Consider the following 72089-nt stretch of genomic DNA (forward strand, 5'->3'; position numbering starts at 1 on the left):
AATATTTCCAGTTCTAGTGCAATATTTTGACTAGAAGAATGGTAGTCTGCAGTCCAAGCTCATTGAAGCGAGGAACACACCTAATGAGACAGCAGATACAACTGCCCACTATCGCTGTAGCTAGACCTAAGGTTTATCCCAGGATCATCCCGGGTTCGTCCCTGCCTGAGTGCTGGATGCCCTGTGTGGCGCTTAGATGAACAGGTTTGACCCCAGGACAATTCTGGGATAAACCTTAGGTCTAGCTACAGCCTATGTGAAAGACACTCTGGAGAAGAATGGCTTGTTGGAGAAGTGCATTGCCTTCACAGGTGACAAGTGAAGGCAATGCACTGCACCCCTTCCTAGAATCAGAAGACCTAAAGACAGTAGTGCACACACTGATAACTTTGAGGCTTGACTTCTGCAATGCATTCTACATAGGGCTACCTTTGTGCCTAGTCCAGAAACTTCAACTAGTTCAAAATATGGCAGCCAGGCTGGTCTCTGGTACACCTAGGGGTGACCACTTTACCCCAGTTTTAAAATCTTTTCACTGGCTGCCAATTAGTTTCCGGGTGAAGTATAAAGTGTTGGTTATCACCTTTAAAGCCCTTCATGGTTTGGGTCCAGGCTACCTGCGGGATCGCCTTCTCCTGTACAATCCGCCCTGCACACTCAGGTCCTCTGGGAAGAATTTACTCCATTCAACAACAACAACAAAAAAGGCTGAGAACTATTACCCAGAGGAGCTTTTCCTTTGCCGCTCCCAGATTATGGAATGACCTGCCAGGAGAGATTCGTCAACTTAAAAGTCTTCTGGATTTTAAGAAAGCTATAAAAACTGATGTCTTCCGGCAGGCCTACCCAGTTGAATTTTAGGATGCCTTTTAATAATGTGCTGCTTTTAATAATGTATTAGTTTTAAATGTTTTAATTATATGTATTTTATGACATTGCATTGTGTTGTACCCCGCCTCAGTCTGGAGGGAGAGGTGGGTAACAATTATTATTATTATTATTATTATTATTATTATTATTATTATTATTATTAAGTGCAATATCATGTTTGGTGGACTACAGTGTGATGAGAGAGGGAGTAATGTCTTTGCCAACTTGAAAAGGCTGTTGAAGAAACTTACTCTGCTGTGAATAGCCCAGCACACATTTTGAACAATTGTGTACATCAAGGGGAGGACATACTTGATGTGGATGTGGAGCATATTATTTGTAAAACATACCAGTACTTCAGCATTTGCACAGTGAGAACTGAGAGTCTGAAGGAGTACTGTGAATTTGTGGACATTGAATATAGAAAGGTGTTTTCCCACAGCAGGACATGGTGGCTGTCCTTATTCCCTGGAATCACAAGGCTACTGCAGATGTTTCTGGCCTTGAAGTCCTTCTTTCTCTCTCAAGACCATCCACCTGCTGCACTCAAGATGTTCTCTGAGGATGGCTTCAGTGAGATCTACCTGTGGCATATGCACTCACTCATGAGCTTGCTCCAAGCACACATCAAAGAGATTGAACTTGAAAACAACTCTTTGGTGGAAGTGCTGAATTGCCTGGACTCTGTAATCAACATCCTGTGTGAATGGAAGGCCCACAACTTCATGGTCCTTAAAGTCAGGGAACTCCTGCAGAAAAATTGCAAAGAGGGACTTGCTGCACGTTCTGTACGCAAGTGGAATGTCAGTACACCATGTGCACTGAATATCTGGAGATGTGGATGAGACCCCTGAAAGAGTTCCAGATATTCACATTGATTGCCCTGCCTGAGACACCAAAATGGTCTGATATGGAGCCTACTGTCCAGTACTTAAGAGAGAAGGGAATGCTCATCAATGATGTGAAGTGCTTCAATCAGGTCACAAATCTAAAAAAAAATGTCAAAAGTATGTGTGACAATGAAGACTTCAAAAAGGTGATGGCACATGAGAAGTGGGCAGAATGGTAGCAGCAGGCTCTCCCTCTCTCTTCCAGAATGGTCATGCTAGCCGGGGATAATGGAAGTTGGGATCAATCCCAAGAAAGGTCACTTTAATGGCACGAGGTATGTAGAGGGTCATGTCTATCCATGTGGTGACTTCAGCCCCAAATGGAGTAATCACAGAGCAGCTCCATATTAAATGACTCAGTGCTGCAACCTTCTCAGCACAAGCACAGGGAACAGAAGCTGTTTACGACTGGGTTTTGTTTTTGTTTGACTGACCTCAGGATTTTGAACTCTTGATAAAAAGGCTATTTGCTGTTGGTAATACCCTTTAGACCATCCTGGACACATTGTGACCCCATGTTGCAAGAGAAGCATGTTTTGAAGAATCCTCTAAATTCAGCCAGTAGAGGAGAGGGCAGGGAGTAAAACAAAAACAAAAAACCTTGGAAGGTCACTTCCTCATGCTAGTCAATTCTCCACGAGGCCAAACCACCAAAGAGTCAGCTCAATGCTCTTGAGGGAATAACTACCAACATTGCAAAATTAGATCAGGACAATAAATGAAGTCAGGATTTTAGGGTCAGGAAACAATGAACAATATCTGATTGTTTTGTGAGCACATTTGGCATTGTATTGTGGGACTTGCCTCAGACTAAGTGGAGGCTTCCTGACTTGTCCAAGCACAAAATACCATCATCTGGGCTACTCTGGGGAGAGCTGGAATGTTTGCCATGAGCCAATAGGAAGATAGTTTATAGAGCACCTTGATATTGGACCCAGCCTCCTGATAACAGATTCCCCTCATTCATAGGATACAATAACCATTGTACTTCAGGGTGAGTTCAGTTGCACAAACTTCTTCTGTAAGGAACTATATTTGTACTGTACATTCAGCAAATTAGTTTCCCACTTAGATTTCAGGAAGGCTTCCCCCTAAATAGGAAGGAAATTATAAATATTGCATTTAGAAGGAAAAGTAGGTATAATACTTCAGTGTAAACAACACCCAAAAATGTCAGATGATGTAAGTCATAAAGGTGTTGAGAAACTAAATAGGGTGGAATGTATGAGTTACAATGAACAGAACTTCATTTTCTGTCCTCGTTTTCTGTCCTTTCCTTTGAATTTGCTTCCTCTGCTTATTAAACTTAACAATTATCAGACGGCCTTGATTCTTACTCAGAACTGCACTCAGTAATGCAGCTCATTTGAAAGTTGGGGAGCTTTCCTCAGAGCAGCTGACTTAAAACATATATGTAAAAGGCAGTGTAAAATTTCCATCTATCATGCTAAATGTCCAAAGGATAACATAGTTTTCAAAATGATATTACACTATGCAGAAAAACACTACTATGATGGGCAAGTTCCATGTATATTGTATTTGATGTGGTCTACAATTCAAACTTATCATTAATTTAAAACGTATTTATCTCGCTCTTCAGTCAAAAAGCTCCCAGATTGGCTTACAATAATTGTTAATTAATTAATTATGCAGTGCAACCTGGTCCCAGAACAAGAAGCTCACTGCAATAACAGTACGATCTGCATGTTTACTTGGAAGCAGGAACATTCCTAGGTATTTAAAAATTCAGGGTACATGCCCATAAGACACAAATCTGCATGAAAATTCTGTAAGCAAATTTAGGAATAATTACTAGGATTTTTTAAAATTTCCCAGAAGGCAAAGCCAATTATTTTCTCCTCCAAACCTCCCAAATAAAATGGTCTTCAATTAATTCCCCCCCAGATCTACACCTTGAGCACCATCACACCAGTGATTTATCGCACACTCACCATGCCTGGTATGTGGTTTTGCAGCCCAGTACTCACATGACATTGTCCCTGTCCTGCACTCATTGTTTCTTTCTTTTTGGAACAGGGAAAGCCTATTTCCCCGCACTCGATGCAAAATAAATGTGCTCCTCCCTCCCGTATATTGCTGTCCTTGCATTCTATCGGACCATCCTGTTCTTTGTGGGGGGGGTGTCTTGCTGATGAAAGAGGAGGGTGGGGCCCCAGATGAACTCCCCATACAGAATGCACCAGGTCAGCTGAAGTAGAGTGACCATATGAAAAGGAGGACAGGGCTCCTGTATCTTTAACAGTTGCATAGAAAAGGGAATTTCAGCAGGTGTATACTAGAGAGACCAGATTTAAAAGAGGGCAGGGCACCTGCAGCTTTAACTGTTGTGATGAAGAGGGAATTTCACCAGGTTCTCCAAATATACAAATGACACCTGCTGAAATTCCCTTTTCTATGCAACTGTTAAAGATACAGGAGCCCTGTCCTCCTTTTCGTATGGTCACCCTAAGCACTTTAATCACTAGGGATGTGCTCCGCTCCGATTAGAATCGGAGAATCAGAAGCGAATTGGCCTGCTCTGCCTTGCCCAGAGGCAGAGTATAAGCGGATCGCAGACCCTTAGAACCATGGCGAAGAGAAGCGGCCATAGGAGAAGCGCTTCTCTTTTCGCGGAGCGATCCGCCCACCATTTTGGATAATTTCACCCATAGGATTGCATTGTGGAAAAGATTAAGGCATAACTGTGTTGTTTTTAAAGCTATCTTTCTGAAATTTCTTGTGCTTAGAGAGTTGTGGCTGGGGGTCATTTTGATCCTACTCTCAGCACTCTGCATGGTGCGGTTTGCTTGCTATATATATTTTTTAAATCGGGTAAAAAAAGCGGGACAGGTACCTTTTTGAAGTGCTGAGGGGCAGATTCATGATCACATGATCCCAAAGTTGGAGGAGGGGATAGGCAAAACGGGATGCTAGTAACTTGGGATACTGGGAAACTTCTCTTTCTTAGTCTGAACGGACTTTTCCCAGTGTTTTTTAAAACAGTAGCCCCACCAAATGCACAAACACAACCTAAAATCATATACTAAGCAAATAAATAACAGATAACACAGCACTGCTACCCACCCTAACCTTGGTGAACAACTGAATAGATGTGGTGTGAGGGGATGAGGTCCCCTAGGGCATGTGGACGTGCCCAGTGCACACACACTGTGTCCTGCCCTTGGAGGGTCATCAGAGCCCTCCAAAGAGTAACCAGTGGAGACTAATGCCTATCATGAGTTGAAGTGACAGGTAGCTTCTTAAGACTGGTACTTACTTAGGGCCAGTCAAAAATTGGCATATCCCCCTCCCCCTGGGCATGTCCACTTTCCTCTTACTGGTAAAAGACAGACATAGCCTTTTTAAAAAAAATCTTCTTGTTGTTTATTCAGCAACACTGCGGCTTTTAATTCCACCCCTCCTTTGTTAGTTTGTTTATTTATTTATTCCATTTTATATTTACACCCCATAGCCCAAGCTCTCCTGGCTTTTCCTCTTCAGTGAAGTCAGGCAGGCTTTCATTGTGGTTCAACTCCTTGCAGTTGTTGTTGTTGTTGTTGTTATTGCTATTATTATTAATTAGTACTGCTATTATTAACATTACTATTATTGTTGTTGTTGTTTAATAATGGCTGTGATTACAGTGCAGTCAATCAACTCTGAAGCAAGGATCACAAAGCTTTACTCTTATCCTCCTAGCCTCCTAGTTATGGGATGCCAAAGAAAAGGCATCTCTCTGTGCTGCTCCTGCCTCACAGGGATGGTTTGCATTACTGGCTTTGAAACTATCCTTGGCTCACTCCCTTGTGCCCCCAGAAATGTCTGCTGCCTGCCTGCCTTCCCCCCGGGGTGCTGCTGTGGTGGGGCATCTGCCGGGACTGACTCCCCCATACTAGATCTATGGCATATCTCTGCCTGGCTCTCTGCCCGCCTGTCCTACTCCTCTGTGACCGCCTCGCAGGGATGGTTTGCAATGTGTTACCAGCAGAAAGAAACAAGCCATTCTTTGTTCACTCCTTGAGCCCGCCTCACAGGGTTGGTTTGCAATGTGTTACTGCTGGCTTAGAAAGAAACAAGCCATCCTTTGCACACTCCTTGCGCCCGCCTCGCAGGGTTGGTTTGCAATGCGTTACTGCTGGCTTAGAAAGAAATAAGCCATCCTTTGCTCACTCCTTGTGCCCGCCTCACAGGGTTGGTTTGCAATGTGTTACTGCTGGCTTAGAAAGAAACAAGCCATCCTTTGCTCACTCCTTGCACCCGCCTCACAGGGTTGGTTTGCAATGTGTTACTGCTGGCTTAGAAAGAAACAAGCCATCCTTGCCACACTTCCTTGTGCCCCCAGAAATGTCTGCTGCCTGCCTGCCTTCCCTCCCTCCTCCCCTGCCCGCCTCACAGGGATGGTTTGTGAGTGTGTTGCTTTGACTCAGGGGAGAAGTCCTTCCTGCGCTCACTTAGAGTTTTGGAAGTTCCAAATCAATTTTTCAAGTGTGGAAGAAGATTCATATAGGTTTATCTACTCCCCAATTCATGACTTGTTGGGATTTCCTTTGAAATGGCCCCATTGAGCTGTCTGCAGCTTTACATCCCTGAGATACTGGGATGTCCGGTTTTCAAAATTTCCCCCAAAATCAGGGGAGGCTTGGATTGGCTTGAGTCTTGGCATGCATGTGTATACGTTCATGAGGTGTCATGGTGCCGAACTTGAGGTTTCTAATGTGAAAATTGACATAGTTCTAGCATGGGACTTGATTTGGGGTGAGTTAAAAGGTTAGAGCCCCGCCAAAAATCAGGGGATGATGGGATTTGCTTGAAACTTGCCATGAATGTGGATCTAGATGGCATCTGTGAGGGTGCCTGCTTCAAAGTTTTTTATCTTTCAAAATGTCAGAGCAAATCCCATGTTTGAAAATGGGGTGTCTGGTTTTCAAAAATTCCCCCAAAATCAGGGGAGGCTTGGATTAGTTTGAGTCTTGGCATGCATGTGTATACATGGATACACTATCATGGTTCTGAGTTTGACATTTCTAACGTGAAAATTGACAGAGATATCGAAAGGGGTGTGAATTGGGGTTACGGTTGATGCGTTAGAGGTTAAAGCCCCGCCAAAAATCAGGGGATGATGGGATTTGCTTGAAACTTGCCATAAATGTGGATCTAGATGGCATCTGTGAGGGTGCCTGCTTCCAAGTTTTTATCTGTCAAAATGTCAGAGTAAATCCCATGTCTGAAAATGGGGTGTCTGATTTTCAAAAATTCCCCAAAAATCAGGGGATGCTTGGATTTGCTTGAGTCTTGGCATGCATGTGTATACATGCATGAGGTGTCATGGTGCTGAACTTGAGGTTTCTAACTTTAACAGAAAAAAAGTTGTAGGGTTTTTTGGATTTCAATGCAAGCCTATGGGGGGGAAAGCAGAGCTCTGATCCGGATTATTATTATTTATTTATTTATTTATATAGCACCGCAGTGAACTGGAGCGGACTATAGGCGGAGCGGAGCGGACCCGATCCGGAAGTTGCGGATCTGGAAGAGAAGCAGATCGGGGGGGGGGGGGTCCGTGCACGCCCCTATTAATCACTACATGTCTTCACGTCTCTCCAGGGAATGCCTCACAAGTAAGGGAAGGATGGCCAAAATTGCCAAGAGAGATTGCTGGGTCTGCTACCTACTTTCCCAAAATGTTAGACGTGGGTTTGTTGGGATGGGGGAAGGCGTGTGATTTCAAGGCACTAAATATGAATAGTGGTTATTGTTATTATTATTATTATTATTATTGCAATATCTGATTATTTGCAGAGCCTTGTTGTGTGTGGAAGATCAGGCAAGTAGCCAGTCTATAAAGCAGGATCAGTTTGCACAAGAATAAATAGCACACCCGGGAGATACACAAACACACACACACACACACACACACACACACACACACACACACATCCAGGTTCCTTGGAATCCAGCTGAAGGATTCTTTTCTTCTTCCCTGAGTACATTCAAACTGCAATCTGACCAGTCATGTAGGGCATGTAGCTAAGACCCATCAGCTATCAAAAGCCATCAATGCTCGTTTAAGTGAGCATGTTCAAGATATCAGAGTCCATTAGAGGAATATCTTCAGCTATTAGCGGTGTAAAAGCCTCCTCCTCTCTTCCCCTTGCATGGCCACAACATTTGTCATAAGTGGATCAGCTTCAGCGTTCTGCCCAGCAGTGTGCCAGTGCTATTCCCTTTCTGAAGTGGCCACAAACACTCAGCGGCCTTGATTATAAGAGGATTGTGTGTTAAAGCTAGCATAGCTTTAACTGGCTAGCATGACCAGATACAAAAGAGGGCAGGGCTCCTGCAGCTTTATCTGTTGTGGTGGAGAGGAAATTTCACCAGGTGCTGCATGCATACCAAGGGCACCGGCTGAAATTCTCTTTTCTGTGAAACTGTTAAAGATACAGGAGCTCTGTCCTCCTTTCCATATGGTCACCCTAGCTGAAGAGCCTGAAGATGTACCCCTAGCACAGCTTGGGGGTCAGTTTGGGGGTAGCTCTGCCTGCCCAGGAGGTGGATCTGGCACACGTTGGTTCATGGGCGTCTCCTGGGCCAAGGATGTTAGCGAGCAAAGGGCATGTTGATTATAAGGGCAGAGAAACATTCCCACCGTGTCCATGTTGTTTGGAAGTCCTGTCACTGTAGGGAGCAACTCAGCCTCTCCCCTTGCTTGTTCTTCCTTCCTTCCACTTTTTCAGTTGAATTTCACTGTTTTTCTTCTCTATGCCCAGCTCTCGATTCCCCCCTGCCCACCTTCCCTCCCTCAGTTTTGAAGAGCTCAGTGGGGCTTACACACACACACACACACACACTTCAGTTCCTTGAACAAGCAAGCAGGGAACTTTCTTGGATATGAGAGGAGGGTTGCATTACTTCAAGCTGTACTAGTTGCTGTTGCAAACACGCAGAGGAAAAGCCCCAACTCCTCTTCATTCATGTCTCTCTGCCTCATGACTGGGGAAAAACATATACAGGTGGTGCCTCCTCAGTCTCGAGGCTGCTGCTCCCCACCCCCTTCTCACCTTAAGGCTCCATCCAAGCAAGGGCTGAAGCACAAGCACCCCAGCACCCCAGTGCAGGTTCAAGAAGAGTGGCAGCCTATAATTCTGCAGAGAGAGAGACTCCATTTGAAAATGTCCAGCTCTTGTAAAAGGTCCATCATACTTTCAGTTCTCCAACTTGGTTTTTAAGGATCATAGGGATAGCATTGTGGGTTCTTTAGCTCCCCTCCCTTTCTCCTAAGTTTTACAGTGCAACAATAGTTCACTGAAAGGAGGATATGTAGACCAGTCTATGAACATGCAAGGGATTGACTTTGTGAACTGCCCAGAGGCTATTGGGCAGTATAAAAATGTAATAAATAAATGAATAAATAATCCTTGTAATGGAATCGCTCTGTTTGGCTCAGTGATTCCCTGGCCGGAGAAGGGGGGGGGCTGACTCAGCCAGCCCAGGCACACGCCCCTTCACTGCCACTTGTTAACCTTTTGTAGTTTAGGTTCTCAAGGAAACAATGTCACATTCCAGAGATAGGGACCAAACACTTTTATTCTTCAACTACGCACTTCCATAAGGGTCCACACATTAAGGTAAACATGTAAGAGGTTTGGGGGGAAAACACGGACAAAGGAATGTTAGGACAGCAGGGACTATTACCTTACCCTCCCAGTTTACATGCTCAAGCCAATAGAATGCACACTCACTCCCCACTTAACCACCCACCAGCCGTAACTCCGGCAAGGTCCCTTGCCCAATTGTACCCAAACCTAGACTTAAAACATAACAAACATTTAACTCTGTTACTCAACCTCTTGTTGCTCACTGTGACTTGGCTTTATGCCACTCGAACTAGGACTCTTTCCCTCAGTGGCTGCGTGGAGCTTCCGCTATCCAGCCGGCCTGGCCTGGATGCTCTAACTCACCATGCACACGCTGGACTCCTGACACCTACAGGAAAGAGACTGGACCCTTAGGTGCCTAGGCTTTTTATCCCTTTCTGGGACCCCCTTGTCACCAGACCCACCTTGACCAACAGAAACCCCGTAGCAACTCACACCTCTCCCGAAGGGAGGGGGGAATGCTCCCAGGCATTGTACAGCTGCAACCCGGTACCAGATGCCAGGCACTTCTCATCCAGTGCAGCCTTGGCATTTTACTTGCTACTCCCTTTTTGTACACAAAGAAACCCCACTCCCTCTCCCTAGGATGAAGCAAAAGAAGTTCTCTTAAAATAACCATGGGCTCAGCCCATGACACACACCCTTTTGCAAGATGAGTCTTGGGGGATAACTTTCCCCAAGATCTCATGTCATTGCCCACAATTTCCCAAGGTAACCCCTAAAGTAAAACCTCCCACAGCTCAGCTGAAGCACCACTGTGAAAAACTTCCTCACAAACTTCCTCCTCTTATTCCCCCGGGACAGGGCAAACTCCCTTTCATCTCCCGGACGAGTGGCTGATTTCTGTACACCCCCAGGGCAGCCGAAGCCAGCCCCTTCAGTAACGTCCTTTCAACCAATTAACTCCAAACCCCCCCACAGGACAAACCCTCCCTTGCTCAAAAGCAAGATGCTGAATTTTGTAAGCTCCCAGGGAGGCCGTAGCCCATCCCCTTCAGCAGCGTCCTTCCACCCGGACGATCCCCCTTTTCAAAGTTACCCAAAGTTACTTTTCCCAAACTGCAGGGCAAACCTTCCCTGACTAAGAGACACCTGGTTGGGCTTCCCCCACCTCTAGGACTGCCTAAGTCCGCCCCTTCAGAGGTATCCCCCCAACCGACAATTTCTTACTCTAACTCACTTCCCCGAACAGGGCAGCCTTCCCTTACTTTCAGGCAAAAAGGTTGGGCTTCACCTGCTCCAGGGTGACCTTCAGCGGCGTTCTTCCAACCCTATTAATTCACTTCACCAGGGCGCCCTCCCCCCTTGTCCGAGAGCAAGCAGTTAACATTCCCAGCACCCAGGGTGGGTACTGCACACCCCCTCCATGGCATCTCTCACCCAGGGCAATGCACTTCCCTGTTCCTTCCTCCCACCTTCTCCAGCAGGAATTCCCAAAGTAAACCAATACTTTTCTTCCTTCCCCCAAAAGCAGGTCTACTAACTCCCCCGAAGGGCGAGCGGTGGAGTTACAAATTTCCCTCTGAAATGGCCTAAACACACCCCTCCGGAAGCCCCCTCCCCACCAAGGTACTCACTTATGGTTCCCCCAAAACACCATCTGGCAAACGCCAAGACCCAGAGTCAAACTCCACCTTCCTACATGGGTCGAGGTTAGGGAAGGATCCATATTTCACCCGAAAGTGAGCAGTGTAGTGGGTTAGCCCCCATAATATGATAAAAATCACCACTTCAGCACCCAAAAAACACCAGATTGCTCCCACATGTTCCTCCCCACAAAATCCCAGATTCAACATCTGTACACCCAGACCAAAGTCTGTCTAACTATTACTCATTCACTCCCAACCCATTTAAGTCATTGCCGCACATTTTATTCCACTCCATCATCAATCACTGTCGATACCCCAGCTGCAGAGACTCAACCATTGATTTTCCAATTAACTCCCTCCAACCTCCAATGTCTTGAAAAGCTGTTTCCCCCTCCACACTCTGCCAAAGCAACAGCAGAAAGAGGTCCTGCTTCCAGTCCACCGGGCGACTTCTCTCCCTCCAGAGTTCCGCAACCGCCCCTAAGGGAACAACAATCTTGTGTTGCGACTTCAATGACCCCAAAGTTCAGCACTCCATTTGACTCCAGTTCACGGCTCCTGAACGCCGCTGCCATTTCCAGTTCACATTCTCGGCTCGGACGAACCCCATGGGGGAGGCACCTTGCACCAGATGAGCTGCTCGATGCTCCCGGGGAGCCTCTGCATGGATTGCTTCCCCTCAGAAGTCAGAGCTGATTGTCCTCCACCATCTCTTCCTTCTTGCTCGTCTTTCTCCCAATCTTCCTCCTCTTGCACTCGGTTGGCCCGAAGCTGGCCTACTTTGGGTCCCGCACTTCCATCACTCTGCCTCTAGGCAGTAACTTTAGGCACTTCACGTTCATGACAAAAGTACCAAGTCCACACCGCCAGCGCTGACATGGCTCGCGCTTGCAGACTCTCCACCTTTTGCTCCCGCCGACTTGGCCAGGTTGCAAATGACCCAGGGGAACCTTGAGACACGCCTGCCACCACAGTTGTTGTTAACTCAGCTCCCGGATGCCTCGGCCAACTCTGACTCGCCGCCTCTCGGCGATGGTACACCCCCATTTGGTTGGCCAGCAGCGCAGAGTCTTTGGACGGTGATCACTCACCAGGGCTGCCTGGCCCTCTGGGAGGCCTGCATAGAACTGCTCCAAATTCAAAGCCTCCACCAACTTGGCATATGTGTCAAACCCCCTGGCATTCGTCCACGCTCCAAGCGCTTTCTCCACTCATGACGCAAAGGCCACACAGCTTTTGTTGTTTCCACATTTCAAGTCCCAATATTTCTGCCAGCAATTTTCAGCTGACAACGCAAACTGCTGCCGCACTGTTTGTTTAAACTTCTCATAACCATTTGCCTTGGCATGAGGAACCATCCCCAGTAGGTTGGCCAGGTCTCCGCCCACCTGTGCCTGCAACACCGACATCCACTGTTGCCGAGGCACTCCCTGATCTTCACAGGCTGTTTTGAACAACACCAGATAGTTCATGATGTTCTGTTGGCCCTGATACACAGGAATTAGCTTCCAGTCCAAGGTGAAACGCCCTTGCAGCCCCACCGGGCTCTGCATTTGGATTTGCATAGCCCTGACTTGCAGCTCAAGAGCTTCTAGCTGATTTTTCTGCAGGAGCTCAGCACTCATCATCATCCTCTGCACCTGCTGCCTCTCTTGTTGTTCCGTTATCTGCTTGTCTTGATCACTTTCACTTTCTGCCTCTTCCCGACTCGCTCTCCGCGGGGAGCGTGCAGATGGTTCTCCACTCCTCCCCGCCTGAGCATTGACCACCACGGAAGATGACACTCTGCTCCCTCACCCACCATCTGGCGGCAAGACCAGCTCATGTTCCAGAACTCCTTCTCTTGCCTGCATCTTACTGCCTGGTCCTATGATGCAACTGTTTGGGTACTTTTCGCCAAAGTAATCCTTCTCTCCCCATACTAACACCTGTTCCTTGAGAACTTTTGACTAATCCCACTGCTAACACCATGTGATGGAATCACTCTGTTTGACTCAGCAATTCCCCGGCCAGAGAAGTGGGGCCTGACTCAGCCAGCCCAGGCACACGCCCCTTCACTGCTGCTTTGTAGTCTAGGTTCTCAAGGAAACAATGCCACACTCCAGAGATAGGGACCAAACACTTTTTTTAAAATACTATTTTTATTGATTTTCAAGTAAGGACAAATACAATAAACACAGAGAGTAAAAGAAAACACTCAACAACAATATAAATGTTCCCACAGCACCACTATAAAAAAGCATGGGTGTTCATTCCTTCAATAAGCATTTGGTACAGAAAAAGATGCAGGTTAAGTTAGAACCTCTGACCAAAAGGAGTCCTGAGTCATTGGGGGTCTAGATTCACCAGGATTCATATTAATAAATGTGAAAAAGTCCAACCAGTTTTCCACAAATGTGTCTGATCTTATTTCTCCTCTTGCTAACCTGCTATGTTGTGTCAACTTATCATTTAAAGCTAGTTTCCAAATCTTATCAAACCAGCGTGGATGGTCAAAAGGTCTGTCACTTTTCCAGAATTGGGCAATTTCCCACCTGGCTGCAACCAGGCTTTGGGAATAATGTTTATATTGGCATTCATAAAAATAGAAAGTAGAGCCAGTGCTGGATCAGTTTCTATTTCAACATGAATAATGTTTGTAATGGTTTGGAAAACCCTTGACCAAAAAGTTTTGACCTGTTGACATTCCCACCAAAGATGAATATAAGTGCCAGGAACTGAGCAACCACGCCAACAGAGCGGGGATATATTACCACTAATATGGTACAGTCTAACAGGGGTGATATACCACCTGTGAATGATTTTCAGAGTGAGCAATTTAACTTTTGCTGATATTGTTTGATTGTCATAAGCTTTTCTATTCACCTTCAGTGAAACTGGTGCGCAGATCATGTTCCCAAATCATTTTTAACCTTCCCTTATCTGGGAATTGACAATTCAACATCATGTGATATATATCAGAAGCTCCCCCCTTAACCGTTCTAGACTAAGTCAGGCAAGCGTTCTCAAATATAGTAAGCGAGTGTGGGATGTTATGGAATTGATATAGAGTATTTGCAAAAGAGGCTATTAGCATTTTTTGGAGCCAGGTACAAGGTATGACTCAGTTTTGCCGCTAATTGTTGCATTGATATGATTTTTCCTTGTATAAAGAGATCATGAATATGGAAAAAATCTTTTTCTTCCCAACCTGCAAATTGTCTGTACTTAAATTGATCTCTGAATTGGGAGTGGTCTAAAATTGGGGTTAGGGGGGAAGGGGATGGTGCAAACCATTTTGCCCACTTTGCCCATACCTTTAAATTTGCTTTCAAAAATGGGTTATTAATTGTTTGAATATGCTTTTTCAGTGTTGGAAGGAATGGGATCACCCTGATCGTAGGGATGCAGGGGGCACTTTCAATTAACACCCACGGGATTGCTGTCTCGTTTCTAATTATTTTGAGTAGTTGCCTCAATTGAAAAGCATCATGGTACAGCCTAAGTTTTGGGACACCAAACCCCCCTAGTTTAGTTGGTCGGAATAGTGTCGCTTGATTGACCCGGATGCGTTTGCCCCCTCCACTGAATGTGGATAGAGCTTGTTGCCAACGTTTGAACTCATTTCCAGGAATCTCTACTGGCAGGGTATGAAATAAAAAAGACAGTTTAGGCAACAAAGTCATTTTCAGGGCTGCATTCCTCCCTAACCAAGATAATTTAAGTTTCTTTCACAGTGTCATATCTTTTCTTAGCGCATTCCATAAAGGATCAAAATTGCGTATACGCAGTTGTTTGATTTCCTTAGTGATCTGAATGCCTAAGTATTTTAAACTGCTAAATCTTAAAGTGACTTTGGAAATTTGTTGAATATTTTTCTGTTCAGCCAAAGGGATATTAACACAGAGCAAATCAGATTTGTCATAATTGACCTCCAGACCAGCAACTTCCTTGAAGGTATCCAGATGTGTGCAAAGAGCAGGAAGAGCAACCTTAGGTTCTGTTAACATAAGCAATATATCATCAGCAAAAAGATTGATGCAATTATGTCTCCCATTTATTCTAGGCCCTGATATAGCTGGGTCTGCCTGAATTGAGGTTGCTAGGGATTCTATTGCAATGGCAAAGATAAGTGGGGAGAGTGGGCAGCCCTGACACGTGCCCCTAGTTATTTGAAACCTTTTTGATTCCCAAGAGTTAACACATACTGTTGCCTTAGCATCAGAGTACAATTGCTTCAATACCTTAAGAAATTGATTACCAAATGCCATTTTATGAAATGTGGAAAATAAAAGGCCATTCCAGGCGGTCAAATGCCTTGAAAACATCAAGAGAAAACAGTGCCAAAGGAGACTTTTGGCTTTCGCTGTGGTGAATTAAGTTAAGTATCCTTCGCACTGAATCTGCTAAGTGTCAACCTGGCATAAATCCTGTTTGATCTTCATCTACATATTCTGTTATAAACTGGTTCAGACGATGAGCAAGCAAGGATGTGAAGAGTTTAGCATCCTGATTAAGAAGTGCTATTGGGCGATAAGAGTTCACTAGGTGGGGATCTTGTCCTGGATTAGGAATGGTTATCAAGCATGTGCGTTTCCAGCATTCTGGAATCTCCCCACCTTCTAAAATAAAATAAAATAATCTCACTAAATAGGGAGTTAGGGTGACTTTAAAAGCTTTATAAAATCCCCCCCCGACCATATATGCCTAGTGATTTCCCATTTTTTAAACGTTTTATGGTCTCTTTTATCTCCTCAGCTCTTATGAGTCTATTAAGAAGAGTTCTATGTTCTACTTTTAATTTGGGGATTGTCAACCTGTCTAAAAATGTGTCTATCTTGGTCACGTCAGGGCACGTCAGGGCTGTCTGTAGTATATAATTTTTGGTAGAAATTTTCAAATTCCTTACAGATTTCCTCATTCTCATAAAGAAGGTCCCCCTGAGGTGACTTGTATGTGAGGCCCGAGATTTAGCCATTTTTATGTGTAAGGTTTTGGCTAAAAGCCTAGAGCTTTTGTTGCCAAATTCATAATAATAACGATTAAGAAATGCCAAGGAACTATGTACAGTATGTGTGTCTAAAGCAATAAGTTCACCATGTTTACCCATTAGTTGTCTGTATGTCCTTTGACTGCCGGTGCGTTTATGAAGCGCTTCAAGTTGAGAAATGTCGTACAGTAGCCTGGTGCATGCTGCCTCTCTCTTCTTCTTCATCTGTGAAGCCTCTTTGATGCATGATCCTCGAAGAACCGCTTTCATAGAATCCCATAAGATATTGGTTGAGATTTCTGGCAGGTCATTGAATTGGAAGTATTCAGAGATCTTTTTGCAGTTGTTCTCGAACTGATTGTTTAGTTAAAAGATGATGGTCTAAGTGTTAAGAGTTGGTGCAATCTTCTGAAAGTGTTAAGTCAATCCAAATTGGGGCATGATCTGACATTGTGATGTTGCTTATGTCAGCTGTAGTCACTTTGTCCTTTAAGGACTCAGATAAGAGGAGAGCTATACGGGAGTAGGAACGATGTCTTGCAGAAAAACAGGAAAAGTCTCTATCCTGCAGATGTAGAACTCTCCAAATATCACACAAGCCCTGTTCCTGAAGAAGGTCCATGAGAAAAGTTGAGGATTGGGGTCGACCAGACTTAGCCTTAGAGCGATCCATCTCATCATTGGGTACAGTGTTAAAGTCACCTCCGAGGATTACCTGACCCATTTTAAAAGTGTCTAGGGTAGAAAACATACCCTGAAGGAATTAACATTAGGGGCATAGATAGATCCAATTGTGAGTTGCTCAGAGCCCAAGAGTCCCAAAATGAGAATGTAACAGCTTTGTGTATCACAGCATGTGTCCAAGATCTGAAATGGGCATTGGTTAGCCACAATTATGGCTACTCCTCTTGATTTGGAAGAACCAGGGGAGCATATGTAGTGTTTAATCCATCTGGCCTTAATTTTGTTTTTCAATTGAGATTTCTGATGGGTCTCTTGTAGCAGAATGACGTCGGGTCGCTCTTTCCTAAGCAGCAGTTCCACTCTGGCATGTTTTATTATGGAACCCAGACCCTGTACATTAAATGATAGAATTTTCAGTTTGTCAGCCATCAGAGTCCAGAAAAAACAAAGCTATTGGTAAGTAGTGCTTAGATGATATGAACCACTGCATAGAAAGTAAAGTAGAGGATATAGAACACCCAGTGAAAGCATGCGCGTGGAGGGAACTGCCATGTTGAGCAACATTAATATAACAAAACAACATAACAAACAAATGCCGACTGGCTGAGGTCTGAACAAGCGAGACCCCCACGAAATCACTAGAAGTGATCGTCACCTGTGGGCGTTTCCAGGGGGCTGTCATGCCCTGCGTGGGAATGGAGTCAGGGGATGAGGAGTTGGAGGAGGCTGGACCCAGTGCCGAGGAGCCCAGCCCAGGGAGTGTGGAACCAGGGCCAGTAAAGGTTCCTGCCAAGCCAGAGGAGGAGAAGCCAGGAACAAGCATGCCAGCAGGAAGCTCCGCCACTCCCGATAGCCCAGAGGAAGAACCAGACTTACCAGCTCCATCATTTAGTCAGCAGCATGCGGAAAAGGAATCTAGGTGCCGCTCTCACAGGCTTTATCTAAAATGCCAAGCAATCAAGGAGCACCTGGGGGAGCGTGACTCAGCATAAATACGCAGCAGGAAGATGAGGGAAGTTTAACTGATCAGAGGTTAACTGATTTCCCTGGCGAAAGCCCTGGTCTTTGGTACCTGTGACTCCCATGCCTGGATACTCGGACTCCTACCTTGATACCTGCCTTGACCTTGGACCGGCTCTTGACTACGACTCCCTGCTCTTGCCTTACTGAACCTTTGGACCGTGTTTGGACTTCATTGCCTGCCCGTCGTGCTGACCCTAGGATTGACTCTGGACCACGTTGCCTGCCAAAGCCCTTGACCTTGGACTTGCTACTGACCACCCTAATTGCTGTAAGCCTGGACTCTTGCCTTGCATTGTCCCAATCCTTCCCAGTTACGTTCCTGTCTGTGTCTCCTGTTTGCCCATCCTGTAAATGCTTTCCTGGGTGTGCTACCTTTGCACTTCTGTGAGTTTCTCCAGCGTGTTATCTAGCGTCGGCATTTGGCAGCTTTCCCGGACAGGGGCAACAGGAGGGGAATAATTCTAAACATCCGATATGAAAATCATAAAGTTCTTTTGAACTATGGGCATTGATGAAAGCTCACATAGATGGGGTTATAGGTATTGAATGAACGCCTGTTAAATATGTGTGTGGGAGGTGGAGTACAGGGGATTGGGTGAAAGCCAAGCCTCCCTAGTAAGCCATACAAATCAGTGAGTATCCATATTCAATCTGGGTAAGGGGAGCGACTGTGGTCTGGAGAACCATCTGCCCTTGTTAGACAATGTTGAATTCCAGATGATGTTGAATTCCAGCCCTTCTATTGTGCCCTCGAGCCGTTGACCAATCTGGAGAGTGGCCACATGAGCCCATGGGGGTGTCATCTGTAGCAAAGTCTGGAGGATCCAAGTGCAGGCTTTTCAATAAGGCAATCACCTGGGCTCCAATGAGGCTCTGTAGAAATGACCATCTGTGTAGAAATGACCATCTTGCTGACCATCTTGCAGTTTAAAGGGGAAGCCCCACCGGTAACGAATGTTGGCCATACGGAGAACATCTGTGAAAGGTTTAAAATGCTTACAATGTGCTAGGGTGTCTGGGCATAAGTCCTGATAAATCTGAAGATCTACACCCTCATATTTGATAGTACGGAGATTGCGCAAAGCTTTTTATATTTGCTCTTTCTTTGTATACCGTTCAAAGCATATAATAATGTCCCTCGGGGGACCGCCATTGTTGTTTGCCCTTCCCAAGGATCGATGTGCCCTCTCTATGTCTTCTCCTGAAATCTGGGTTCCTAAGTTTAAGCCAGAAAGCCAGGTTGTTATGAACTTGATCATGTCTCCCTCCTCTTCTTTTTCTGGGATCCCCCATGCCCTAAAATTTCGATGTCTGCTGTGATCTTGTTGTTCCTCCAGCTGAATGTGCAAATCTCTCACTGCTTCTGTCATTTTCTTAATTTGGGATTGTGATTTCATCCCCATTTCCAGGGCTATATTTGCAGATACGGCCGTTTCAGCTTGTTTGTTGGCTAATTCTTTTACTGTGACTTCTAGCACTTTAAAGGCTACAGTCCATCTTTCTGTTAAATCATGTTTCAATTGCTTGATGTATTGAAGGAGATTGTGATTGCTAAAGGTCTCCTCTGATTCCCTGCTATTTTTTCCGGCCTTAGGCTTTGTTGCTGCCATTATGGCCTTCTCAGTTTTATCTGCACTGTCAAATAGGCAGTCAGTGTCAAGGCCTCTGAGACTTTTTTTTTTTTGCAGCTTCCTTCCTTGGCTGCGATCTCTGTTGCATCCCCTCACTATTCCCCCCCACTTTTAAGAAAAGAATAGTGCTTAAAGCCAGTTTCCAAATGCTTACTGTGCCCACGGTTCAGAGCAGGAAGAGATTAGGCCTCCATCTTGAGCAGAGCCAAGCTATGCCCCCCGGAGGCAAACACTTTTATTCTTCAACTACACACTTCCATAAGGTAAACATGTAAGAGGTTTTGGGGAAAACCACGGACAAAGGAATGACACACTTAGGACCCTCCCCCTTTACATGCTCAAGCCAATAGAATTCACACTCACTCCCCACTTAACCACCCACCAGCCATAACTCCGGCAAGGTCCCTTGCCCAATTGTACCCAAACCTAGACTTAAAACATAACAAACATTTAACTCTGTTACTCAACCTCTTGTTGCTCACTCCGACTTGGCTTTATGCCACTCGAACTAGGACTCTTTCCCTCAGCGGCTGCGTGGAGCTTCCGCCATCCAGCCGGCCTGGCCTGGATGCTCTAACTCACCACACACATGCTGGACTCCTGACACCCACAGGAAAGAGACCGGACCCTTAGGTGCCTAAGTTTTTATCCCTTTCTGGGACCCCCTTGTCACCAGACCCACCTTGACCAATAGAAACCCCATACCAACCCACACCTCTCCCGAAGGGAGAGGGAATGCTCCCAGACATTGTACCGCTGCAACTAGTTACTCTCCTCGGTACCAGCCCGGGGAGGCATTATCAGATGCCAGGCGCTTCTTGTCCAGGGTAGCTTTGGCATTTTACTTGCTACTCCCTTTTCGGACACAAAGAAACCCCACTCCTTCTCCCTAGGATGAAGCAAAAGATGTTCTCTTAAAGGAACCATGGGCTCAGCCCATGACAATCCCTTAATCCCTTAGCTATACCATTACATCATTACACCATTTCAGCTCACCAGAATTGCATTCAATTGCATTTGCGCAGAAATAAAACAATGAAACATTAGGATGGAGGAAGGAACCCATGTCTCACAAGAACCAATGAACTGCAAGGGGAAGGAGAAGGAAGGAGACATGGAGGCACACACTGAAATAGCACTGAAATCATGCAGCAACGCACACACATGAAAGTAATCAGCACTTGACACACCACTGAAACAGAGGCAGATAGTGTGGGGACAACCCGGGGGAAGAAACATGGTGTTGTTGCAAAAACGCAGTTTTACTAGTGCAATTAATCCAATTTTGGTACATTTGCGAAAGATCACAGATGAAGCATTGGGTTAACAACTTTTATTCTTGAGAATAGGGTGACCTCTTGGTGCTCACAAAAACAGGGTCACACCGCGCCGAAGCAAGACAATAGCTTATATACCTCCAGATGTTGCATGTTATTAGCCCACATTCCATTGGCCCGCTTCACTCATCACATCACTCAAGCCTGTGCCCCTTCCTAATAAGGTGATGTACTGAGGGGCAGTCACAAGGACTTGGCGGAGTTTGACTGGTCAGTTTCATTTGAAACTGACCTATGATGTTTGGGGTGGCGTTGGGATGGTATATGTTTATCGTGGCCATTTTTCCAGTGTCCACCCCCTCTTAGGCATCCCAGGTATTTATTTTCACCATTACAATATAAGATGGACTTTTACAATTGATTTCTGCATGTCTAAATGATGCTGCAAGAAAAGCCTCTGAGCTTTTTACCCAAAAGCCTTTTTACCCAAAAGCTTGGGCAATTGACCGTGATGCGATTGGGAGCAGTGTGTGTCTGCGGTTTCCAAGAGATACAATGTTACGACTCTTTGTTTACATTTGGCCAGACTGCAGCTAGTATCAAGTTGCTGCTTGCTAGAACATAGTGTTCCAGCACTTGTGGGGCAGGGAAAACAGAGTGGGCAACAGTAAGAGGAGGAAATGGACATATCGGGGGTTCACTCCAGGTGGATTTACACAACAGTGTGATGGAGCTCTTTGTGTCACACAAGGACCTCACAGCAAGTTCTGATTCTAAAAATAAATTGTCCTTACCAGGGTCTTTTTTCTTTTTGTCATGGGAAGAAGGCCAGAAAGAGCAGGAGACACATGGGAGGAGGACGGCATTGTGAATAGGACCCACAAAAATACATGAATGCCCAGTAATGATGATCTGATGATCCCCTATGAAAGTGGTGTATGGAACGTGGATTGTGCCCCAACAGTTCTCAGTGCACTTCAATACTGCTCTAAAGCAGTAGTGTAGATCTGGCCCCAGTTTCCACCTATATACTGCTACAAAGTTTAATCAATTCACCTTTCACTAATTGTTAAATTCAAAATAAAACAAAGTGGTGCTGGGAGAAGGGGTGAAGGTTGGAGAGTAAGGAAGAGCAGGTAGAAGGGGAGGCAGGAAGGGAAGAAGGAATAGGCAGGTTTGGGGTGGGGATCAGAGGAAGGACTATGAACTCCATCACACCAGCGTTCACATGCCTGTTTTGCAGCATAGTACTCACATGATGCCATGCTTATCCTGCAGTCACCCTGCCTCTTCCCCTCCATTTTTCATGTTTTCCTAGAGTGGAGAAGTCTGGTTTATTTTCTTTCAAGCATGATTGTAGTGCCCCATGTATTGCTGTCCTTCCACCCCCATGTATTGCTGTCCTTGTGCTATGTCCGTTGTTGGGTGTGTTTGCTTTGAAGGGAGGTCTTGCTTAGGAAAGAGGAGGGTGGGACAGTTCTCCTTCTCTGGCATGCCATGTTGAACAAACTGGCTCGTGTCAAGTCAGTTGAATGGACTTTTGTGGCTCCAAAACACTTACAGCTCCCTCATTTTTAATGATAAAGAGATAAAACTTGGCACTATGATGTCTCTTAAGTAGGGCTTCAGGCATGCCAAGTTTGAGCAAGATCCCTTCATCCATTGATTTTAAAGGAATTTTTTAATTCCTTCCCTCAAACCATTCAGTTCCCTTAAACACACACACACACACACACACACACACACACACACACTGATTCTGCATAATCCACCACTGCACATTTATGAAGGGAGCTTTTATCCTTTTGTTTGCTGATGCATATCAGGAAAAATAAGTGATGGAGTTGATGATTGTTTCATTGGACTTTGGCTAGGAAGAACGAACCATCCTTGATTCAAGTGAGTGATTGGGAAGATGTGCAAGATGCGCACGCATGAGTGTGAGTATGTGTGCAATTCCTCTGCTGGGTGCAGTGGTCCTATGTTGTTAAGTGTTATTGATTGGGATTGGGAGAGGGGGGATAAAATGACTGGGGTGTGGAGCGTGAAAACGGGCAAGCTGCTGAGATCTTTAAATGCCAAAGAAGGGGTGGGGGACAGCCTTGATGATGCCTTTCCAACAAGACATGGGGAAAAGTGTGTGTGAAAGTTGGGAAGCTGGCTTTACGTTAAGTAAATAGGTGGCAAAGAAACTCACCCTTGTGCTTCTCTAGGAAGTGGTCTGACCATGACAACAGAGTCATTCCTGTCAAGAAATACTTTTGTAAGCCGCCATGAGAGCCTTTTTTGGCTGAATGGTGGCATAAAAATCCTTAAATAAATAAAAAATAAATAAATTCCTACCTACCATCAGACCACTTATCATGGCACCTTGAGCAAAGTCTAAGTCCTACTGGGTCCTTCTTACTATCTCTATTCTTTTACCAGAAGATTACTTTACACTTTGATGACAGGTGTCCAGGCTGGAGTTCAACAATAGGAACACTATATTTATTTATTACATTTTTATACTGCCCAATAGCTGAAGCTCTCTTAAACTATAAATACAAGAAGTATCCAAATAAATTGAAAATGTTAAAATTTGAAAATGACATATAAAGGATGTTACATTTTCCACCCCCTGAGGTTTTTCCAGGTGGTGAGTACTGCTACAGAGAACACCCACCATCGAGGTTCTCCATGGCGACATTCTGTTCATTTTGGAATGGCCTCTGAAGATTGTAAATGACATCTAGTTGTATATAAGGGAAGGCAGTCTGCTAGGTTTCCTGGTCCCAAGTTGTTTAGGGCCTTATAGGATACTTAACCTTGTATGCTGTTTCATACTAACAGGCAGCCAGTGAAGTTCTTTTAACCAATTGGTTTCAACTTTGGGTCGCCTAGGACTTTGCTCAAACTGGTTCAGATCTGGTTCGGGAGGGTCCAAAACACCCTGATCCGTTTTGGATTAGGGTGGTGCACAGCCCTAATCCCCAGCACATTCGTGTTTTGCTCAATTTTTTACCTTCAACTTTGCCTTTGGGGAATGCATTTTAGGAGGTCTGTTAGAAACTGATTTGCTTGATCTAGGGCGTTACTAGACGAGGCTGTAGCGCACGTTACCTTCGGCAGTCACGTCGAGGCTTCCAGATGACATTCACGACGATCCGTCGTTATCCTGGGGTGAAGCCTCTTTATCCCGACTTTAAAAAAGTGAGTTCAAGTGCACCTTTTCCTGCCGGGCCGCGCTAATTTGGAGTACGTGTGGGAGGATGTGAGGTCACTGCGGTCCGCACTGGTCAGGAAAAGGCGTGCTAAGGGGAGTGGCCAGCGGCTTCGGTCAAGCCGCCTCTGCCATTTGCGCCCAGCCCGCCAGCTGGGGCAGCGCGGCGGAGCGGCTTTTTTTAAAATTTCCACAGTGACAGTTAGCGCAGGACCGGAGGACCGGAAAAGTGGCTGGTGCGCTGCTGGGGCATGTGTGCCTGTTTTTTCTACTGCAACCTCTGCGTGGGTCAGTTTTCGGAAAGCTGGGCATCCCACAGTCTGCCTTCATGGGGAGTTGGTGACTCCTTGCGGTGGGCAGCCACCGTGGCCGCATAATGGCGGTGCTGTATGCTGCCTGTTGGTGTGGGTACCAGGCTGGCAGAGGGCAGAGCTGTTTGTGGGCTGCTGCCATGGCTACGGCCAGATGTAGGTTGGCTCCTTGGGATGGGGCAGAGGGCACAGAGGCGGTCATCGGCGGTGACACCTCAGAGGCATGATGGGAGATGTAGGCACAGAGTGCCCATGCAGATGATTGACCTCGGGTCATATTACACCCGCCACGACCCCCATCAGGAAGTGACCGCATCAATGTTGACCCTCAACAGCACCAGCAGCACTTCAGCTGGCACTGGCACTGCCGCCGCGGCCGCCGCCGGCATCGCTGACGGCTGCGCAAGTTTGCGGTCTTTCGGACTTGCGCAAACTGTGCGCCGAGTGAAAAAAAAAGCCGCGGCAATCAGGCCGGTGTGGCTGTGCAACCGTGCTCGCAGCGGCAGCAGCACAAACGGCGCAAACTTCCACCACAAATCGAAGGCAGGTGTGGATGATGAGGCGTCATGGCTGAACGGGAAAATCCGCTTTCACCGCTCCTCAACGGCGGAACACCCGGTAGGTCTAGCAAAGCCCCTAGTCTTACATGATTGTTCTCAATGTCATTCCTGTGCTTTTCTCTCACCTTTTCTGAAGTTGGGGATGAAGACGCCTGGTGTTTTGGCTGCGTCTCAAGATGGAGTCACTACTGTTCACTCAAAAGAGAGCTACTTCATAATACACACCCTCTTAAAAAAGATGGGGAAGTCGTGCTAAGGATGACCTAGGCTGCAGAGATTGAACTCCTGTTGCATTCTTTGCACATATGCACATGCAGATACATGGACTTGCAAGCTTATTGTTTGATTCAGTCTTTTTGCTCTACCCCACTACAAACACAGCATGATGACATGATGCTAGAAAGTTATTTTTAAAAATGAAACTTCTTAGTAATGACTATGCTATAAAACTCTTGCCTTTTGCAAACTAATACTTAATTCCCCGGTTGGTCTCAAAATCAACCCTGAGAAAAGGGGTGAGGGAAATCTTTTTTCTGCCAATTTGTTTCACAATTTTTAAAATAATAAAAGCATTTACATTGGGGATCTGGAAGGAATGGGGCATGTAAAGAATGTGCCAAAGCCATTTTGGCAAAGAAAAGGCTGTCAAAAAAACCAGGGTTCTTTTTCAAATTGTTTGAGGGAACAATCACAGGCAATATGGAATGTCTGTAACCTTTTCTGTGTCCCTGTGCAATAATGTAGTGAGTACATTCACTATGCCAAAGGACGCAACACCCAACATCTCAATATACAGGAGCTAATTGGAGGCAGAGTGAACAAAGATTGTATCTAATTTTGTTGCGTGGGGTGTGCCAGTTTTTTTGGTGAATCCTAAAAGTAACAGAACTCATTGGACTCATGAGGAAAAGTCATATCTAAAGAATGCATCCCCTTCAGGACCTCAGAAACAAAGCTAAAATTAAAACGTTCAATGCAAGGAAATTAACTGCCCACCCCACTGGAGCCAAAATGCTTAGCAAGTTCTTCTTCGTGGTCTCTATGCATCACACATATGGGCTTTGCGCCTGCGCAGAGACCAGACCGGAACCTTCTATAGCTGAGTGGAACATTTTTGGCGGGAACCCCTCCCCCACGCTACCGCGCACGTCCATGGGGTTCCCGCCCTTACCTCAGTTCTTCGTCGTCCGCCATTGTGCTTAGACCATAGAACCAAACCTCTTAGCATTTTCTCTTTAAAATCCTTTTTTACTTCAAATCTTTCCTCTTTTCGCTTATTTCTCACTTCTTAACATCTTTTCTTCTATTCTATCTAAAAAAAAAAATAATTTTTTTTTTTAGTGGTTAGATTTTCCTCAGCGGTTTCGATTGCGGCGCTTAGCCATATGGCAGTTAAGGCCCCATTTCGCAAGTGTGTGATATGTTGCTAAGCTCCCTCCAACTGACGGGCACTCCCTGTGCGTCCTGTGCCTAGGTGAAGGCCATAAAGTTGAGTCTTGGCTGAATCTTCGAGGATGCACAAAATGGCAGCCAGTAAGTCCATTGATGACCGTTGCACTGAGGTGCCAGAACATTCCAGAGCGACTAATAGGGCTCAGATACCCCTAACGCCTGGACAAACAGCAGCCAGTAAGTCTGTTGATGACCGTTGCACTAAGGTGCCTGAACATTCCAGAGCGGCTAATAGGGCTCAGATACCCCTAACGCCTGGTCAAACGGCAGCCAGTAAGTCCGTTGATGACCGTTGCACTGTGATGCCTGAACATTCCAGAGCGGCTAATAGGGCTCAGATACCCCTAACGCCTGGACAAACGGCAGCCAGTAAGTCCGTTGATGACCGTTGCACTGAGGTGCCTGAACATTCCAGAGCGGCTAATAGGGCTCAGATACCCCTAACGCCTGGACAGTCACTGGCGAGTTCCGCGGCCAGGAAAATCTCCAAAAAGGCCTGGACTCCCAAATCTTCTTCTGAAATGGAGAAGAAGAAGAAGAAGAAGCGAGACGCGGAAAAACCCTCGTTAGGGTCATCCCAAACGGCGGAACTGGCTAGGAGTCACTCTACTCCTCCTGCCATACCGACCGCTTCGATACCGAGGCCTCCCTCGGTATCGAGATCCCAGTCGGTACCAATGGCTACGGTACCGACACATCCTCCCAGTCTATCGGAGGGCGAGTTGCGGGATTCAGCTTCAGCGGCCTCTTTCCGTGAGCCTGCCAGGCTGCAAGAAGTTCAGGGACTAATCCCTCTACCGCCTTCGCCAAGGCACACTCTAAGGCGTCAATGGGGAGGAGCTTTTCAATACTCTTATCCCCAATCAGTATGTGGCGACTATGTGTGGGATCGATATCGCCCACAACGATACTTCCAGGGTGACCACCAGTACCCTCATGAAGAATATTATGCGCACCCTCCGCCTACATCGAGGGTGTGTCATCTACCACTGCCTCCACCGCCCGCCCACCAAATGTCCACGGTGTCAACGCCTCGACACCGTACGCAGCCATCGGCATCGACTGCCGCGGTTACCACGGTACCGACGGAGCATGTAGACCTCCAGGTGGTTACAGTATCCTTGCCTGAGGATAATTACCCATCGGATTCTGAGTCGGGGTTGTCGGCTACTCCATCGATGCCTTCACCAGAAGATGAGGTTCATGACAAGGACCCTTCTTCCCCTTCCGACGATATGGTCAGATTTTTTGACCATATGCTTAGAATGGCTCAGGCATTAGGACTGGGGATCCAGCAAATGGATGAATCGGTCGTCGATCCAATCTACGACGTTTTCCAGTCCACAACCAACCAACGACTTGCCATCCCTATTCCACATGCTTTAAAGCAAATGGCTCAATTATCTTGGAAAACACCGGCTATGACTCAAGCCACATCGAAAAGGCTAGAGACCCTCTATCGAGTCCAAGAGGAAGATGTACAGTTTCTGGTCCAACATCCCAAACCTAATTCGATCGTAGTGGAGTCGGCTCAAGGCCACTCACAGAAGGCACATTCTGCACCCGTGGACAGAGAAGGCAGAAAGTTGGACCATACGGGCAGGAGGATTTACTCCTCTACCTCTTTGGGCATCAGGGCATCAGCCTACGAGGCTACCATGGCACGATACCAGCTCTTCCTCTGGGAGAAAATAGGATCACTATGTGAACATCTCCCAGAGGACAAAAAAGAGCTGGCACGAGTTTTCCAGAGTGAAGCTTCAGCCATAGCCAGGCAACAATTGTCGACAGCAAAAGGTCAGCAGAGGCAGCAGCAACAACAGCTCCAAAGCAAACGTCAGCCCGACTTCTCTAAGAAGCAGCGGGTTTGACTTCTTTATCCCAGATCCACCTCCCTTTGCGAACCGCCTAGCACCACATTACCATCAATGGGAGTCAATAACATCGGACTCCTGGGTGCTCACTATCATCAACTCGGGGTATGCCATCGAGCTCGATGTCCTTCCTCCTTCTTCGGGGGTGAAAGTAACGGCGCCATCCCCTTCTCTGCTTCTCGAGGTACAGACCCTCCTAGCGAAAGGAGCCATCTCTCCAGTACCCGCAGAGGAACTCAACCAGGGGTTTTTCTCCCAATACTTCACGGTCCCGAAAAAAGATCTGGTAGCGGACATTTCAACCACCCTCAACCTGTTGGTCTCGTTGGGTCTGTGGGTCAACGAGGAGAAATCCATCTTGACCCCACAGCAGAAGCTGGACTTCATAGGGGTAACCCTATCATCTCGGGATGGGAGAGCATACCTGCCCTCGACCAGAGCAAGCACCCTTCAAGAATTAGCCATCGCTACCGAGAGCCGCCGAAAGGTCTCGGCATGGACAATTCAGAGGCTATTAGGCTTGATGGCAGCTACAACTGCAGTCATCAGGTTTGCAAGACTCAGAATGAGAATATTGCAGGCCTGGTTTTTAAGAACTTTCGATCTTCGACACGATGCCCGGCAAACTTACCTGTCGATCCCGACGCAAGTAAGGGCATCTCTGAAATGGTGGTTTTCGATGTCGATGCTCCTAGAAGGAGTTCCCTTCCAGCAAGAAACTCCTTCGGTAACGATCACGACGGATGCATTGTTGATCGGATGGGAAGCACACTGCGACTCCCTCACAGCTCAGGGCCGTTGGCCTCCTTCCCAGAGGGAACATCATATCAACCACCTAGAACTGCTAGCGGTGGAGAATGCAATAAAACCTTTTTCACAAATGATCGAGGGCCGAAACGTCCTGATCGCGACGGACAACACCACGGTAGTGGCGTACATCAACAGACAAGGTGGGACAAGGTCTCATCCTCTAAATCGATCGGCACTCAGGATTTGGAACTGGTGCATAAAGAGAAATACTCACCGGACGGTGATCCATGTAGCGGGCAAGGAAAACATCATCGCGGATGCCCTCAGCAGGTCTTTCCACGTCGACCACGAATGGGAGCTCGATACCGAAGTAAGAGACGTTCTCTTTCGGTACTGGAGCCTCCCTGCTGTCGATGTCTTCGCTACCGAAGAAAACGCAGCTTGTTCCAGGTTCTGCAGCAGAGCAGGAAGAGGAAAGCACTCGCTAGGAGATGCTTTCACCAGAACCTGGAAAGGAAATCTTCTTTACATCTTTCCTCTGTTTCCACTGTTGACGAAGGTGCTGGCCAAAATCCAGTCGGACAGGTTGGACTGCATCCTTATCACACCGTGGTGGCCTCGACAGACATGGTTCTCCCACGCCCTTCGACTGTCGGACGGGAATTACATCAGACTCCCGCCGATACCGACACTGTTGTCTCGACACCAGGGCAGGGTTCGACACGCAAACCTGTCGACCCTCAAGATGACGGCATGGAGAATATCATCCATTCCTCCTCTCGTACCAAGGATTTAACTGTAGACCATATATTGTTGGCATCACTAAAGCCTTCAACGAGAAAATCTTACGCGGCAAAGTGGTAGAGATTTCAAACTTTTGCCTTGGGAAATGATCAAGCACCTGAATCTTGCCCTTTGTCATTGATTCTCAAATACCTATTGGCACTTTATCAGCAGGGACTCAAACTCACTTCCATCAGAGTTCACCTAGCGGCTATTACGTCTTTTCATCGAGGCATGGATGGTTTTACACCTTTTACACATCCAACATCGAGGAAATTTCTAAAAGGACTTAAAAATACGATACCAACAGTATGATGGTTTTAATTTTTGTGAACCGCCCAGAGAGCTTCGGCTATTGGGCGGTATAAAAATGTAATAAATAAATAAATAAATAAATAAATAAATAAATAAATAAAGTGTATCGTTCCACCATGGAGCCTGTCAGTGGTGCTACAGGCATTGACAAAGAAGCCCTTCGAGCCCATGGCCTTATCTGACCTTAGGCTTCTAACATTCAAGACTGTCTTTTTAGTAGCCATCACTTCTGCTAGACGTGCAAGTGAGCTTAGGGCTCTCAGGATAGATGCTCCTTACACTATCTTTCACAAAGATAAGGTTGTGTTACGCACAGACCCTGCCTTCTTGCCTAAGGTAGTGTCAACCTTTCATCTGTCCCAATATATCACTCTACCAGCTTTCTTTCCGAATCCAACAACACCTGTTGAGTTTTCTTTACATACACTTGATGTAAGGAGAGCTCTTGCCTTTTACAAGGCTAGGACAGAGAGTTTTAGGAAAACAAAGCAATTGTTTATTTGTTATGGTGAGCCTTATAAGGGACTCCCTGTTTCATGCCAGCAACTGTCACGCTGGATTGTAGAGACAATTGAACTTGCCTACTCTATCTCTAAACTAGAGCTTGTGAAACCTGTGACAGCTCATTCTACCAGAGCTGTCACAACATCTGTTGCCTTCAGCAGAGGTGTTCCCTTGACAGAAGTCTGTAGAGCTGCAACGTGGTCCACTCCATCCACGTTTGTTAGGCACTACAGTTTGGACACCCGTGCTAGGCACGACTGCTCGTTTGGAAGGACAGTGCTCTCGGAGATCTTCAGATGATGCACCAACCCACCTCCAAAGATATGTCAGCTTGCTACTCGCCCATATGTGTGATGCATAGAGACCACGAAGAAGAAATGCAGGTTGCTTACCTGTAACTGTGGTTCTTCGAGTGGTCATCTATGCATTCACACAACCCACCCACCATCTCCACTTGGTGGTGTGAGACTTACAAATAACACAGTTATATGTGGAATGTACTTAATTTTATTTACACTCATGTTTATGGGGGCACAATGTCGGACTCCTGTAAACTGAGGTAAGGGCGGGAACCCCATGGACGTGCGCGGTAGCGTGGGGGAGGGTTTCCCGCCAAAAACATTCCACTCAGCTATAGAAGGTTCCGGTCTGGTCTCTGCGCAGGAGCAAAGCCCATATGTGTGAATGCATAGATGACCACTCGAAGAACCACAGTTACAGGTAAGCAACCTGCATTTTTCTATTTTACAGTTTTCTCTTTGCTCCATTCTCATTTCTTTATTTTTAAAAAAGATACAATTTTAACCTGGGTGCACTTTTACATTAAACACACACACACACACACACACACACACACACACACACAAAGCTGCCAAATCCTACATTTGATTGGGAGGATTTGGAACTAGTGTGACTGCGGTATTGCTTCTGGCTTGGAGTTCTGGATCTTGATTGCCTGAAAACTGGGTATGTGTGCCTGGGAGACCTGGACCTTCACATGGGAGATGGTGGTTGTAACATCCATCTGTGGCCAATGCTGAGGAGCCAAGACAGCTGTGGCCAGGATCTCCGCTCCGGCTATTGGGAAGTATAGAAATGTAATAAATAAACAAATAAATAAATAAATAAATAAATTCTCCTGACCAACCATCAATCCACCTTCCATTCATGTGCTTCAGTGCCTTTCTTAGCATCACCTGGATTCTCAAATTCTACATGAGCATAACCCTTGGAGAGGTGTGGGTTGAGCCTGTCAACCAGCATATTAATCATAAGTGGAAAATATTTCCATGATATGAAGCTATACTTCTATTAATGCAGCCCAAAATAGCATTTGCCTTTCTTGCAGCCATATCACACTGTTGGCTCATATTCAGCTTGTGATCTACAAAGGAGAAGGATCTTGGAATTGTTGTAGATCACAAGCTGAATATGAGCCAACAGTGCAACATGGCTGCAAGAAAGGCAAATGCTATTTTGGTCTGCATTAATAGAAGTATAGCTTCCAAATTGTGTGAGGTACTGGTTCCTCTCTATTTGGCCCTGGTTAGGTCTCATCTAGAGTATTGCGTCCAGTTCTGGGCTCCACAATTCAAGAAGGATGCAGACAAGCTGGAGCGTGTTCAGAGGGCAACCAGCATGATCAGAGGTCTGGAAACAAAGCTCTATGAAGTGAGACTGAAAGAACTGAGCATGTTTAGCTTGGAGAAGAGAAGATTTGGGGGAGACATGATAGCACTCTTCAAATACTTAAAAAGTTGTCACACAGAGGAGGGCCAGGATCTCTTCTCAATCCTCCCAGAGTGCAGGAAACGGAATAATGGGCTGAAGTTACAGGAAGCCAGATTCTGGCTGGACATTAGGGAAAAAATTTCCTGATTATTAAAGCAGTATGACAATGGAACCAGTTACTTTTGGAGGTTGTGGGCTCTCCCACACTAGAGGCATTCAAGAGGCAGCTGGACAACCATCTGTCAGGTATGCTTTAGGATGGATTCCTGCATTGAACAGGGGGTTGGATTTGATGGCCTTATAGGCCCCTTCCAACTCTACTATTCTATGATTTTATCATTCTGTGATTCTATGCTCGGTCAATTTTCTCCCAACTTGCACTTTGGTGAGTTTGGGTAATGGACAACTCCTTTTCCATTCCTTTAAATCTCTCTTGGGTGGCTTAGATCTCAAACAGGAACAACTGTTCTCTTGCCTACATTGGGAAAAGCTCATTGAGCCTGAAGTTGGAGTAGAAGCTACAAAAAGTGCTAGAAGCTCTTAGAATGGCTGGATGCAGAGGAGGAACTGGAGCCACTGCTTGAACAGGATGTGGAACAGGACCTGATGTTACTGCTACCAGTGGAGGTGCTGCATGTTTCTCAAGTTTTATCACAACCATGGTCCTTTTCACTTCACTCCTTTGTGGCATCTTTGTCCTTGGTCTGATCTTTGGATTTTTCTCTGGTCTGATCCTTGTGTTTGATAGGAGAGGGAGCCATTCTCAGAGTTTAATTTAGAGCTGCTAGGAGCCATGTGTGTGCTGTTGCACTTGCCATCTCTCTCTCTCTCTCTCTCTCTCTCTCTCTATCTCTCTCTCTCTCACACACACACACACACACACACACACACACACACACACACACACACAGAGTCACACAAACACGGTTGGATTAAATGAGCTCTGAAATGAAACAGAAGAAACCCATGGGAGAACAATAATAGGATGAAAAGCATCATTTTGATGCTCCATAAAAATGAGTGAAAAAAGTAATAGAATGGCAAGTCCAGAGGAAGTGTGGAAGCACCTTTGAATCCAGAGGATCTTTGAGTTGTACAGCATACAAAGGTTGGGGCTTTGGGACTTGCCAAGTTCGTTCTTCTGCATTGGTTCATCTAGCCCAGTATTGTCAACACTTGTATAAAAAGCTTGATGGTATCAAGAGATCAATAAGAACGAGCAGGGTTGCATTTCCCCTATCCTTCTCTTGATAAAAGTCATCCATCAGAGCAACCAAGGCTGATGGTTTCAAGCAGGATTTTTTTCCAGACCTACCTAGGGATGCTGAGGATTGAACCTAGGACCTTCTGTATGCAGATGAGATGCTGTACTACTGAGCTACAGCCCACCTTGTTGTACTCCTAACTAGGGGTGTGCACGGACCCCCCGCTCCGCTTCACTTGCAGATCCGCCATTTTCCGGATCGGGCCGCTCCACCCCACCCCCGCTCCGCCCACTTCCGCTCCGCTCCGCTCGGAGCTCCGGATCCGGATCCGGAGCTCCGTTTCCCCCCCCCATAGGCTTGCATTGAAAGCTAAAAAATTTTACAACTTTTTTTCTGTTCAAGTTAGAAACCTCATGTTTGGCACCATGACACCTCATGGGGATATACACACGCACGCCAAGTTTCAAAGCAATCCCATCATCCCCTGATTTTTGGCGAATTTTTGAAAATCGGGCACCCCACACACAACATCCCTGCGAGGTGGGCAGGGGAGGAGGGAGGGAAGGCAGGCAGGCATGCAGCTGGCATTTCTGGGGGCATAAGGAAGTGAGCCAAGGATAAGCCAGTAATGCATATAAAATGGAATAAATCAATCAATAAACAAAGGAGGGGTGGAATTAAAAGCAGCAGTGTTGCTCAATAAACAGCAAGAAGAATTTTTTTTAAAAGGCTATATCTGTCTTTTACCAGCAATAGGGGGACGTGCCCGGGGGAGGGGGAAGTAGCTGCCAGTTCAAGACAGCCACCAACAGCTCTGAGAAGAAGTAAAATGCTCACTTCAACTCATAACAGGCATTGCTCCACCACTGAAAAGTGACCATTCACTTCAACTCATGATAGGCATTGCTCCACCATTTTACTCTCTTTGGAAGGCTCTAATGGCCTTCCAGTGCAGGAGAGAGTGGGGGCACGTCCACGATGAGATGCCCTAGGGGAGCTCATCCCCTTGCACCACATCTATTCAGTTGTTCACCAAGGTTAGGGTGGGGAGCAGTGCTGTGTTTCTATCTCTTATTCTTGGCTTAGTATATGATTTCAGGTTGTGTTTGTGCATTTGGTGGGGCTACTGTGTTAAAAAACACGGGGAAAAGCCCGTTCAGATGAAGAAAGAGAAGTTTCCCAGAATCCCAAGTTACCTGTTTTGCCTATGCCCTCCTCCAACTTTGGGATCATCATGACCGGGAGCTGACTCTGCCCCTCAGCCCTTTGATAAAGGTATTTTTCCCGCCGATTTTTTAAAAACTTCTAGCGCGCGACCCGTACGATGCAGGAAGTTGAGAGTAATCTCAAAATGACCCCCATCCACGACTCTCTGTGCACAAGAATTTTCAGAATGATAGCTTAAACCCCCCCCCCCAGTTATCCCCGATTCTTTCCCTCAATGCAATCCTATGGGCGAAAAGCCGAAAACGCCGTTTGAGCCGCGCGGTTGACCCGATTTTCACAAAAATATAGCACGCGACCCAGACAACGCAGAGAGGTGAGAGTGGTCTCAAAATGACCCCCATCCACGACTCTCTGAGCACAAGAATTTCTAGAATGATAGCTTCAAAAACAACCTAGTTATGCGCGATTATTTGCCGCAATGCAATCCTATGGCGAAATGTTTTCAAGATGGCGACCGGAGCGCTCCGCCTGAACTAGGAGCTCTGAAAAATGGGCGCTTCTCTTCGCCTTGCTTCTAGGGGGTCCGCTGTCCGCTCCTACTCCGCCTCTGGGTAAGGCGGAGCAGGCCAATCCGCTACTGCTTCTACGCTCCTAATTGGAGTGGATCACACCCCTACTCCTAACACAACTGCCATGTACTTTCCTCCTTTACATTAAATTATAATATCTCATAACATGGTGGTAACATGTTAAGATGTCATGGAGGTCTACCTCTATCGGTGGAGAGGAGCTCCACCAGTGTGTGTGTGTGTGTGTGTGTGTCTGCCTTGAGGCCACTTTATGCCCACAGAAAGCTCCATGAGCATAAGTAGGGCTACTGCTGGTAGTGTGCCTGCCAGCGAAGCCAGAGGAAGGCCATGGAATAGGGTATTCTGGGGCAGGACAGCTTTGCATCTACAGGATCCAAAGACCCTCTATTTTTCAATGAGGTTCCAATATTGTGCTGGAAGAAAGTCAGTGAAAAAACACATCCCATCCTGACCACTTTTGTCCCTGCAGGGATACATGCAGTAATGCCTCCCCATTGGGCCTGATTAGGATTGCTCTGCCCATCATTGCAAAATACTTTGAAAAAGATTACAGAGCTGTGCACTGACCCCCTGATACACCTTGGATCCTAATTTGGAACTTCTGAATTGAGCCCAATTGGATTTAGATAATTTTGGACCGAGTCCGCCTCACCTCAGATCCGAATCAAGATTCAGATGTCTAAATTATTCAGATTTTTAATTTTCCCATAGGAAAAATAAATGACTATAACTTTTTTATTTTTCAAGGTGAAACATGAAAGTTGGTTACCTTAAAGATGTCCTGGAGGTGCTCATGTGTGCCAAATTTCAGATACCTCAGTGCAGTGTTTTCCTGTTATCTACTGCTAAAAATGTGATTTTTCAAAGAAACAATTAAAGTAGCTATTAGAAATTCTCTCTATATATAACTCTGCTAGAAGTTATATATAACTCTGTTAGGAATTATATGTGACATATAGAAAGATAGCAGAGACAGAATATACTTGACCAGAGGAAATATATTTAAGTATTTCTTTATGCCGAGTTTGAAGAAAGTAGTAACAACAAATAACGAGAGACTACAAAACACAGTCTGTCCTTTCCTTAATACAGAAATGTATGAACAACAGCTGCTCACCTTCAGTTGAACTCAACTCTGACACCTCAAAAATCAACTTTCTGGACGTTGTTGTTATCAAGGATGGTACCAAAGTCCATACTGACCTTTACAGAAAGGATACAGATGCGAACTCCTATCTCAAATTTGACAGTTTTCATCTGTCACATATCAGGAGAAACTTACCATATTCCCAGTTAATAAGATTACGAAAGAACTGTTCCAACCTGGCAGACTTTGATAAACACGTTAAGATACTGATAAGACAATTCCAAATACGCAGATATCCCAGTAAGAAGTTAAAGCAAGCTGCATTTAAAGTCAGGGGAATGGAATGAAGTCAAAAGGAGGACAAACAGGACCCCAGGATGAAGGTGCTTATAATGTATAATAGCCATACATGTTGTCCCTCAACTAGGGATTTAAAGGCCCGCTTCCCCGGAGCGTTAATAGCCAATCAAACACATGAGGCTGGAGAATACACTTAATCCATTTACTTCCGATACTGCAGTATGGGGATGCTCTCTGGTTCCACAAGATGGAGGCACCCAGAACAAAAGAATCTCACAGTATATATAGGCCCTGACTACAAGAGGGTGTTAGTCTCTTTCTAACCCTTCTATTGGTCAGTTCTGGATTAGCAAGTTAAGTTACATTCAATTTTCAAATTAAGGTGCACAATCTCAACGAGTCATAGGTTACATTCGATGCTTTATTGGTCAAAAGTTTTTCCCTTTGTCTGCTGCCCACCATTAAGGAATGCAAATCTGGCATATAGCCATATGTAGCCACCCTTTGGCAGAGAAGCCATATTTAACCCTTGGCACATTACATTCATTAGAGAGATGAAACCTCTCCCTGGGGACATCAACTCCCCCCTTTCAAGGGTTTTAACCTGCTTACAGAGCAGACGTTTACCCCTCGACCAAAGTATTTCATCTCTATGAATTTCTTCACTTCTTGTCGATTCTTCTAGATTGGGTCTTGGGTAGCTAACATTACAAGCAATACTTGGTTAGATGAAGTTGGCAACATTTTCTTAAAGACATTCACAGTTTGTACTGTATAACAGATCATAAGAAACACTGGACTAGTATAGCTTTCAACAACCAAGAAATCTTGGGGACATTTGCTATGGCTATTTCAAGATGTTGTTATAAATTAGGGGTGTGCACGGACCCCCCGCTCCGCTTCACTTGCAGATCCGCCATTTTCTGGATCGGGCCGCTCCGCCCCGCCCCCGCTCCGCCCACTTCCGCTCCGCTCCGCTCGGAGCTCCGGATCCGGATCCGGAGCTCCGTTTCCCCCCCCCATAGGCTTGCATTGAAAGCTAAAAAATTATACAACTTTTTTTCTGTTCAAGTTAGAAACCTCACGTTTGGCACCATGACACCTCATGGGGGTATACACACGCACGCCAAGTTTCAAAGCAATCCCATCATCCCCTGATTTTTGGGGAATTTTTGAAAATCGGGCACCCCATTCACACCCCTTTCCATAGCTCCATCAATTTGCACGTTAGAAACCTCAAACTCGCCACCATGAAAGTTTATCCAGGGATACATACGCACGCCGAGACTCAAGGCAGTCCCATCATCCCCTGATTTTTGGGGAATTTATGAAAATCCAACACCCCTTTCCATAGCTCCATCAATTTTGCACATTAAAAAAACCCCTCAAACTCACCACCATGAAAGCTTATCCAGGGATACATACGCACGCCGAGACTCAAGGCAGTCCCATCATCCCCTGTTTTTTGGCGGGGCTTAAACCTGCAAAATTTGGAACTTCCAAAACTCCAAGTGAGCGCAGGAAGGACTTCTCCCCTGAGTCAAAGCCACACACACACAACATCCCTGCGAGGTGGGCAGGGGAGGAGGGAGGGAAGGCAGGCAGGCATGCAGCTGGCATTTCTGGGGGCATAAGGAAGTGAGCCAAGGATAAGCCAGTAATGCATATAAAATGGAATAAATCAATTATAAATCAAATAAATCAATAAATCAAATAAATCAATAAAACAAAGGAGGGGTGGAATTAAAAGCAGCAGTTTTTCTGAATAAACAGCAAGAAGATTTTTTTTAAAAAGGCTATATCTGTCTTTTACCAGCAATAGGGGGACGTGCCCGGGGGAGGGGGAAGCAGCTGCCAGTTCAACTCAAGACAGCCACCAACAGCTCTGAGATTAAGAAGTAAACGCTCACTTCAACTCATAACAGGCATCGCTCCACCACTAAAAAGTGAACATTCACTTCAACTCATGATAGGCATTGCTCCACCGTTTTACTCTCTTTGGAAGGCTCTAATGGCCTTCCAGTGCAGGAGAGAGTGGGGGCACGTCCACAATGAGATGCCCTAGGGGAGCTCATCCCCTTGCACCACATCTTTTCAGTTGTTCCCCAAAGTTAGGGTGGGTAGCAGTGCTGTGTTTCTATCTCTTATTCTTGGCTTAGTATATGATTTCAGGTTGTGTTTGTGCATTTGGTGGGGCTACTGTGTTAAAAAACACGGGGAAAAGCCCGTTCAGATGAAGAAAGAGAAGTTTCCCAGAATCCCAAGTTACCTGTTTTGCCTATGCCCTCCTCTAACTTTGGGATCATCATGACCGGGAGCTGACTCTGCCCCTCAGCCCTTTGAAAAAGGTATTTTTCCCACCGATTTTTTAAAAACTTCTAGCGCGCGACCCGTACGACGCAGAAAGTTGAGAGTAGTCTCAAAATGACCCCCATCCACGACTCTCTGTGCACAAGAATTTTCAGAACGATAGCTTAAACCCCCCCCAGTTATCCCCGATTCTTTCCCTCAATGCAATCCTATGGGCGAAAAGCCGAAAACGCCGTTTGAGCCGCGCAGTTGACCCGATTTTCAAAAAAATATAGCACGCGACCCACACGACGCAGAGATGTGAGAGTGGTCTCAAAATGACCCCCATCCACGACTCTCTGAGTACAAGAATTTCCAGAACGATAGCTTCAAAAAGAACGTAGTTATCTGCGATTATTTGCCGCAATGCAATCCTATGGTGAAATGTTTTCAAGATGGCGACCGGAGCGCTCCACCTGAACTAGGAGCTCCGAAAAATGGTCGCTTCTCTTCGCCTTGCTTCTAGGGGTCCGCGGTCTGCTCCTACTCCGCCTCTGGGTAAGGCGGAGCAGGCCAATCCGCTACTGCTTCTACGCTCCTAATCGGAGCGGATCACACCCCTATTATAAATCCTCTAAGACATTGGGAAAACTAGGAAAACATTGTCTTGTTCTGTACAAAGTAATACACGAGTTCTGGTGTTACATGGGTTAACAATGGAGCTTCTTTGGAAAGAGGAATCAAACAAAGTCTTATTGAGTTAAACAATTGTCTTTGTCTAGAATGATGTTCTCTTGGCACCAGGATTGTTGGCACAACAGACAGGGCATCACTGCACTCTTTGGTTGGCCATTCTTCTGCATCTTGAGTCTCACCATGACTCTCTGGAGACTTTGGGTCAGGGCATCTGCTCCTAGGTGAGTGCTCTGATGATGTCTCTGGATTCCATGGCTGAGAGTTAGTTTTTGCACCAACACTTGTTCTTCTGGTAGGATCCACGATCTATCTTTCTTCTCTCTCGCTTTCAGTTTCTCTGCAAGCTGATTTTTCTCGGTTGTATATCCTGGTGGTTCTTCTGGTAACTTCACCTGGGGTACAAGGGCTAATACTGGAGCTCTTGAGGTTCCCTCTCTTGTTGATTTCTGTGCTGCTGGGCCTTCCAATGCACTACGGCTGTTTGAGTTGGCCTGGTGACAGCTTCAAGCAAGTTCAAGATTTCAGTATCATGTTCCCCCAGGAGGCAGGCCTCTTGCTTCCACGATGTCCCACAGCATGACTACTGCATGCTCTGATCTCCTGGTTCCGTTGTTTATGAAGCTGCTTTTATCTGGTGCAGGTGGTCTTGAAGGTTTTGGATTAACTCTCAAGCAGGTTGTAATAAATTCAGGAACTTCTCTCTAGCAACACCAAGGATCTGTGGCATGTGCACTTCTATATCTGCACCCATCACGATTTTTTTTTAAAAAAAACCTTTTCTGTTTCTTTATTCCATCTCCAGCTACTGATGTTTTCTTGGTAAGGGACTCATATAAAGGCTTAGCTTTCCCCCCATAATCTGGAATCTACAGCCTGCAGAAACCAGTAAGTCGTAGGAAAGCTCTCTGGGCTTTGGGGTTCTCTGGGTGGGGCATTTGTTGAATAGCTTGCACCTTTTCACTCCCCAAAGTCTGAGTCTCTTTTGTTAACTGGTAGCCCAAAAACACACACTCTTTTTGGCAAATTGGGCTTTTTCTCTTGATACTTTATAACTTTTTTTCATTTAGGGTTTCTAGCAAAAACACAGTAGCGTCTACACATCTTTCTTCTGAATTTGCAGTGATTAGAAGGTATACTGGAGCAAAGCTAAATCTTGATTGGCCTCCTTCTTTGTGCCATGGCCATAGTCGCTCCCCTCTTTTCCTTCAGCTTTTTTTCAAATGTCTGGGGCTGACTGGGCCATAAACATGGTGTTTAGCATCCTGGAAATTTCTTTGGCTTCTGGGTTAATGTCACTGTAGCACCTAAAAGCATCAAACAATCTTTGCAAGAAGGCTCTAGGGTCTTCTGTGGCAGTTTGCTTGACTTCATGCAAGTTTGACAAATTGGCTGTTTTAAGGCCTTCCATGATCAGCCTTCTATATTTGACAAGGGTGTTTCTCCCTGCAACTGCATTTTGGGTTTCAGTCAGGTTCCTTGTCAGGGAGGGCTTCAGCCAAAGCTGGTCCCATTCCTGGCAGCCTCTCTGCCTCTGCTTGTGGCCTAGCTCATGTTTCCACCATGCATTTTTAAAAGTTCATTTAGCATGGTCTGCACATCTCCCCAGGTGGGTGATGGCTTCTGAAGATTGAGGCAAACATCCCTTGCATTTTTATGGGATCTTCTCTAAGAGAAGGGTTCTGGTTTCACCAATTAAACTAATCAAACATGGTAAAGAGGCCATATATCAGTGTCTTTTCTCCATCCGGGTTAAAAGTCTCTTGGAGTGGGAACATTTTCTTTGGAATTGTTCCCAAATATCTCTCTTTTGCTGGCCCTTCAGAGAGTGTGCCTTGGGGAAAAACTCAGAACTTAAAACTTCACGTTTTCAAGGCCTTTTCAACATTCCGCAGTCCGTTGTAGTACCCCTTCACTGTCCGTGGTGGCTTCTTGCCAGGACACTCATTTTTTTCCCTTTTAGTGCTCATTCTGCCTACAGATGACGCACTGGGTACATCTCAAGGGAGGGGTGATTTTCCCCTCTTCCTTTTGCCACTCCTCTTCCTTCTCTATGTCTTCCTGTCTCTAACAAAGCAGTCTCCAATCCCAGGACAGAAGGAGACCAAGGGCTTTGCTAGACCTGCCGGCTTATGCCGGCAGGGAGGCGGGGCTGAGGCACGCTAACGTTAGCGCGCCTCCCCCAGGCTTCCACACACACGACGCGCAGGGACGTCGAGTCCCTGCGGCGTCCGCCATTTATTTATTTTTTGTTAAAGGGGCTGGGTGCGGCCTGAAGACGGCGGACTGGTAAGTCCATTTTGGGGGGGTTATTTTTATGGGGGGGGAAGGATGGCAGGGTGGGTGGCACGGGGGCAGGGCGGGTGCGATCGCGCCGTGCACCGCCCGAGCAAGCAGGCGAGCGGCGCTTGCCCAGGCAATGCCTGGCATGGGGCGGCATTGCCCGGGCAAGCGCCGCATGCCTGCTTGCTCAGGCGGCGCGTGGCGTGAACGCACCCGCCCTGCCCCCATGCCACCCAACCTGCCATCCTTCTCCCTCCCCTCTCTTCCCCCCCGGGCTGATGGGCACATCCGTGGCTTTTCACGGCTACTCGTGAGTAAGCAAGTAGCCACAAAAAGCCGCGGAATTCCCTAGACGTTCCCCAGCTCCGGCCTCAGGCCGGAGCTGGGGAAAAGGCGCGCCATAAGCGAATTTGCTTATGGCGCGTTGGAGGAGGCCTCAGCGCGGCCTGCCTCCGGATTCCCCTGTGCGTCATCTGGACGCACAGCAGGGAAACTGGGTCGGAAGGCGCGCTAAGGCCTCGTCTAGCAAGGCCCAAAGGCATCTACAGCAGGTGTGGCTGGTAAGAAATCTGTGGCTGTAGAAATGTAGCTTGGTGAACGCTGACAGAGAATTCCTGCATTGAGCAGGGGTTGGCTTGTAGGCCTCTTCCAACTCTACTATTCTATGATTAGAAATAGCTGGCTGAGACAGTCGGGTGGGTGCTTGCTACAACTTTCGTGAAGTTGCTCATCTTATTTTTTCTCTGTGACCTGTGCCTTTTGAACTTTTGTGACTGTTGATCCTGCACTGGACTTTGGACTTTTTGGCTTTGTCGGAGGTGTGTGTGTGTCTTTCTTTTCCTCTTTCCTGGAAAACTGTGAGTTAATTTCTCACTGCATAGCAACCAGGAAAAGGAATGTCTGGCTGTGTTCCCGCAAGACACTCATAAACTGGCCAAAGTCCAAAAGGACAAGATAACAGTGTGGAACACAAAATTCTCTTTCTATAGGGGACATCTCTTTGTTTCTCTGGATCTTGAGTTACTGTAGATTCATAGCGTTCACCTTCTCACTCTAGTGGCCACTTGGGGGGAGGCTTTCTGAAAGGCTTTTTCTAATTCCCATTTTTTCTAAACCTCTCAATTTCCCCCCTCCATCCGCCAGCTCCAGGGCAAGGGGGGCGGCCTTGCAGGCTCTCCACCTCCCTGCCTCTTTGGTGATGCAAGGTTTTACATCAAAAGCAGGGAACAGTGCCTGGGCTGCAACAGGGCGGTCAGGAAACTGCCGGGCAAGGGCTGAGGAAGGAGAAACTAAGAAAGCCATGTTATCTTCCCCCCTTCCTCCCCCTCATAACTCACAAGACATTTGAGTTATTATTATTATTATTATTATTATTATTATTATTATTATTATTATTATTATTATTTATATAGCACCATCAATGTACATGGTGCTGTACAGAGTAAAACAGTAAATAGCAAGACCCTGCCACATAGGCTTACATTCTATTATTTGACTTAATCTCGTAACAAAAACATGAACACACACACACACTCTTACATGTAACACAATTTTTCTTATTTTTTTCTCTATGCCGGCAAAATAAACTTAACTGCAACATTACATTATAACTCAAACTACTCGTTTCTGGCTAAACCTCTCCACATTCAAGTTTCATTACTGTGATTACACTCTAGAACATAGGAATTTCATCTGCTTTTGGACATTTTGGTCACTTCCAATCTAGACCAGTTTCTTTAAATGCACTTCAATGGGGTTGGGGTTGAAAGACGAATTCTTCTTGACAAAGTAACTCCCATTTTTTGACTACTGGGTGGCAGCTTACACCTTAAAGCAAACCTCTTTTTGCTTTATTCCCCCCCCCCCAATCCAATGCTTTCCAAGGCAACTCACAGGACTGGAACCTGTTCTTGATGCCTGTTGCAAGTGGATCTTTTTACAGCTGCTTCCTTTAGACACCTTGGGCTTTGCTAGACCTACCGGGTGTTCCGTCTTTGAGGAGCGGTGAAAGCGGCTTTTCCCATTCAGCCGTGATGCCTCATCATCCACACCTGCCTTCGATTTGTGGCGGACGTTTGCGCCGGTTGTGTTGCTGCCGCCGCGAGCATGGTTGCGCAGCCACACCGGCCTGATTACCGCGGCTTTTTTTTCGCTCGGTGCACGGTTTGCGCAAGTCCGAAAGACTGCAAACTTGCGCAGCCGTCAGCCATCAGTGCCAGTGCCAGCTGAAGTGCTGCTGGTGCTGTTGAGGGTCAACATTGATGTGGTCACTTCCTGATGGGGGTCGTGGTGGGTGTAATATGACCCGAGGTCAATCGTCTGCATGGGCACTCTGTGCCTACATCTCCCATCATGCCTCTGAGGTGTCAGCACTGATGACCGCCTCTGTGCCCTCTGCCCCATCCCAAGGAGCCAACCCACATCTGGCCGTAGCCATGGCAGCAGCCCACAAACAGCTCTGCCCTCTGCCAGCCTGGTACGCCCACCACGAGGAGTCACCAACTCCCCATGAAGGCGGATTGTGGGATGCCCAGCTTTCTGAAAACTGACCCACGCAGAGGTTGCAGTAGAAAAAACAGGCGCACATGCCCCAGCAGCGCACCAGCCACTTTTCCAGTCCTCTGGTCCTGCGCAAATTGTCACTGTGGAAATAAAAAAAAAAGCCGCTCCGCCACGCTGCCCCAGCTGGCGGGCTGGGCGCAAATGGCGGAGGCGGCTTGACCGAAGCCGCTGGCCACTCCCCTTAGCATGCCTTTTCCTGACCAGTGCGGACCGCAGTGACCTCACATCCTCCCACACGTACTCCGAATTAGCGCGGCCCGGCAGGAAAAGGAGCACTAGAACTCACTTTTTTAAAGTCGGGAGAAAGAGGCTTCACCGCAGGATAACGACGGATCCTGGTGAACGTCATCTGGAAGCCTCGACACGACTGCGGAAGGTAACGCGCGCTACAGCCTCGTCTAGTAACGCCCCTTGTCCGATTTTTTTAACTCAGGGTAAAAAGAGAAACTTACCAGTCTCAGATGAATTCCTTCCTCCTTGCTGGATTTCAGGCATGCCCCACCATGCCTGGCTGGATCAAGCTAATTCTCCTGCATACGCCTTTTGTACCCCTTGCTAGCCCCAGTGCAGAAATGGACTGATGGATTAACCTCTGGTTAAACATTCTAGTGCGCGCTGGCTTTTCACATCTTCCCAAAATGACACAGGAGCTAGCAAGGTGGACTGGGGAGGCTACGCAGAACTCAGCGAAGCCATCCCTTCGTGTTGGTCACCAAATTGTTGTCCCTCAACCAGGGATTTAAAGGCCTGCTTCCCCGGCGTGTTAATAGCCAATCAAACACACGAGGCTGGAGAATACACTTAATCCATTTACTTCCGATACTGCAGTATGGGGGTGCTCTCCGGTTCCACAAGATGGAGGCACCCAGAACAAAGGAATCTCACAGTATATATAGGCTCTGACTACAAGAGGGTGTTAGTCTCTTTCTAACCCTTCTATTGGTCAGTTCTGGATTAGCAAGTTAAGTTACATTCAATTTTCAAGTTAAGGTGCACAATCTCAACGAGTCATAGGTTACATTCGATGCTCTATTGGTCAAAAGTTTTTCCCTTTGTCTGCTGTCCACCATTAAGGAATGCAAATCTGGCATATAGCCAGGGTTAAAGATGGCTTCTCACCCTTTGGCAGAGAAGCCATCTTTAACCCTTGGCACATTACATTCATTAGAAAGATGAAACCTCTCCCTGGGGACATCATACAAGGCTAATCCAGGTGGCTATACTCAAATATTGGGACCTAGTGGCAGAAGTACCAGGCTGTGACATCAAACCTCAATTTGTCTATAAATGCGCAAAAAACCTGACGGACCTATTAGTGCATAGCACCCTTAAAAATCAAAAGAAGGACACCCTGTTGGGTACTATGTATGTGAAAACCAAGGGCAATTATCCTTGCCACCACTGTAGCATGTGTGAAAACAGCCTAAGGATAAAGGGATTTATAAAACCCCTGACCAACAGGAAGTATATTCTACAGGAAATGTATAACTGCAACTCCATGGGGGTGATATATGTCATCCAATGCTCATGTGCACTTTTATGTGGGGATGACGACTAGGAAAATAAGGGTGTGGATCTGCGAACAGATCCTTATACAGAGCTGTATAAGGAATCCCAGGGTTAATGCACCCCTAGTTAAGCACTTTATTGAATCAGAACACACAAATAAAGAACTCAGATTCTGGGTCCTGGAAAAACATATAGGCTCAGGTTTAGCTCTGGAAAACAGGTTAACATGGAGGGAAGTCTTTTGGACTTATACGCTTAAAACGATGATGCCATTAGAGGAGTTGCTAGACGAGGCCTTAGCGCGCCTTGAGAGTCGGTTTCCCTGCTGTGCTTCCACATGACGCACAGGGGAATCTGGCCCCAGGCCGCACTGAAGCCTCCTCTAACTCGCCATAAGCCTGAGGCCGGGGCTGGGGAACGTCTAGCTACTTCCGTGGCTTTTTGCGGCTACTCGCTTACTCGCAAGTAGCCACAAAAAGCCATGGACTGGCCACAGCACTGAGCGCTGTGCCCATCGGCCGGGGGAGATCCCGGGAGGGAGAAGGAGGAGAGACGACACAGGACACACACACACACATGGAGGGAGAAGGAGGAGAGATGACACAGGACACACACACACACATGGAGGGAGAAGGAGGAGAGACGACACACGGGACATGGAGGGAGAGAAAGATCAGGAAGGGATCAGGAGCGGATGGGGGGGTTAACTAAGAAAAAACCCTTACCTTCTCCTCAGTCTTCAGGCCACACGTGGCCCCTTTAAACTTAAAAAAAAATGGCGGACGCTGCAGGGATGTCCCTGCGCGTCCCGCGTCTGGAAGCCCGGGCAGCGCATGCTAACGTCAGCGTGCCATTGCCCCGCCTCCTGGCCGGCTTATCCCTGCAGGTCTAGCAAGGCCCTAGGTCTCAATGAAGAGTGCAATTGGCAGTGTGTAAGGTAGGATATGTTTATCTATCTCTAGTTGTGTTTCTGCAGGCTTAAATGGTTATTTTTCCTATTTATGTTCATCATGAGTTCACAGGAAGGAACATTTTTCCTTTAAAACTTTAGCTTTAAGGGGCCATAGCACAGGTGATTAATTTCACCCTCTATACCGTCATAAATAGCCCTACTCCAAACTGGCTTCCAAACGTTCATTACGAATCCACGGGAGTTGGGGCAGTCAGTGATTTATGTAAGTAGATATCAGCAGTTCGGGTTTCAGTTTTAAGTTTGGCATTGTTTGTGACGATGAGACACCTTCTGGGCCTTCCAAAGAAACCCGTACCTGAACTGACGTTTTTAATGAGCTATGGTGTATGTACTTTCAAAACTGCTGAAATTATCAATCCTGGTGTTACCTCCAAGACACTCATTATTATTATTATTATTATTATTATTATTATTATTATTATTATTGTTTTGTGTATGTTATCTTTATTTATTTTAGCTATCAGGCCACTGAAGAAGATTGCAAGTCGAAATGTGTTTGGCCTTCACTTACAGATATTGAGGAGCAGCTTTATTACTGTATTACTGCTGTCTGTATGCTTATTATTTTTGTGTGTGTATACTTCTAAAAAGTGTTCCACATTTTATTATATATCTATTAGGGGTGTGATCCGCTCCGATTAGGAGCGTAGAAGCAGTAGCGGATTGGCCTGCTCCGCCTTACCCAGAGGCGGAGTAGGAGCGGACCACGGACCCCTAGAAGCAAGGCGAAGAGAAGCGACCATTTTTCGGAGCTCCTAGTTCAGGTGGAGCGCTCCGGTCGCCATCTTGAAAACATTTCGCCATAGGATTGCATTGCAGCAAATAATCGCGCATAACTAGGTTGTTTTTGAAGCTATCGTTCTTGAAATTCTTGTGCTCAGAGAGTCGTGGATGGGGGTCATTTTGAGACCACTCTCACCTCTCTGCATCGTGCGGGTCGCGTGCTATATTTGTTTGAAAATCGGGTCAACCGCGCGGCTCAAACGGCGTTTTCAGCTTTTCGCCCATAGGATTGCATTGAGGGAAAGACTCGGGCATAACTGGGTTGGTTTTTAAGCTATCGTTCTGAAAATTCTTGTGCACAGAGAGTCGTGGATGGGGGTCATTTTGAGACTACTCTCAACTTTCTGCGTTATGCGGGTCGCGCACTAGAAGTTTTTAAAAAATCGGCGGGAAAAATACCTTTTTCAAAGGGCTGAGGGGCAGAGTCAGCTCCCGGTCATGATCACATGATCCCAAAGTTAGAGGAGGGCATAGGCAAAACGGGTAACTTGGGATTCTGGGAAACTTCTCTTTCTTCATCTGAACGGGCTTTTCCCAGTGTTTTTTAAAACAGTAGCCCCACCAAATGCACAAACACAACCTGAAATCATATACTAAGCCAAGAATAAGAGATAGAAACACAGCACTGCTACCCACCCTAACTTTGGGGAACAACTGAAAAGATGTGGTGCAAGGGGATGAGCTCCCCTAGGGCATCTCATCGTGGACGTGCCCCCACTCTCTCCTGCACTGGAAGGCCATTAGAGCCTTCCAAAGAGAGTAAAACGGTGGAGCGATGCCTGTTATGAGTTGAAGTGAGCGTTTACTTCTTAATCTCAGAGCTGTTGGTGGCTGTCTTGAGTTGAACTGGCAGCTACTTCCCCCTCCCCCGGGCACGTCCCCCTATTGCTGGTAAAAGACAGATATAGCCTTTTTTTAAAAGTTCTTCTTTCTGTTTATTGAGCAACACTGCTGCTTTTAATTCCACCCCTCCTTTGTTTATTTATTGATTTATTCCATTTTATATGCATTACTGGCTTATCCTTGGCTCACTTCCTTATGCCCCCAGAAATGCCAGCTGCATGCCTGCCTGCCTTCCCTCCCTCCTCCCCTGCCCACCTCGCAGGGATGTTTTGTGTGTGTGGCTTTGACTCAGGGGAGAAGTCCTTCCTGCGCTCACTTGGAGTTTTGGAAGTTCCAAATTTTGCAGGTTTAAGCCCCGCCAAAAAACAGGGGATGATGGGACTGCCTTGGATAAGCTGTCATGGTGGTGAGTTTGAGGGATTTTTTTAACGTGCAAAATTGACGGAGCTATGGAAAGGGGTGTTGGATTTTCATAAATTCCCCAAAAATCAGGGGATGATGGGACTGCCTTGAGTCTCGGCGTGCGTATGTATCCCTGGATAAGCTTTCATGGTGGCGTGTTTGAGGTTTCTAACGTGCAAATTGACGGAGCTATGGAAAGGGGTGTGAATGGGATGCCCGATTTTCAAAAATTCCCCAAAAATCAGGGGATGATGGGATTGCTTTGAAACTTGGCGTGCGTGTGTATACCCCCATGAGGTGTCATGGTGCCAAACGTGAGGTTTCTAACTTGAACCAAAAAAAAGTTGTATAATTTTTTAGCTTTCAATGCAAGCCTATGGGGGGAAAACGGAGCTCCGGATCCGGATCCGGAGCTCCGAGCGGAGCGGAAGTGGGCGGGGCGGGGGCGGGGCGGAGCGGCCCGATCTGGAAAATGGCGGATCTGCAAGTGAAGCGGAGCGGGGGGTCCGTGCACACCCCTAATATCTATATCTATATATAGATATATAGAGGTTTTGCTATAAGTTTTTTTCTTTATTTCCTTAACTTCGTAGCCACTCATTGCTTTCCTTAATATAGACAACACACAACAACCCCATAGAAGAGCAGTTAACTGCCTTTTTCAACTGCAACAGAACAGAGCAGAAACCCCCCTCCTACTTTATACTGTTTGAATGTCTAGAATCAGACTATGCTTAATGTAATATTTCTAACACCCCTTCTCGTTAGGCATAATCTGGTGCTACTAAATTCATTTTATTACACAGTTTTTCAAAACTTTCCCTAGGTAAGGGTTTTGTCAATATATCTGCTATCATCTCTTTAGATGAACAATACTCAATATTAATAACCCCCTTCTGGCACAAGTGTCTTATTCTGTTTCTGGCTGAGAAATAAACTCCCATCCTCCTCTCTGTCAATTTGCATTTGTTGTTGTTTATTCATTCAGTCGTTTCCGACTCTTCGTGACTTCATGGACCAGCCCACGCCAGAGCTTTCTGTCGGCCATTGCCACCCCTAGCTCCCCCAAGGTCAAGTCTGTCACCTCCAGAATATCATCCATCCATCTTGCCCTTGGTCGGCCCCTCTTCCTTTTGCCTTCCACTTTCCCTAGCATCAGCCTCTTCTCCAGGGTATCCTGTCTTTTCATTATGTGGCCAAAGTACTTCAGTTTTGCCTTTAATACCATTCCCTCAAGTGAGCAGTCTGGCTTTATTTCCTGGAGTATGGACTGGTTTGATCTTCTTGCAGTCCATGGCACTCTCAGAATTTTCCTCCAACATCACAGTTCAAAAGCATCTATCTTCCTTCGCTCAGCTTTCCTTATGGTCCAGCTCTCGCAGCCATAGGTAGTATGGGGAATACGGGGAATACCATTGCTTTAACTATGCGGACCTTTGTTGTCAGTGTGGTGTCTCTGCTCTTAACTATTTTATCGAGATTTGTCATTGCTCTCCTCCCAAGAAGTAAACGTCTTCTGATTTCCTGGCTGCAGTCAGTGTCTGCAGTAATCTTTGTGCCCAGAAATACAAAGTCTGTCACTGCCGCCACGTTTTCTCCCTCTATTTGCCAGTTATCAATCAAGCTGGTTGCCATAATCTTGGTTTTTTTGAGGTTTAACTGCAACCCAGCTTTTGCACTTTCTTCTTTCACCTTTGTCATAAGGCTCCTCAGCTCCTTCTCGCTTTCAGCCATCAAAGTGGTGTCATCTGCATATCTGAGATTGTTAATGTTTCTTCCTGCGATTTTAACTCCAGCCTTGGATTCGTCAAGCCCAGCACATCGCACAATGTGTTTTGCATACAAGTTGAATAGGTAAGGTGAGAGTATACAACCCTGCCGTACTCCTTTCCCAATCTTAAACCAGTCCGTTGTTCCGTGGTCTGTTCTTACCATTGCTACTTGTTCGTTATACAGATTCCTCAGGAGGCAGACAAGATGACTTGGTATTCCCATACCACCAAGAACTTGCCACAGTTTGTTATGATCCACACAGTCAAAGGCTTTAGAATAGTCAATAAAACAGAAATAGTTGTTTTTCTGGAACTCCCTGGCTTTCTCCATTATCCAGAGGATATTGGCAATTTGGTCTCTAGTTCCTCTGCCTTTTCTAAACCCAGCTTGTACATCTGGCAATTCTCGCTCCATGAATTGCTGGAGTCTACCTTGCAGGATCTTGAGCATTACCTTGCTGGCATGTGAAATAAGTGCCACTGTCCGATAGTTTGAACATTCTTTAGTGTTTCCCTTTTTTGGTATGGGGATATAAGTTGATTTTTTCCAGTCTGATGGCCATTCTTGTGTTTTCCAAATTTGCTGGCATATGGCATGCATCACCTTGACAGCATCATCTTGCAATATTTTAAACAGTTCAGCTGGGATACCGTCATCTCCTGCTGCCTTGCTATTAGCAATGCTTCTTAAGGCCCATTCGACCTCACTCTTCAGGATGTCTGGCTCTAACTCACTGACCACACTGTCTGAGCTATCCCCAATATTATTATCCTTCCTATACAGATCTTCCGTATATTCTTGCCACCTTTTCTTGATCTCTTCTGTTTCTGTTAGGTCCTTGCCATCTTTATTTTTGATCATACCCATTTTTGCCTGGAATTTACCTCCGATGTTTCTAATTTTCTGGAAGAGGTCTCTTGTCCTTCCTATTCTATTGTCTTCTTCCACTTCCGCACATTGCTTGTTTAAAAATAATTCCTTATCTCTTCTGGCTAACTTCTGGAATTTTGCATTTAATTGGGCATATCTCCTCCTATCACTGTTGCCTTTTGCTTTCCTTCTTTCTTGGGCTACTTCCAGTGTCTCAGCAGACAGCCATCTTGCCTTCTTGGTTTTCTTTTTCTTTGGGACGGTTTTTGTTGCCACCTCTTGGACAATGTTGCGAACTTCTGTCCATAGTTCTTCCGGGACCCTATCTACTAAATCTAGTCCCTTAAATCTATTCTTCACTTCCACTGCATATTCATTAGGAATATTAGTGAGCTCATATCTAACTGATCTGTGGGTCTTCCCTATTCTCTTTAGTTTGATTCTAAATTGTGCAATAAGAAGTTCATGATCTGAACTACAGTCAGCTCCAGGTCTTGTTTTTACCATCTGTATAGATGTCCGCCACCTTTGGCTGCAAAGGATGTAGTCAATCTGATTTCGGTGTCGGCCATCTAGTGAAGTCCATGTATAAAGCCGTCTTTTCGGTTGTTGGAAGAGAGTGTTTGTTATGCACAGTGAGTTGTCCTGGCAGAATTCTATCAGCCTATGTCCCGCTTCATTTTGTTCTCCTAGACCATGCTTACCTGTAATTCCAGATGTCATTTGACTGCCCACCTTAGCATTCCAGTCTCCTGTAATGAAAATAACATCTCTTTTTGGTGTATTATCCAGTAGGTGCTGCAAATCCTCATAGAACTGATCTACTTCTGCTTCTTCAGCATCTGTGGTTGGGGCATATATTTGGATCACTGTGATGTTAAATGGCTTACCCTGAATTCAAATTGAGATCATTCTATCATTTTTTGGATTGTATCCAAGCACTGCTTTAGCCACTTTATTATTAATTATGAAGGCTACTCCATTTCTTCTGTGATCCTCTTGTCCACAGTAGTAGATCTGGTGGTGATCTGATGTGAAGTGGCCCATTCCAGTCCATTTCAGTTCACTGACACCCAATATATCTATATTTAATCTTGACATCTCACCAATAACCACATCCAATTTGCCCTGGCTCATAGATCTTACATTCCAGGTTCCTATGGTGTGTTGATCTTTAGAACATCGGATTCGTGGTTCACCACCAGCACCGTCGGCCGCTAGCCGTCCTTTCGGCTTTGAGCTAGCTGCGTCATCACATCTGGGGCTAGTTGAACTTATCCTCTGTTCCTCCCCAGTAGCATTTTGACCATCTTCCGACCTGGGGGTCCCATCTTCCAATGGTATATCGACATATTTGCATACCCAAATAGAAAGCCAAATTTCCTAATCTTTTGACTTCATTTAAACATGCAACAATTTCTGTACACTCATCTTCACAAACCAGATTTTAACTTAAAAAAACCCATTTACACCCTATAGTCTTTTTTTTCTTTTGGGTAATTTAGTAAGTGTCCATGCATTATTTCTTTTAAGATCATCAAACTCCTCTGCAGCTGCTTTCTTCCACTTTTCAGCTTCTTCAGCAGAACTGTCAATTGCCTTCCATGATGAAGGTTCATTTGTAGTCATCGGCCTTAGCTAGACCTAAGGTTTATCCCGGGATCATCACTGGGTCGTCCCTGCCTGCTCCCGGGATATCCTGTGTGTTATTTACATGAACAGGGATGACCCCGGGATGATCATGGGATAAACCTTAGGTCTAGCTAAGGCCATCAATGATCTTGCAATATAAGACAATCGCTTAGGTGGCACACCTTTGTTAGATCTAGTTGAAGATCTTACCAGTGTCCTTAGAATGACATCTGGTTCACTAGCTTCTTCTAACAATTGCTCTGTGCCTTCCTTTTCTTGTGCTACTTCTTTTATATTTTATATTATATTCAGTTGTCAATGGTATGAACACACTATTTGAATCCTCTTGTCTTTCATTGTGAGACATAGGAACTCTGTCTTCTTCATTAAAATAAACTACATTGCATACTGTCAATTTCCTTGTATTTGGATTTACAATTCTGTAACCTTTACATCCTTTTTCATAACCCACTAGCATACCAATTTTGGTTCTTCTGTTGAGCTTATTTCGTGTCTGTGCTGGCACATATGCATAGGCTTTTGACCCAAATATTCTTATATGCTTAAGATTGGGGGTATGTCCAAACCATAACTCAAATGGAGTTTTATCTGCTGCCTTTGTTAATAGTCTATTTTGCAGATATGTTGCAGTCATAACTGCTTCAGCCCAATATATATTTGGTAACTTAGAATCAATTAACATGCATCTAACCATCTCTATTAGATACCAATTTTTCCTCTCAGCTACTCCATTTTGTTCTGGAGTGTAAAGTACAGTATGTAAATGCTCAATGCCTTTTTCTTGCAAGTATGTTGCAATCTGATGTGACATATATTCACCACCATTGTCAGTTAGAATAGCTTGAGGTCTTCTTCCAAACAAATTCTCCACGCTAGCAAAATAAGCTTTCAGCTTATTTGCAGTTTCAGCCTTGTTTTTCAGAAGATAAATTACACAGTGTAACGGAAGTCAGGGCCCACCTAATGTCCTTGCAAGGTAGGCTCCTGGACCAAATGTCCTAAACTCCAAGGCAACCTGCCTCCCTAGCCCTGTCCCCAACTGGGATGAGCCAGATGTTTCAAGAGTAAAGCACAAGCACACATTAGGGACCAAAGCAAGTTTATTAAGACCACTAAGGCCTTGGTCAGTAAAAGCTAAGCAAAAGGGAAGAGCGAACGTTAGGGAAGGGGGTAGGGAAAAAGGAGTGAGAAATGAAGCTGAGGGAAGGAAGCTAGCAATTACCCCAATAAAACCATTCCACCACCCAGCCACAGCAGCGGCTGACCTTGTCCACAATACCCCAACACTTAAAACATAAGAAAAGCCTAATGGACTGCCTGGACCTGATCCTCCCTTGACACGTGTGCCATCCAGCAAAGAAGATGGAGATGCTTCCACACTAGGCACTTTATCCCTTTTCAGCCATCTGGCCCCATGATCCATCCCAACCAACCACTGCTTTTCCCAGGCCTCTGGTGACCCCCTCCCAACAGGAATGAGACCCACATTCTTTCCCACAGCTGAAACGAGTTGACGTGTAAGCACTTCTGATAATCCACAGGTGCTACAGGGGGAGTTGGAAATGCCAGGCAAAGATGACTTTGGCAGGTGCGCCCAGCTCCTTCCCTCCCACCCAAGTCTGGGACAGCAAAGCTCAAACCACATTAATGTACACATTTTGGCAGACACAAAAAGCAACATGGAATTAAAGCAAAACGCAGGTCAGACCCCTTGTCCTTCACACACAGTAACTAGAAAAGTCATCAGTAAATGTTAAAATGTATCTATTATGGCTACAAGACTCTAGTTGAATGGACCATACAAATCTGAATGAATTTGTGTGGTCCATTCAACCAGAGTCCTGTAGCCATAATAGCAACAAAGGTATGTAATATGAAATTAGGGGTAATTAAAGTAACGTATCATGCATTGGTAAGCCTTGATTTTAAAGTAAAAAGAGATTATAGGGAGGCGAATAGATGGAAGATGAATACTAGGATCTTAAAATATGATAAGGTGGTAGAAAAAATGCAGAAAGAAATGTCGGAAATATGGGAAATTAATGAGAATGGGGGAAGTTCACCATCAGTTGTGTGGGATACAATGAAGGCAGTGACTAGAGGGATCTGTATTAGAAAAATGTGTAATTTAAGGAGGCAACAAGAGGAAATACAGAAAAACTTAGGGGAAAGAATTAAGAAGCTAGAAAAAGAGTATTTGCAAAGCAGAAATAAACAAATATTGATAGAATTACAAGCAAAAAAAAAGAATTAGATAGAAAGAATTTAGAAGAAGTACAGAAGAATTTGATTTATATGAAAAGAGAGTATTTTGAGAATAACAATAAAAATTCAATGATGCTAGCGAGGCTCACACAAAAGGAAAAGTCAAAGAACTCAATAGGGATAGTGAAAGATAAACTAGGAAAACCATGTAGCATCATGAAAGGGAAAAAATAGATATTTTAGGAAATTTATCAAGAATTATATAAAGAGAAGGATACACTAAAGATAAAGATGGAGAGATATATAGATAAACATATAAATAAGGGGCTAATAGAAGAGGATAAAGAATTAATGGAGAAGGATGTATCTCAAAGGGAAATAGAGGAAGCTATTGAGAAATTGAAAGGGGGTAAATCCCCCGGGTTAGATGGGTTGGGATCGGAATATTATAAAACATTCAAAAAAATGTTGGTACCAAAATTACTGAAACTATATAATGGAATAATAAAAGAAGAGAAGATACCCCCATCGTGGGAACAATCATTAATTATATTAATTCCAAAGCCGGATAAGGACTTTACAGTCCCAGATTCCTATAGACCTATTTCATTAATAAATCAGGACACAAAATTTTTTTCAGCTATAATGGCAAGGAGGATGAATACTTTTATAGGTAATTATATTGGAGACGATCAGTGTGGTTTTGTGGCGGGTAGACAAATGCATAACTTAGTTGAAAGAGTTTTAAACACAGTACAGGAGGTAAAAAAGATAAAGAATAGCTTTGGATATATTTAAGGTGTTTGATTGTGTGAGCTGGCAAGCACTAAAGAGAATAATAGAAAAAATGGGGTTTGGAAATAGATTCAAAGGTTTAATTGAACAATTATACTCACAAAATACAGCTTCAGTGGTGATAAATGATGGAATTACAGAAAAGATACAACTGGCCTGAGGAACTAGACAAGGATGCCCACTCTCACCAGTCCTATTTGCATTGGTTATAGAACTATTGGCAAATGTGATAAGAGAAGATGATAAAATAGAGGGAGTAGGATGTAATAAAAATAAAATAAAAATAAATATGTTTGCAGATGATACATTGTTGACAATTAGGAATCCATTAGAGAAAATGGAAAGAATTAAGCAACATCTGAGGGATTTTGAAGAAGTTACGGGATTGAGAATAAACTGGATAAAAATCAGAGATGATGTTACTTAATTATACCAAAAAGGAAGGGAAAGATTGGGAAAGTAAAGAGAAGAATATGAAAATTAAAGAAATGATTAAATATTTGGGAATTAAACTTACAAAAAATTTAGAGGATTTAGAAAGGGAGAACTTAAACAATTTGAAAAAAGAAGTTATAGATAAATTAGAAAAATATAAAGGATTAAATTTATCGTGGTTTGGAAGAATAGCTTTAGTAAAAATGAAGTTATTACCAAAGATAAATTTTGTATTTAGAATGATACTGATAAGAATATCTGAAAAAGAGATAAAAAGTTGGCAAAATATTTTAAATAATTTTTGTAATGGGGATAGGAAATCGAGATTAAATAAAAAAGGTGGTATTTAACACAAAAAAAGGAGGATTAGGACTCCCAAATATAAAATTATATTACGTAGCTAATAGATTAAGACATATAGTAGAAAGTATGTTAGGAGTAGGAGACTTAAGTTGGTTGGAGGATAGAAAAGGAATGGACGAAGATTGGAAATTGGAAAAAATATATTTTTAGAGAATATAATAAAAAATGGGGGGGGGGAAGAAATAGAGAACCCCCTTCTAAAAAATCACTGGGAAATATGGCGTGTATATTTACTTCCAAGTATTTCCCCAATAACACCAGTGATAATGTTAGGAAACTTTCCAGGGAACCTAAAAGATAAATTGGGGGAAATTTTAATAGAGAGGGATATAATGAAGCTAAAAAATTGGCTAAGGAGGATGAACACTCGAGAAGAATTAGAAGAGGCACTAAAGGAGAAGAATTTATTGTGGTTAAATTATTATCAATTAGAACAGTGGACGAAGAAATGGTTAAAGGACAATGGAGAGTGTAGAGAAATGACAAAATTTAAGGAATTGATTTTAAGGAGAGAAGTAGAGAAGGGAGAAAATAAAATGATAAAAGGTTTAACAAATGAAATATATAGAATATTTTTTGGGAAGGGGAGGACAGAAAATATGGGTAAGATGGTGTGGGAAACTGATCTGAAGGTACAAATAGGGCAACAGAGTTGGGAGGGAATATGGAGACAAAGAGTGTTGAGAAACATGTCAGTGAGAATAAAAGAGAATTACTATAAGATTATATGGAGGTGGTATCTAACCCCAGTGAGATTAAATAAAATGAACAAGATGAACTCAGCAAATTGCTGGAGAGGATGTAAAAGAAAAAGGAACGTATTTACATATGTGGTGGGAATGTGAATTTGTTCAAAAATTGTGGAAAATGGTGTTTAAAGAGATAAAAGACATTGTTGGAATGGAGACTGAAGAGACACCTATGGTGGCATTGCTATCATTATATGGCGAATTAAAGTGTAATAAAGAAACAAAAGAACTGATAACGAATTTGCTGACAGCAGCAAGGTTAATCATATCTAGGAACTGGAAGGTACAAGGAGATTATCATGTCGAAGATTGGTATAAAGAGATTTGGGATATTGCTATAAATGATAAATTGACATGTAATATAAAAGTAAGAAGAGGGATAACAAAAATGAATGATTTTGAGGGAATTTGGAATCAGTTCCTGGAATATGCATTATCTAAGGATAGTGGAAAACCACCTCCAGAAGAAACAATGAGATTTTGGAAACAGGAATAGATACCGGGGTGGGGGTGCGTGCACTTTATGTTATGGGATGATGTCAAAATATTAAATTAGAAATGTTATAAGGTTATTCAATTCTATGTATTATGATTTTAATTTGTAATTTTTTTGTTTTTTTGTTTTATTACTGTATTGATGTATGTTTAAGTTTAATATATATATATATATATATATATATATATATATATATATATAAACAAATCTGAATGAATTAACTGCAAAAGTCTTAATGAGTTTCTCTGACTCTTTTTAGGTATGGAAGGTCTTTTGCCTTTCCTTAACAGGCAAGTTTCACATACTTGACTGCAATTTTTCTCTTTGCAGGTTTTAATGTTCATTCCTTTCACCAAATTTTTCTTCTGTAAATCATAGATGACATTGTAATCTCGATGACCAAGTCTTTTGTGCCAGATATGTATGCAGTCTTCACTTGAGCACTTCACTTTCTCTTCTCCTTTAATATTCAAAATAAAACACCATTATTTTCAAAACCTTGTGCACACAACTGTCCATTTTTGGCTATACTGCATTTATATTTGTTAAAATTCACAACAAATCCTCTTTTTGTTAAACATGAAACACTCAATAAGTTGTCTGTGATATCTGGTACATATAGTACATTATGAACACTGTTATTCTTAGTTTCTTCCTTTACAATACATTTCAGGAATCCATTTCCTATTCCTTTTACAGCTAATGTCTGTCTATCAGCCAGTGTGACCTTTTCACTAGAGCTATTGTCTAATTCTTTGAAAAAATTAGCATCTTTACATATATGCGATGTCACTCCTGAATCAATCAGCCAACTTGTCTTGTTACTTTGAAGACATTGTTAGACAAATAGCCTTGTTCTTTCTTCCTAGGGGTGGATCCCATAGAAAGGCACAGACCACTCAGGGAGGGTACAATCAACGTTTATTAAAGTTGCAACTTTGGTGAAAGGGCAGTAAAAGCAGTTTGGATACTTATCACAGTGTGCAAGGCCTTTTTATACTTCTCTAGCTAGCAGCCCCTCCCTTCTTATTTCAGACAATGCCGACTCTGTCTCAGCTGGTGAGATCTTCGACTAGTACATCTTGTTCAAACTGGTTTTAACTACTTTGAAGATGCAGCTAAGAGAAAAACAGCAGAAGGTTACAAATAGGGCATACCCATCATGCACAGCAATCATTTTCTAAAATGGAGTCACTTTTGCTAACAACATGTTCCTGTGAAAGCTATAAATGTACTATTTGATTGATTTCTGCCAGTGCTTTGAAATATTTTCTTATCACCACTTTTATTTGGAACTTTACACTGCTTTGCTAAATGTCCCAATTGACCACAAGAAAAACATCTTCTATTCTTTAGATACGTCTGTACTGTAGACTTGTTGCTATCAGGCTGGTTGCCATGGTTACTAGGGATGTGCTCTGCTCCGATTAGAAGCGGAGAATCAGAAGTGAATTGGCCTGCTCAGCCTTGCCCAGAGGTGGAGTAGAAGCGGACCGGGGACCCGTAGAAGCACGGCAAAGAGAAGCGACCATACGCGGAGCGCTTTTCTTTTCGCGGTGCGATCCGATCGCCATTTAGAAAAATTTTCCCATAGGATTGCATTGCGGAAAAGAATAGGGGATAACTGTGTTGTTTTTTAAGCTATCTTTCTGAAACTTCTTGTGCTTAGAGAGTCGTGGCTGGGGGTCATTTTGAGCCTACTCTCAGCTCTCTGCATGCTGCGGTTCTCTTGCTAGACATTTTTTAAAAATCAGGTAAAACAGCTGGAAAATGTACCTTTTTGAAGTGCTGAGGGGCAGAGTCAACTCCCGGTCATGATCACATGATCCCAAAGTTGGAGGAGGGGTAGGCAAAACGGGTAACTTCGGATTCTGGGAAACTTCTCTTTCTACTCTGAATGGAGTTTTCCCAGTGTTTTTTTTAAACAGTAGCTTTAGCAAATGCACAAACACAACCTGAAATCATATACTAACAGATAGGAAACACAGTACTGCTACCCACTCTAACTTTGGGGAACAACTGAATAGATGTGGTGCAAGGGGATGAGCTCCCCTAGGGCATGTGGATGTGCCCAGTGCACTCTCCTGTCCTTGGAGGGCCATCAGAGCCCTCCAAAGGTTAACCTGTGGAGAGAATGCGTATCATGAGTTGAAGTGAAAGTTTGCTTCTTAAAGACTGTTCCCTAGACAGGGACAGTCAAATTGACACCAATGATTCCCCCTCCCCCTGGGCACATCCACTCCCCTCTTACTGGTAAAAGACAGATATAGCCTTTTTAAAAAAATTCTTGTTGTTTATTCAGCAACACTGCTGCTTTTAATTCCACCCCTCTTTTGTTTATTTATTTATTCCATTTTATATGCATTACTGGCTTTGAAACTATCCTTGGCTCACTTCCTTATGCCCCCAGAAATGTCTGCTGCCTGCCTGCCTTCCCTCCCTCCTCCCCTGCCCACCTCGCAGGGATGGTTTGTGTGTGTCTTGTTTTGACTCAGGGGAGAAGTCCTTCCTGTGCTCACTTAGAGTTTTGGAAGTTCCAAATCAATTTTTCAAGTGTGGAAGAAGATTCATATTTAGCTTTATCTACTCCCCAATTCATGGCATGTTGGGATTTCCTTTGAAATGGCCCCATTGAGCTGTCTGCAGCTTTAAATCCCTGAGATACTGAGGTGTCCGATTTTCATAAATTCCCCAAAAATCAGGGGATGATGGGATTGGCTTGAAACTTGGCATCCATGTGGACACTTGGATAAGCTGTCATGGGACTGAACGTGAGGTTTCTGACATGCAAATTGACATAGTTGTAGCATGGGACTTGATTTGGGGTGAGTTAAAAGGTTAGAGCCCCGCCAAAAATCAGGGGATGATGGGATTTGCTTGAGTCTTGCCATGAATGTGGCTCTAGATGGCATCTGTGGGGATGCCCACTTCAATTTTTTTTATCTGTCAAAATGTCAGAGAACAGTCCATGTCTGCAAATGGGGTGTCCGATTTTCATAAGTTCCCCCAAAATCAGGGGATGATGCGATTGGCTTGAAACTTGGCGTCCACGTGGACACATGGATAAGCTGTCATGGGACCAAATGTGAGGTTTCTGACGTGCAAATTGACGGAGATCTCAAAAGGGGTGTGAATCGGGGTGAGTTAAAAGGTTTAAGCCCCACCAAAAATCAGGGGATGACAGGATTGGCTTGAGTCTTGCCATAAATGTGGCTCTAGATGGCATCTGTGGGGGTGACCACTTCAATTTTTTTTGTCTGTCAAAACATCGGAGAAAAGCCCATGTCTGCAAATGGGGTGTCCGATTTTCATAAATTCCCCAAAAATCAGGGGATGATGGGATTGGCTTGAAACTTGGCATCCATGTGGACACTTGGATAAGCTGTCATGGGACCGAACATGAGGTTTCTGACATGCAAATTGACATAGTTGTAGCATGGGACTTGATTTGGGGTGAGTTAAAAGGTTAGAGCCCTGCCAAAAATCAGGGGATGATGGGATTTGCTTGAGTCTTGCCATGAATGTGGCTCTAGATGGCATCTGTGAGGGTGCCCACTTCAATTTTATTTTATCTGTCAAAACGTCGGAGAAAAGCCCATGTCTGCAAATGGGGTGTCCGATTTTCTTAAATTCCCCAAAAATCAGGGGATGATGGGATTGGCTTGAGTCTTGGCATGCTTGTGTATACATCCATGAGGTGTCATGGTGCCAAACATAAGGTTTCTAACTTTAACAGAAAAAAGTTGTATACTTTTTTGTATTTCAATGCAAGCCTATGGGGGGAAAAAGCGATGCTCCAATCCAGATCCAGAGCTCCGCAGCGGAGCGGAGCGGACTATAGGCAGAGTGGGGCGGAGCAAAGCGGCCCAATCCGCAAATTGCAGATCTGGAAGAGAAGCGGATCGGGGGGTTCGTGCACACCCCTAATGGTTACTAGGACAGCGGTTCTCAACCTGGGTGTCGCGATCCCTTTGGGGGTCGAACGACCATTTCACAGGGGTCGCCTAAGACCATCGGAAAACACATATTTCCGATGGTCTTAAGAACCGAGACACCGCTCCTCTATCCTCCCTCAGAGTTCGCCCACGACACCGGTGGCCGCAGGAAAGAAACCTGCCAGGAAAGTGAGCAGGCGGGATGTGCCGGCGCTCTCTCTCTTCTCCTCGCGCTAGCCCACACGCCGCTCTTGTTGTGAGCGGAGAACGTGCGCACACCCTATAGCAAGCTCTTCCGTGTGTGTGTGTGTGTGTGTGTGTGTGTGTGTGTGTGTCCCTTTCCTCATAAACAGGGCATCCCGGCCAGATCCATTCCCTTTCCCCTCACGCGGCCACGGCGCCCCTCTCTTCCTCGAAGGTCTATTGGATCGCGCAGATGCGGAAGGCCACGTCGCCCGGCAGCGCCGAGCTCAACTTGGGGCGCTCATCGGCGAAGAGGGGCGCCCGTGGCCCGCCCGCCCACACGGGGCTGAGCCCGCAGCGCAGCCGGTCCGGCAGCAGCCACAGCCAATCGGGTGAGAAGTCGGCCGCGTCCACCACGCTGCCCGTGAAGATGTGGGCGCTGGACAGGAACGAGCTGCACGGGCTCCGCTGCCGCCACAGCAGCTCGTAGTCGAAGGTGCCGCCTGGTGATCTTGACTGCTGATCATGAAATTTATCTTAATATTTTCCATAATCTCCTGGCTGCAATCCTGCATGCACTTATTAAGGAGTAGGTTCCACTGAATAAATGGGTTATGATTGCAGTGTTCAAAAATTATTTTCATGAATTTGGGGAATTCTTTAGCATAATGTAACATGTTATTAGTCATTCATTAACTTTAAAACACATATAATTTCTTAGGCACTGTAGATTTAAAAAACAACAAAAAAAATTTTAAGGCAGACATTTTATTAAGTGGAATTATAGAATTTCTTCTCTAATCTATTTTGTTAGGAATCTGTGATAGAGAGAAGAATTCATAACTGCATTTCTTAAAACTAAGGATATCAGATAGAACTTCAGATTTTTGTGTAGGTTCCTCATTCAAGGGTGCACCTATTTCCCTTCCCATTGTCCATATGCAAGCAATAAAATAAACTTTTGCCTTGCAATGAGGTGTGTGTGTGTGTGTGTTTAGCCTTGAAATCTCAAGTGTTTTTCTTTTCAGCCAAGTTTTGATACTGATGTGTATTTAACTGTGAGAAAAGTGCCAAGGTAATACAGGTGCAGTGAAATATGCTGCAGGACACACTGCATATACAGTTTTCAAAACGTTTTCAAAGTGCTTTAAATTAAAAGCAATAATGTAGATCCCCCACATGACTGGGGCAGTTAAGCATTTAAATACACAGACCTGCTGTCATTGCATCTGGCTTAATTTGTGGAGTCTGAGGGAGGTGTCTTGTGAAGGCTTAAATGTGAGAGTACTTAAATATGAAGTAGCAATGAAAATAATTTTATGGTTGGGGGTCACCACAACATGAGGAACTGTATTGAGGGGTCGCGGCATTAGGAAGGTTGAGAACCACTGTACTAGGACCAGGCCTCTGTTTAACTGCTAATGCCTGAGTGTCCATCTCACACTCTTTGGGGTTTCTTTCTTGTCACTTAATGGCTTCTTCTTTAAGATGAGAAATAACATGACTAAAAGTTAAATTGTCTCTGTTCTCCAAGGCATTAATCAAAGAATCATAACTTTCTGGTAAACGTTAAAGTAATAAAATTGTTTTGTCTCCCTCACTAAAATCTTTTCCTATGAGTTTTAGCTGATCCATCAAGCCAGACATTTTACTCAAATATTTTTCCAAATCTCCTGCTTCAGGCAACTTCAAATTAAATAACTTCCTGGACAAATACAGTCTTTCATTAAGACTTTTTCTTCCAAAATACTGTTCCAGCCATTTCCACAACTCCTTGGCTGTTGTAAAATATTTTATGTGACATAAGTCTTCATTACTTACAAATGTAGTTATTTCTGCTCTCATTTTTCTATCATGTTTCAGCCAAACTGTTAAATTCGCATCTTCAGTCGGGGCATTTTCTTCAACTATGTCCCACAGATCTTTCTTCACAAGCTCATTCTCCATTCAAAAGTTCCATAACAAATAATTGCCAGAAGTGAGTATGGGAACACTCTCAGCAATCTTCACTGCTCCTGTATATAGAGCCATTACTTTATTCTCTCTGATCAGTATTTAGTGCATAGGCGTGTGCAGCACATTTCATTAGGGGGTTCAGCCAGGGGTTGTTTTTTTTAAGGTAAACATTGATTGAATATACAGTAATAAAGGACTTTTTTCACTCATCAAACAAACGAAATAAACGGAAACTGAAGTAAACTGTATTTTTGTTATTAACAAGTAATCTGTACTTTAAAAATACACATTTTGAAACAGAGACTCTGAATACTTTTTTTTGCTGTAGTAATAACCAGGCATATATAAAGATACAGTCAATTTTCACCATCTTTAAATTTAATCAGATAATGACCTAATCCAAACTTACTAAAACAGATTCAAGTTTCTTGATCTTCTTGTCCTAAAGAAGGAGGCGTCGCTCACCAGGTGTTATGGACTTAAATTCCTCAATAACATCATTATAATTAACTGACAAAACCAATTCTTGTTCAATGTACAAAATCATGAGTGAGTCGAGTCGCTGTTGGGACATTGTAGTTCTTAGTTTGGTTTTTACATGTGTTAGTTTCGAAAATGCTCTTTCACATGAACAGCTTGTAACAGGCAAGATTACAAAACATTGAATACATTTGTAAAAGGCCTGGAACATGGAAGACCGATCCGATTCCTTTAGCCAATCAAGCCATTCTCTGGTGGTGTTTGTAGTGCTACCTTTAGGAACAGATCCTTCATAACCCCGAAGCAGTCTGACTTCAGCTTCCAACTCATCCAAGGATACTTTAAATTTTTTGGAAATGATTCTAATATCATCCCTGCCAATGTCTAAGCTCAACAGCTTTCCCACTGCAGTCACAATTTCACAAGTCTCCTGTTCAAATCGCTGGTCAATGCAAGTAATCATTGAGTCTAGGAGTGGGTAAAAGGAAGTTATTCTCTCCTGCTCCTCTTTTGTATCAAAGTGATGCTGGGACTCAAACATGTCATCAATCCGAGTAGATATTCTTCTCTTCTTAACTGGGTGAATAGATATATCACGCTCTTCACATATTTTCACGCTGTCATGGAAAATAGATTTAAAATGTTCTGGGTCACTTCTCATTGCAGCCAAAGAGTTACGCAAACTTTTCACCCCTGTCATTGCAGTCAGTAGGTTGAGTTCTGGAGCTTGAAGAGCCTTACTCACTTTTACCACCATCTGGAGAATAGGGTGCATCATATGAAGGGCAAAGATGAACTTGAATGAATTTAGTTCATGGATAAGGCCCTTGGCTTTTATTTTAGCGTCAGCAAGGCTAAATGTACCATGTACCATGTACCATGTACCAGCACCATGTACATTGATGGTGCTATATAAATAAATAATAATAATAATAATAATAATAATAATAATAATAATAAGGCGAGTTGTTTCATTTATCTCTTTTAAAGCTTGTAAAATGATGGAGTAGTTTTGTTTTACAGCAGCCACTGCTTCTGCTCTGCATGCCCATCTTGTGTTTGACAGTGACTTCAAAGTTTTCAACTGGGATCCTATGTCTTGTGCAATTTTCTCCAATACTGCATGTCGCACAGCACTCCCCTCCATGAAAGCATAAAGAGTCTGAATAACACCAAAAAAATGAAACACAGTTCTGTTTTGTTGACTTGAAGTGCATGCATCTACTAGGACGAGGTTCAAGCAATGTGCATAGCAGTGAACATAGAGTATTTCACTGTTTCGATGTTTACATTTCATTTGAACTCCTGCAGTACATCCAGACATAATAGATGCACCATCAGAACAGACAGACATCACTGAAGACCAGTCAATTTTAAGAATGCCAAGGACCTGATCTAACTGGTCAAAAACAGATTGAGCATCAACTGCTAATAATCTCTGAACAGATACAAAACATTCAACTGGACCATGTTTTTCATTGTCAAAATATCGCACCACAATGGACATCTGTTCATGGTGTCCACAGTCAGTAGTGTCGTCGGCAATTATTGAAACCATTTTTCCATTTAGTAAAGAAATAATTTGTTGTTGCACAACATTGTGACAGGCCACAATTAAATCATTTTGGATGCGATTGCTCAGATAGGTAGCATTTCGAGGAGAATGTTGCACATGCTCTGCCATTACGGGATCATATTTTTGGAGCATAGTGACAAGATCTAGAAATAAGCCTTTTTCAGCACTGTCAGCTTTTTCATTGTGACCCCTGAATGGTCTCCCACCTTTTGCCAAACACAGAACAATGTCAATCAGACGCTCCATTATTCTTCGGTTATGGCAGCGTTCTTCTTCTTGCTTAGTCAGATAAGCCTGCTTGCCCTCATCCAACAATGCATCAATAGGTTTCCCTTCATTAAAAGTTGACCATGAAGAAAAGCTCAACACATGAGATTTTGAAAGTTGGTGGTTTTTAAAAGTTTTACTAGCCTTATGCCAACTTCTGAAGCCCTTACAAATAAATGCTAAATCAGGGTGACCTTTGTTTGTTGGCATATTAGAGGAGAAGCAACGGCAGAAAAAACAAAATGCTGTATCCTTTGATGGGCTGTATTCTAGCCAACTATACTTTTCATACCAATCAGAATGAAAACTTCTTTTACTTTTTGCCATTTCAGTTTTAGGAAATATGCTCAATTTAGGCTGATAAGGACCTCTAGATAATCGGGACTGGCATTCTAATCTGTTTTTTGGAACATCACAGGCTGGGTCATCAGGTGAAATGTCTGATGGCTTTGAAGAGGAACTACACTGACCTGAACTAACAGACAAAGTCTGTTTCTGTTGTTCATTACTCAGTTCATTGCACACACTAGAACTAGTGGCAGCAATAACTTCATCTTCATGTAAGTTCTTCAGTGAGGAGTCAGAGCTATTTGCACTAGTATCAGCACATTCATTATAGTTCAGTTTGTCTGCTCCTTTCTTTATCTTAACCACAAACCGATCCATATTTTAAAATTTGATACTGTACCCCACTATTTCAGTGCACAGGTTGCTACACTTGATGGTCCCGAGTGCTCAGGATTGCAACTCCCTTCTCTCCAAAGGCCCTTTTTCTGAAAATAAATAAATATTGTAGAGCTAGGAACAGTGTAGAAAAAAGCAACTAAAATCTTCATTGGGCTTTAACAACTTTAGCAAAAACAGCTGAACCCAATGGAATTTTTTATGCAAGTAAGTAGGGTGACCATATGAAAAGGAGGACAGGGCTCCTGTAACTTTAACAGTACTGTAGAAAAGGGAATTTCAGCAGCTGTCAATTGAAGAGGGTGAAATTCTCTCTTCATCACAACAGTTAAAGCTACACTAGCTATAGTAGAGTGGCCAGATACAAAAGAGGGCAGGGCTTCTGCAGCTTTAAGTGTTGTGATGAAGAGGGAATTTCACCCTCTTCAATTCACACCTGCTGAAATTCCCTTTTCTATATTACTGTTAAAAATACAGGAGGCGGACAACCCTGAGCGACATCCTCCCAGAGAACCCTTCATCCAGCCCCTCTTCCAGCCACCTTTGCTGCCGCCTCCAGCTCCACGCTGCCCTTTGCCAGCTCGGGCTCGCCACCCCCTCCCAGCTCCAACTTCACCCCCCACCCGTCCCTAACTTGCCCTCACCCACCTCGGGACAGGTGCCGCCTGCCGATCTGGATGGGTCTCCTAAACAAGGTGGGCAGGGGCTGCAGGCAGCGTGGGGGTGGGGTGGGGGGAGGAAGGAGAAATGGCTTTGCAGGAAATGGGGCCAGATGGGGATTCCCCCCCCTGCGGTTCCCCCAAGCACCGTCTCCATGTGCCGCTCTCCGCTCGATGCCAGAGCTGCTGCTGGCGCTAGCTCAGCCCCCACCCCCCGCCAGCCGCACCATTTCCCCTCTCCCCTCTAAAGTTGGGAAGATGCCCGGTGATTCCACCCCGATTCTGAGCCTTCTTTTTTTATTATTATTTTTACACCAGACCTTGCCAAAGAGGAGTATCTACCTCGCCTTTTCCTAACGCCCCCTCCAAAGTCGACCCAGGCCCCCGGATCTAGAAAATACAACCAGAATACACGGGGTTGGGTGGGGGTGGGACGGAGAGATGCAAAGATGGCCGATTCTCCCCCTTCCCATCTTCCCCCACCCGCCCGCCCGCCCCGCTCTGCCCCGCCGCCACCGCCGCCACCGCCTCCCTGTCAGCAGGGACGGGGGAAAAAACATGGCGGCGGCAGCACATTAGGGGGTTCAGCGGAACCCTCTGCACCCCCTGTGCGCACGCCAATGATTTAGTGTGATCTGCGCCCATAACCCTATTAGAAATTCTCTCTATATATAACTCTGTTAGGAGTTATATGTGACATATGTAAAGGAAGCACGCACCAGCAAAAGCCGGCCCTTGGACTGGATTTAGCACAGATCCCCGGAAAAACGCTCACAGCTCACAAATTGGAGGTTTAAGACCATTTATTTGGAAACAGGTAGGTTACATGGGATTAGCATACTAAAACTAGGGGTGTGCACAGACCCCCCGCTCCGCTTCACTTGCAGATCCGCCATTTTCCGGATCGGGCCACTCCGCCCCGCCCCCGCTCCACCCACTTCCGCTCCGCTCCGCCCGGAGCTCCGGATCCGGATCCGGAGCTCCGTTTCCCCCCCCCATAGGCTTGCATTGAAAGCTAAAAAATTATACAACTTTTTTTCTGTTCAAGTTAGAAACCTCATGTTTGGCACCATGACACCTCATGGGGATATACACACGCATGCCAAGTTTCAAAGCAATCCCATCATCCCCTGATTTTTGGCGAATTTTTGAAAATCGGGCACCCCACACACAACATCCCTGCGAGGTGGGCAGGGGAGGAGGGAGGGAAGGCAGGCAGGCATGCAGCTGGCATTTCTGGGGGCATAAGGAAGTGAGCCAAGGATAAGCCAGTAATGCATATAAAATGGAATAAATCAATCAATAAACAAAGGAGGGGTGGAATTAAAAGCAGCAGTGTTGCTCAATAAACAACAAGAAGAACTTTTTTTAAAAGGCTATATCTGTCTTTTACCAGCAATAGGGGGACGTGCCCGGGGGAGGGGGAAGTAGCTGCCAGTTCAAGACACTGACAGCCACAGCTCTGAGAAGAAGTAAAACGCTCACTTCGACTCAGAACAGGCATTGCTCCACCACTGAAAAGTGACCATTCACTTCAACTCATGATAGGCATTGCTCCACCGTTTTACTCTCTTTGGAAGGCTCTAATGGCCTTCCAGTGCAGGAGAGAGTGGGGGCACGTCCACGATGAGATGCCCTAGGGGAGCTCATCCCCTTGCACCACATCGATTCAGTTGTTCACCAAGGTTAGGGTGGGGAGCAGTGCTGTGTTTCTATCTCTTATTCTTGGCTTAGTATATGATTTCAGGTTGTGTTTGTGCATTTGGTGGGGCTACTGTGTTAAAAAACACGGGGAAAAGCCCGTTCAGATGAAGAAAGAGAAGTTTCCCAGAATCCCAAGTTACCTGTTTTGCCTATGCCCTCCTCCAACTTTGGGATCATCATGACCGGGAGCTGACTCTGCCCCTCAGCCCTTTGAAAAAGGTATTTTTCCCGCCGATTTTTTAAAAACGTCTAGCCCGCGACCCGTACGATGCAGAAAGTTGAGAGTGGTCTCAAAATGACCCCCATCCACGACTCTCTGTGCACAAGAATTTTCAGAACGATAGCTTAAACCCCCCCCAGTTATCCCCGATTCTTTCCCTCAATGCAATCCTATGGGCGAAAAGCCGAAAACGCCGTTTGAGCCGCGCGGTTGACCCGATTTTCACAAAAATATAGCCCGCGACCCGTACGATGCAGAAAGTTGAGAGTGGTCTCAAAATGACCCCCATCCACGACTCTCTGTGCACAAGAATTTCCAGAACGATAGCTTAACCCCCCCCCAGTTATCCCCGATTCTTTCCCTCAATGCAATCCTATGGGCGAAAAGCCGAAAACGCCGTTTGAGCCGCGCGGTTGACCCGATTTTCACAAAAATATAGCCCGCGACCCAGACAACGCAGAAAGTTGAGAGTGGTCTCAAAATGACCCCCATCCACGACTCTCTGTGCACAAGAATTTCCAGAATGATAGCTTCAAAAACAACGTAGTTATGCGCGATTATTTGCCGCAATGCAATCCTATGGCGAAATGTTTTCAAGATGGCGACCGGAGCGCTCCGCCTGAACTCGGAGCTCCGAAAAATGGGCGCTTCTCTTCGCCTTGCTTCTAGGGGGTCCGCGGTCCGCTCCTACTCCGCCTCTGGGTAAGGCGGAGCAGGCCAATCCGCTACTGCTTCTACGCTCCTAATCGGAGCGGAGCACATCCCTAACTAAAACTATTAAAACATGCATATATAGAAGAACCCAGAAAAAGCAAGCCAGAAAACTAAAACTACAGTTCATACATCACCCAGCCTTGGAGTCAGCACTGAACTCCCCCCACAAAGTATATTTTATAGTTTCTTTTCTCCAACTCCTTCCCCCCTCCACTTGGCTTTTCATATGTAGATCTTTCACACCTCCGCCTGAGATGTTAATGTCTCTCAAGGCCGAGCAGACATGCCTTAGGCGGTTCCTGGCTTCACCATTCTCCCTCATGCAGCTGGGCCGCTTATCTCCCTTTTCCTATGAACCATAACAATAAAATTAACACGTTAAAAGACAGGCCAGCCCCAGTTCCATTCACCCATCCCTTACACCTCCCCCCTTAAGATGGAATTTCTAGAAAATTCCATCCTACCCATACCTTGTTTTATTTGTTTACACATTGACCCCTGTACTTTATTCTCTCTTTTGTGCCCACGCAGGGGCAGGGGTTTACCCTCTTGAATTTCGCCCCCCCTCTCAGTTAAAGCTCCACGACAGTCCATCTGCCACCACATTCTCTTTGCCTTTTATATGGGAAATGGTAAAATCAAAATCTTGTAGAGCCAGGCTCCACCGCAGCAGCTTCTGGTTGGTATTTTTTACCCGGGCTAACCAGCAAAGCGGGGAATGATCGGTCTGGATTTGAAACGGGCGCCCCCACAGGTACGGGCGTAGTTTCCCCATTGCCCAGACTATAGCTAGGCATTCTTTTTCAATGGTAGCTAGGGCTCTTTCTCGAGGCAAAAGCTTCTTACTGATGAATGCCACGGGCTGTAGCTGCCCCCCGTCACCCTCCTGTAGCAGTACCTCTCCTAAACCCGCCTCCGAGGCATCTGTTTGAACTACGAACGGCCGATCGAAGTCGGGCACTCGGAGGACTGGGGCCTGTTTCAGCTTTCCCTTTAACCCTTCAAACGCCCGCTGACACGCTTCTGTCCACTGCACTTGTATTGGCTGTCTCTTTCGGCACAGCTCAGTCAAGGGGGCTACTAGCTGGCTAAAATTAGGGACAAACCTCCGATAGTACCCTGCCAGTCCCAGGAAGGACTGGACCTGTTTCTTAGTCTGGGGAACGGGCCATTGTTGGATTGCCTCTACTTTGGCCTCCATAGGTTTTAATGCTCCCTGCCCCACTCTATGGCCCAGATAGGTTACCTCCCCCCTCCCAAACTGACACTTGGAGGCCTTCGCAGTTAGCCCGGCCTCTCTTAGTCTGCTTAACACCTGGGACAAATGCAGTAAGTGCTGCTCCCTAGTGTCACTGAACCAGGTACATCATCCAGGCACATCATCCAGGTAAACACACGAAAAGGCCCCCAGCCCCTCCAGAACCCGGTCCATAAGTTTTTGAAAGCCCCTGGTGCATCCGAGAGCCCTAATGGAAGCACTGTAAACTGATAGTGCCCCCTAGGGGTGGAAAAGGTGGACTTTAATGCTGCATCCTCATCCAGGGGCACTTGCCAATATCCCTTGGTCAGATCAAGCGTGGAGATAAATTTGGCTTTCCCAAGTGTTTCTATCAGGTCAT

The 72089-nt window shown here is 45.1% G+C and overlaps 1 pseudogene; it reads right to left on the reverse strand.

Annotated features, from left to right (window-relative positions):
• Positions 1–11583: 11583 nt before the first annotated feature.
• LOC134399366 (RNA-binding protein with serine-rich domain 1-like) lies at positions 11584–32828 on the reverse strand (annotated as a pseudogene).
• Positions 32829–72089: the final 39261 nt, after the last annotated feature.

The sequence above is a fragment of the Elgaria multicarinata genome, chromosome 5 (genome assembly GCF_023053635.1).
Source record: "Elgaria multicarinata webbii isolate HBS135686 ecotype San Diego chromosome 5, rElgMul1.1.pri, whole genome shotgun sequence".
Classification (NCBI taxonomy): Eukaryota; Metazoa; Chordata; class Lepidosauria; order Squamata; family Anguidae; genus Elgaria; species Elgaria multicarinata.